Source organism: Antechinus flavipes, chromosome 6, assembly GCF_016432865.1.
Source record: "Antechinus flavipes isolate AdamAnt ecotype Samford, QLD, Australia chromosome 6, AdamAnt_v2, whole genome shotgun sequence".
Lineage (NCBI taxonomy): Eukaryota > Metazoa > Chordata > Mammalia > Dasyuromorphia > Dasyuridae > Antechinus > Antechinus flavipes.
The window spans coordinates 154,778,874-154,850,962 of NC_067403.1; positions in this window are offsets into that span (position 1 = coordinate 154,778,874).

Sequence of the window (72,089 nt, forward strand, 5' to 3'; positions counted from 1 at the left end):
TGTTTGCAGAACCGAACAGTTGTATGACTTTTCTTACATTAATTACTTTGGGAATTACTTTGGGAAACCCTCATGGGGCTTTCCCTGAGCTTTGGGTTTGCCTGTTTCCTCATGATAGCCATAGAAACCAGACCTTTATCTTCCAGAGATGAGAACCAGCTCCTCCTGCTCATGCAGAATATAGGGAGAACTTTTAACTTATCAAATTGATGGATCTGTGGTGGATCCCAACAATTGAGCTAATGGCCATGGGTACCTATCCCCTTAAGCCCAGCCTGGATCCTTAGTAACTGATCCCAAATTTATAATGGGACTGATTTCTGGAATTTAGAAGAGAAATATCAGTGACCATTGACAGAAGATAGGATTTATTAAACAGGGGAAAGTTTGAAGCTGTGAGTGGACTTAACTCTGGACAAGGTAAAAGACTTTCTTTCCTTATCTTGTAGTGGACACTGCAGTTGTCATTGGGAGCTCTGGCACAATTCCTTAGGAACTGCAGCGGATTGACAAAAGATTTTCTTTGTCTGTTCTGTCTCTAGGAGATACGAGGGAGGCTGCAAGAATTTGGAAAACTAAGTTTTTACCTGTCTAGACATCAGTGGGGTTGGTATCATGTCACCCCAGGGACACCTGGGAAACATGGGACTCTGTTTCCCACATTTTGGAATACCTCTAACCTAATAGGTCAATGGCCAGTTGTCAATTATAGGAGGAAGGAGCAGGGTTTATGAAAATGTCAGTATGTCATCTTTTTAGGGCCTAGGGACGAGAGACCAGCAATATTACCCTTTTACAAGGAATAGTTCAGACATATTTTCGAGGGAACAACCTGTTCTAATGGGTCATTATTGGATCTGTGGCTTAACTGCTTATACTCACCTACCTCTTAATTGGACAGGGATTTGCTATATTAGACTAATAAGGCCAAAATTTTTCTTCCTGAATAGGCAAATCAATACTTAGGGATTCAGTTGTACAATGATTTGGGAAGAGAGAAATGGGGTTTAGATACCTCCATTACTCAGACTGGAGATGCAAATGGTTGGGGCCTTCAGAAAGAATAGTTAAAAAGTATGAGCCAGCCACTGGGCTCAAGATGAAAGTTGAGGATATAGAACCCCAATATATATGTTGAACAGGATAATTAGGCTTCAAGCAGTTGTAGAGATTATCACCCATCAGACCGCTGAGGCACTAGATCTTTTGGCTGACCAAGCTACTCAAACCAGAGAGGCTGATTATGTGTTAGCTGAGGAGGGGGAGCTTGTGCGAAACTAAATCTATCAACATGTTGTATAAAGATTGATGACAATGGAAATCTAGTAAAAGAAATCACTAAGAATATTAGGAAACTTGCTCATGTTCCTGTACAGACCTGGACCTCACTGTTCAATACTTCCTGGTGGTCCTGGTTTGGGGAAGCTGGGGGAAGCAGTTCCTTTAGTTTGGCCTTATAGCTCTCAGTAGTGTTATATTACTCCCTATCTGCATACCTTGTTTGATCCGATTGATAACCAGAATAGTCCAAAACTCATTATTTAGAATGATTAGGTTGGAAGAGAAAGCTGATGGGGCTGTTAGATTGATGGTGTTTAAAGGACAAGGGTAGGAGCCAGTGGTCCAAGGAAACCGACAGGAACCAGAAGGGGATGAGGAATTCCATAGAGAACGTGAAGTTATGCTATAAGAATTTGAAGAGATCTCAGTGTATAAATAAGAGGGGGGACTGAACGAGATGAGGTGAGATCAAAGACAATTGTGAAAATCGAGTAAGGCTTCATCTATTTCAAAGTTTGAGTAGGCCTGAAGGACTTTAAGCATTAAGTCAAGGGCATACTTAAGCCCCCTGCGTGCTATCATCCTAAAGGCATACTTAAGTCTCTTCTTGTTATCCTCCTATGACATCAGTGTCTTTGTTTCCTCAAATATGGGCAACTATGTACTTAATGGTCAAGTTCAACTTCTTGGGTAGTTCCCACATTTAAAATGTAAGATCCCCAGACAATAAGGATGAGGGTCAGTGGTGGGAGGGGGAATTTGTGTTAGGGATTAAAAGTGTTGACCCTGCTCCCTATGGTGCTCCTCCCTTCGATTGTTTGCTCGATGGGTGGGAGGCCTGATTCTCATGAGAAAAGATAATAAACTTTGCTTTGCTTCTAGAGACCTCTCCAGCTTTTTTTTTAATTAAATGGTGTCTGAACCACACAACAACAACAACAACAATTTGACCATGGTCAGAAGAACTTTGATTCATACATATTACTATATTTTAGGAATTTTCCCTTTAAATTGAGTATTTGTTCTGACAGTGGGGAAGAATTATTGTGCTTTAAGCAATAGTTCAATGATCTTTATATGTAAAAAATCCCAAAATTAACTAGAGCTGAAATTACTTATAGATTAAGAGTGAAATTGATTTCTACTTGCCACACCCATAAACACTATCTTAAACTGCCAGATCTTGGTATTATAAAACAAAGCTAAAAATTCATATAGTCATATAGTACCAAAAAAGGTCTTTAGACCTACAACATTTACAAAACATGTTACTATGACCCTGGTCTCCTTTTCTGTTGCTTAATTCGTTGAGCTAAAGACCCATAAGTTACTAACTGTACTCAGCATAACTACCTGTTATGTAGAGGCAGATTTTGCCAATTATGAAATAGTCTGCATATCTTTCACTTTCTTCTCTTCTATTGTATTTTAGGTAGGAAAAAATTTATTGAGGAAGAGTAGGGACAGAAAAAGTGAAAAAAGCAACTCCTCTAGCATCCATCCATCTTAGCTTTAACAAAAGCTAGTTTTTACATAGAGCTTTGCAAAACACTTTGCAAATATGATTTTATTTTATCCTTATAACCCTGGGAGACAGTTGCTATTATCCCTATTGTACAGATGAGGAAACTGAGATTGAGTCACACAACTATACGAGTGGTAAGATTTGAACCCCCAGGAATTCTCAACTACAAGTCTTGTACACTACTTGCTATGCATTTAGCTTATAAAGGAAGAGATTGAAATTATTGGCTAAAATGAAGTTTGCTATTCTTTAGCGTTTTTATCCACATTTTTTCCTTTTAGGACCCCAGATAATTGAAAATTGCCAATGGGATGTTCCTTTCTTAATGTGTCTAGACAAGAAATTTCTATCTAGTCAGATGCCAGGATATAGCCAGATGAGAAAAAAAAAATCAAAGCTGGTATTCAGGACTGGACCTGACACAGACCAATTCCCCCAATAGTTTAGGTTCAACTTTAGAGCAAAATGAGTCTCTCATAGGTTATTCAACAATTAACAAAATATGACATTTTTTCACAGAAAGAGAAAAATATTTTCTGACAATATGCATTGGCACCTGGGTTGATTCAGCAATGTAAAGTTATTTTATCTGAATTTCCATCCTTTCCCAGCAGCCAGCCATCAGATATAGTACCCCACTAATGCCTAGAGAATGTCAACAGCCTGAATCTTTAGTCTTTTGAATCAAACAAATCTCAAATATGATTACCTCTTAAATAAAAAACTAGTTTACCTGCAAGGGAATAGGGATTAGGATATTGCTTCTATCACACTTAAGATTACAACCCCTGGATGTCCATGGATCCCTTCCACAAAGTAAGGTTAACAAGCACAGTGGTAAAAGTCTCAATGGACTTCACTTTTATAAATAATTAATAAGGACTAGCACCATTAATGTTCTCCCACAAATCATTATATCAAGTATCTATGAATCCATTGAATAGTTTTATTCTCTGTCAACATAAATGATGACTCTGTGAAGTGTAAATTGATAGGCTTGGTGAGTAATTCTGTGAAAAAGAAATCCGTGATGTCTACCCTTTCTAGTGATAACAAACTTTCCATTATTTAGCTCAGCTAGTTCTGTGATAACCACAAACTTTGAATAGTTTAAAATATTTTGATTGAGTTGTGGTACAATGGAAAAAGCACTGGCTTTGTAGTTAAAGAACCTGCACTCAAATCCTGCCTCTACCTTTTACCTGGGTTACCACTGGTCAAATCACTTATGCTTTTTAGTCTCAGTCTCCTCATCTCTAAAATGAGGGGTGTGGTAGCAGTAATAATATGTATAATATCTTCCTGATAGACAAAGCTATTTTTGCATTTAAAAGAAAGTAAAACTATCCTTGAGATTTAATTGACTCAGAGGACTAAGGTCAGACCTTTGACAAAGCGCCCTAGTGTCTAAAGTACAAAAATCAGGTTATATACAGTCAAGTACTCTTCCCCCAGGCTTGACACGTGGAGACCAGTGCATGACCATAGCCAATCCTCTGGTGGGGAAACTATATCCTTGCTCTATCCTTGATGTATATTCTTTTATTGGTTGTCAGATTAGCTTCAAGTATCCCTTTTCTTTCAGTCCAGAAGCTGATACAATAGATTGACTCAAATGGGACCTGGACTAGATTGTGTCCAATGTTTACTGAGGTCACTTTGGATCGAAATCTTTGATTCTTTAGGAATAGCCTTAAGTCATACAACACATGTATGAGATAGAACTTGTTTTTTAAGAAAGGAAGGAAGTCTGGGCTTATATCCCAAAGAAATACTAAAGAAGGGAAAGGGACCTGTATGTGCCAAAATGTTTGTGGCAGCTCTATTTGTAGTGGCTAGAAACTGGAAATTGAATGGATGCCCATCAATTGGAGAATGGCTGGGTAAATTGTGGTATATGAATGTTATGGAATATTATTGTTCTATAAGAAATGACCAGCAGAATGAATACAGAGAGGCTTGGAGAGACTTACATGAACTGATGCTAAGTGAAATGAGCAGAACCAGGAGATCATTATACACTTCAACAACAATATTGTATGAGGATGTATTCTGATGGAAGTGGATTTCTTTGACAAAGAGACCTAACTCAGTTTCAATGGATAAATGATGGACAGAAGCAGCTACACCCAAAGAAAGAACACTGGGAAACAAATGTGAACTATTTGCATTTTTGTTTTTCTTCCCGGGTTATTTTTACCTTCTGAATCCAATTCTCCCTGTGCAACAAGAGAACTGTTCAGTTCTGCAAACATATATTGTATCTAGGATATACTGCAACATATCTAACATATATAGGACTGCTTGCCATCTAGGGGAAGGGGTGGAGGGGGGGAGGGGAAAAATCAGAACAGAAGTGAGTGCAAGGGATAATGTAGTAAAAAAAATTACCCTGGCATAGATTCTGTCAATATAAAGTTATTATAAAATAAAATATAATATTAAAAAAAAAAGGAAGGAAGGAAGGAAGGAAGGAAATATTTATGGATCACATAGATTTAAAGTTCTAATTGATCTTAGATATCATCTAGTTTGTTCTATTCATTTTACAGATGAAGAAACTGAACCCTAGAGAAAAGAAGTGAATTGTCTAAGGTCTCATTTTAAATAGAGGGAGGAAATTTGAACATAGAACCTCCAACTACAAATTCCAACACATTGCTTAGAACATAATCAAGCATTTTAGAGTGGCTGTCTGATAGCATTTGGGTCCACAGCAGATAATAATTTGCAGACTAGAATACAGCTAGTCTTTTGTCTTCTATACCAACTACTATGACTAACACGGCTTTTCTTTCCCAAAGGTCAGTTTGGAATTTCTTTAGGCAGAAACGCTATTCGCAGCAAACCGGATAGATTCTCAGTATTTACAGTGATACAATGACCTTTTAAAATATAAATTAAACAGCCTGGTATTGCCTCCCTCAGCATAATCAATTTGAGAAAGCAAATTATTAAAATAGAGATTAATGCCTTCCCTTGCTGATAAAACATGAAGTCTTTTGCTATAAAGAAATCTCTTAATGATCTTTCTGATTTCACAGTATCTTATTACTTTCTTTTTTTTTTTAATAATAACTTTTTATTGACAGAACCCATGCCAAGGTAATTTTTTACAACATTATCCCTTGCACTCACATCTGTTCCGATTTTTCCACTCCCTCCCTCCACCCCCTCCCCCAGGGGGAGTCCTGTATATATTATATATGCCGCAGTATATCCTAGATATAATATATGTATTGCTTTCTTATTTAATAGAGACTGGGTGGTAGAGTAGAAAAAGTATTCAATTTGGAATCACAAGAACTCTGTTCAAAATTCATGTTTGTCACTTACTATTTATGTATCCTGTAGTATGTCTTTTTTTTTTTTTTTTTAATCTGGGCCTCTTGTTTTTCCATAGTAAAGTGAGGCAATTTAATAAGAAAATTCCAATTTAAACCAACTACAAGATTTCACCTCATAGCCCTCAGAATGAACTGAAACAGTGATGCAAGCAGGACCAGGAAAGTAAAAACAACATTTAAAAACAAAACTTGAAGGTCTTTAGAATTCTGATCAAATATGGCAATGACCAGTCACAACTCCATAAGACTGTGATTAAGCATCTCCTGGCAGAAATGATGGTGTAACTAAAGTGATGGACTAACCATGTAAAATGAGACAATTTCCTTTATGGCTGGTATAAGAATTTATTTTACTTAACTATGTAGGTTTGTTATAAAGATTTTAATTACAAATATTGCTCATGATCATTGTACATGTCAACATCAATATTATAGGATGATCAATTCTAATGAACATGACTTTTCCCAAAAATGAGATGATTGATGCCAGATCCAATGATGTTGTGATAAAGAGAGCCATTTACACAAAGAGAGAGGACTGTGGGAACCAAATGTGGTTCACAACATAACATTCTCACTCTTTTTGTTCTTTCTTTACTTTTTGATCTGATTTTTCTTGTTCAACAAGAGAATTGTATAAATATGTTTACACATATTGGATTTAACATATGTTTTAACATGTATAATATATATTGGATTGCTTGCCATCTAGAGGAGGGATGAGGGGAAGGAGGGGAAAATCTGAAACACAAGGTTATAGAAGAATATTGCTCACGGCAACAAGTAGATAACAAAAAACTGCCCAAAAGTCAGTTGGAACATAGATTTAGGCTGGTGAGCTATGAATTATCCAATGGGTAAGGAGTGTGAGACCCTCTGAGATCCAGCTTCCAGGAAATCGCAATTATTGGGGAGGGAGTCAATAAGTGAATAATAAGGAAAACAAGGGGAGGCAAGGAATAGACTGAAAGCACTGGAGACTTCAGGAGGAAGAAATCTGGAAGATCTTGAACATCAGATAAATCAACAGGGAAAAAAACACTAATAATAGAGGGAAATATGACTTCCAGACAGTAAATGAGTTCAGGTAATTAAGAAAGTCATTAATGGATCCCATGAGCAACAAGGTGGTAGACTAGACCTTGTCTTTAATCTTTGCAACTCTTCAAAATCTCTCCAAAATCTCTCTCAGACCTCTCTAAAATAAATAATAAGCTAAATATAAAGCAATTTAGCCTAACTATCAAAGATCTGGGATATCCAAAATTCAAAAGAAAGTTTTAAAAAATCTCATGAATTGACATTCACTGACCCTGAGCTCACTCAGAAGCCCTCTCTCACCTCCTACACCATCAGCAGTGAGGTATTAATGTTAAAGGGTGAGATACCCTAACAGTGATGGAGGTCCCCTAAGCCGGTAATGCAGGTTTTGTGAAAGAATTCACAGTCCTAGTCTCTAAGCGAGGTTTGGCAAAAATGGGTTCATTTTCACCGAGAAGCTTTCTTTCTAATTAGGAAGATGGCAAAGACTGGGGTACAGAGCTTTGATTTTATTTAGCCTTCTATGGCTTGAGTCTAGGGAGTCATTTGAGGGACTAATTGCCAGATCACTAAAAGGTTGTAATTGTTTCCCAGACCAAACTAATTTCCAGATCAATTGAAAGTGGGAGTTTCCCATGGGAACCAAGTAAGAGGGTAGTCATCATTTTAGGAATTTTTCCAGAGGCCAAGAGGGGTTGAGATTCAGAGTTTTTCTAACCCAAGTACACCCCCCCTCCCAAAGATCAGAGGAACACTGAGTCCTATTACATCGCTAGCAGATCCAAGTATATGACATAGGCTTATACTAAAACCCACCTCTGCACCCCATTCCTCCCTTCATCTTTCCAGTGCCATGGAGACCCCTATTCTAGGCTACAGAAGTTTGCTCAGGTCTCACAGCCAGTTTAGCCATAATCCTTCAGAAACAAAAGCTTGTTTGGGAGTTACAACCTAAAACCAGTGCTGCAAAGCTCTGATCTTCCAATGCTGAGTCAGAGAACTAAGGAACAGAAGAAGAGGGGCAAATCACCAAGACAGTACATTGTATGAAGAGGAGCTTGTGCTACATGCAAATGAGGCCAGTTCTGACCCAGAAGTCAGTTGGGGCATAGATCTAGGCTGATAAGCTATGAAGTTCTCAGTGTGAGAGGAGGCTGAGAGACACTTTGAGATCCAGATTCCAGGGAAATCACAATCAGAGGGAAAGGAATTGTGCCACAGTTCTCTTTTATTGTCCTGACTCAGTTTCCCTGAATTGTTCTGCCTCAGTTCCTAATTGTTCTGGTCAATACTGCAACACCTACTTCTCACTCCTAATCATGATGATCCAGATAAGGAGAAAGACCTTCTATCTTAGACAACATCAGAATGTTGGGTGCCTCTCCCCATTCTGTAATCCCAGTTTATCAGATGCCCCTCATGTCTCTCCCCACCCTGTCAGAACCAGAACCATGGTCCTATTCCCGCTCTCAGCACTCTCACTCTGCCCCTGCCTTAGTCTACCCCTGTATCTGAGCCGTATGTATGTGTGTGTATGTGTATATATATATATATATATATATATAATTGAGAACTCACATTGTGGGCTGGATTCTTGGAGACCATAATTTCATTCAGCCCTGGGACCAAACCATGGATACATTTGGTCCCAGTAAATCTTTCCCTTTCAAATAAAATATTAAAAACTTTCTAAACTCTATCTTGCCTCAGTTTCTCGGACATTGCATTTTAGAGGCTTCCCACCAAGATATTAGAAAATGAGAGCAGGAGTAGAGAGTAGAGACCTTCGGGTCTCTGCCTTGGGCCTTGGGGTGGCTGGGGATCTGAGTTCTTGGCCTGGAGAAGCTGGCCCTCTGGATTTCTCCAAGTCTCCAGGAAACAGAGCAGTTTTCAGCCGCAGCCCAATGGTGGACACTCCATTTCGGCCACTGGCGAGTAAATCTGGATATTTTAGGACATAATCCGATCTGTTTACCTGTTCTGTCTGTCTATGCTAGCATCTGGATTCTCAGAATAATAAAATGCCAACGGACATTAAATTTTGAGAAGGCTATCATTCCTGGACCCTGGATGATCCTCTCTGGTTTGGGTATCTCCTAAGACACATCTGGTCTGATCTGATTCTGAGCGCCTTTTTGGGCACTCTCTGGTTATATGTGTTAAATGTTTTGTTTAATGTTGTAATTGTGCAGTTTATGTCTGTATGATTTGTGTTCTATGTGACTTGTCTGTTCTGTTACAGAGTTCTGCTAAAGGTTTAAGAACAATGATTAAGAATTGGTTATTTCAATATTGCAACTGTGTTTGATATAGAATTTGCTTGTGATTTTAAACTTTTTTAACTTGTTGCACTATGTAAGTATTTTAAAACTGGCACTCAAGTTTTTCCTTGAAGCAGTTTTCAAAGCCAGCTAGTAAGATTTCTAAGGTTTTATAAAACCTTACCTGATCAAATTCAAGCCTGGCCTAGGCTGGGCTGGGCAGATAAAGCCTCTGGAGGACAAAGGAGTTTCTGCTAATTGCTTTGAAACTTGGGGAAAGGTTTTTGGAAAACTAGTGGGAAAAAAAACATTCTTTTGGCAGTTTTAAAATTGTGGGAAATAATTCTACTGTTGCCTATGCAAGGCTAGATTTGGTTATCTTGGAGTATAAGATCTTAAGAACAATGGCTTGTTAAAGTGAAAGTCTGTTAACTAGCCTGAAAGGGGTCATTTGCCTCTAATTAGATAAAGTACGTTACTTTCTGAAATACATTGGATAATTTGTTATATTATAACATTATAAGTTATGCTTTAAATCTAACTCTGCTGGACATGTGGATTTTATGGAGTCATTTAGCTATCCACTGTATTGTGAATCTTAATAGTTTTGAAGGCGATTTAGGAGATAAATGCATGTGGATAAAGGTTGGATGGGATAGAGAGAAATGGGATTTTTTGTCTTCAAAGGTGAAGATTAAACTCAGCCCCCACTACTTTCTACTACTTTAAAGGTTGTAGAGTTGGGAATTGGTTAAAGTATGTAGCAAGAGGCAGAGGCTGTTGAGTAGAGGGATGGGAAGCATGGTGGAGTTAGGAGAAATGCCATGTGGAATAGGGAAAAGGCGGAAGGGAGGACATATGAAATCCCCTTTCCCCAGTTAAGCCTGATATGGAAAGGCAGCCACATTGAATCCTTACTCTCCACTAAGTGTGTTCCAGCTGCTTTCCACAGCTATTTAAAGCTATTTCATCCTGTTTTACTGAAAGTTGAGTTTTAATTGCTTATGTTATGTCATAGTTATGTCCTTGCATTTTTTCCCTCCTGTGACTGATTTCTATAATCAGAGCAATGGTCAATAGAAACTGTTAATGCAATTCAAATATGTCATACCTTGATATTTCTAACCTGGGGATGTGTAATCATTATATCCTAAATACTTGGGCAATAAGTATTTGACCAGGTCATCTATCTGTTCCTAGATGTTTGCATTTTGTTTTTTAAGGTTTCTAAATGATCAGACGACAATTAACAGTGGTCTGCGAAATCAAACTGCTGTTTTATCTATTAGGACTATAGCTGACAGCCTGTTCTATGAAAAAAACCTGTTAAGCTGCTGGCCAATCTATTTTGGCTCCCCACATCTTATGGCAGTCCTTGTGGACCAGTCTTTCTATCTCAAACTGTTCTAACCTTTATTTGTTAGATTGGTATTCTGTTTTGTTTTAGATTTTGGTCAAATTACAGATGTTGACTTGCTTCTGGGACTTAAATCAGCCTTGATTGTCAGCACACCATCCTATACCCATCCCCCTGCATGAACTGAGAGTCTCCGCTAGTGCCTTATATCCCTTACCCCTGATGGACTGATATGGGAGAGTGGGAAAGTAGTTGGTGAATTACTATTAAAATTTTAACTGTACTACTGTGTTTAAGATTTGGGATGGAATTATTGCTGTATGTTTGAGGGATTTTTAGGAAACCTACTGTACTAATCTGTTATGTATAGAAATTTTGATTCACTCGAGATTTATATGTGGAATGGATATTTGATATTTCCTTTCTGTGGGGAAAATAAAAAGGGAGGAAGAGATAGGAAATTGGGGAAACTGGTAGATTTTTCTCAAAATACCTGAAAGAATGGGAACTTTGCCTTAAGCATTTCTGCCCCACCCCCAATCTCACTAATTCAGATTGAATTGGAAGTCCTTTAAACAGTCCTTTTCGTTTCTACTCCTTGCTTAAATTTACTGGACTATGATTTGCTGGTTATGCTTTAACTTTGGATTCCCTTATTCTGTTGGAATTGCCCTGGCAGACTCAGTTTTGGGGATTATTTTTAGAAACAACCAGAAATCAGACACGTATCTTGGGACTGGCAGTCTCTCTAATCTGTTTCTCCACTCTTGTAACCCCAGTTCCTTAATTAGTATTTCAACATTCTCAAAGAATCTTGCAGTTTGGTATCAGGCTTCTAAAAGTGTGGGGTTACCTGCCTTGGTCTAATTGTGCATACACTGCTCAAATATCTGAACCCTTTCTGCAGTCCTATCTGTTCCTTTGGTGGGGACAGGTGGAGCTACTCCAAGCCTCATCCTTCTCCCCTGGAGAGGGTTGGCCCCCTGAGTGGGCCTTGAGACCTTGAATCCTACTGCTCTATAAGCAGAGGCTGAGTTAAGGTAACAAATGACTGCAGAGCATCTAACTCACAGTAAACTGTCCATCTCAAACTGGATTCTCTGGCTGAGATGCTCTGGAACTTCAGAGAACCTGATATGCTAGCCCCTGTAGCCTTTGTATTGCTGATTAATTCTGGGGTTATCAGGGAGAGACTTGTCCTTGCCATAAGTCCTTGCATTTTTCTAGTTTTATTTTGGTTTCTTTGCTTCACATAGAGTTGTTCAAAATTATGGTGCTAAGATCTTCCAGGTACCTAGAGGAAGGTAATTCAATGATTTGAATATTCAGAAGAGAGCAAATGTGGAATGTTGTGCCACAGTTCTCTTTTATTGTTCTGACTCAGTTTCCCTAAATTGCCCTGCCTTGGTTTCCCTGAATTGTTCTGCCTCAGTTCCTAATTGTTCTGGTCAATACTGCAACACCACTCCTCTATTCTAATCATGATGATCCAGATAAGGAGAAAGACCTTCCAGAAACTGGAAACTGAGTGGATGCCTATCAATTGAAGAATGGCTGAATAAGTTGTTGTATATGAATATTATGGAATATTATTGTTCTGTAAGAAATTACCAGCAGGAAGATTTCAGAAAGGCCTGGAGAGATTTATATGAACTGATGCTGACTGAAATGAGCAGGACCAGGATATCATTATATATACTTCAACAACAATACTATATGATGATCAATTCTGATGGACATGGCTCTCTTCAACAATGAGAGGATCCAAATCATTTGTTCAATAATGAATAGAACCAGCTACATGCAGCAAAAACCTCTGGGAAATGAGTATGAACCACTACATAGCATTTCCAATCCTCTATTTTTGTCTGCCTGCATTTTTGATTTCCTCTCAGGTTAATTTTACTTTATTTCAAAGTCTGATTCTTCTTGTGCCTCAAAATAACTGTATGGACATGTATACATATATTGTATTTAACAGATACTTTAACATATTTAACATGTATTGATCTACCTGCCATCTGGGGGAGAAGTGGGGGAAAGAAGGGGAAAAATTGGAACAAAAGGGTTTGCAATTTTCAATGCTAAAAAATTATTCATGCATATATCTTGTAAAGAAAAAGCTAAAATCATAAAATAAAAAAATAAAAAAGGAGAAACACCTTCTGTCTTAGACATCATCAGAATGGTGGGTGCCTCTCCCCATTCTGTAATCCCTATTTATCAGATGTCCTCCATGCCTCCCCCCACCCTGTCAGAACCAGATCCATAGTCGTGATCCCACTCTCAGTGCTCTGACTCTGCCCCTGCCTCGGTCTACCCCTGTATCTGAGCCGTGTGTATATATGTCATTGAGAACTCACATTGTTTGCTGGATTCTTGGAGACGATAGTTTCATTCAGCCTGGGACCAAACCATGGATCCATTTGTTCCCAGTAAATTTCTCCCTTTCAAGTAAAATATTTAAAACTCTCTATCTTGCCTCAGTTTCTCTGTCATTACAGAGTCAAATAGTGAGTAATAATGAAAATAAGGGAGAGAGGCAAGGAATGGACTAAAAATTCTGAAGACTTCAGGAAGAAAAAATCTCAAAGAACTTAAACATAAACAGATATATCACCAGGAAAATATTAAGAAAGAAGGAACTATGACCTCCAGATTCAATAAATGAGTTCAGCTTTCTATGAATACATACTGCAAAATAAAGAAAAATGATCCAAACTGATGAGTCATAGAACCCTATGGAATTTTAGGAATACATGGAATCACAATACATTATTTCTGAATGGTTCAAAAGGTAAATGAGAATTATAAGAGCAGGATTTATGTCCTATACAGAAAAAGATGAACAATACAAAAACTTGAATCTTCAGTGATAAGCCTCATCAGAGAAACAAAATAACAGTAAATTAGGAATGCAAATACACAAAAGGGAAGGACAACCTAGGAGAAGCAAAAAAAAAAGTTAACACTAAAAGAAAATAGGCTACCTATGCAAGCAAAAACATACTAAAATTAAAGATAAAGGCTGTGCAGAGACAGCTCAAGGATCACGGGTCTCCCAGAAGAACGAGAGATGGGGAATATCCTTAAACCATAACTTAGAAAATAATAAAAGAAAACAGCCCAAAACTTCTAAACATAGAAAATTAGATTCCAATAAAAGATAATCACAGATCACATCCAAAAAAGAAAAAAAAAACTTCAAGGCTGCAAACTTCAAGACAATAGTGGCTAAATTTAACAATTCAATTCATAACTAACAAGTTCTGAAAGTCATCAGTCAAATACAAAGAAAAAAGACATTCAAATAATGCAAGGTTATTCAACACCCACTATAAAAGGGAGGAAGGAATAGAATAATGTGTTCCAAAGACCAATTGATCTTAGAACACAGATCAAGCTGACTTAATCTGCAAATCTGAGTTTAACCCTTCAGAACAAAAGACAGAGATTAAAGATTAAAGAAGAGTTTGAAACAATTTTAGGGAGAAAATCAGAACTAAAAAGATTATTTGCCTTTCAAACAACAGAAATTTGGGAGTGAATAAATGTAGTAGGCAAGGATGATAATAGCCACAGAGGGACAATAGGAGACTTCTTTCTAAATGTCCACAAAGATACTGAAATGAAGGCGAAAATCTGGTAGAAGGAACAATGAAATAGCATTTTATAGACAAAACTTGGTGACCTGTTTACAAGTTCATGCTTCTTTTGTGAGACTACTTTGTAAAGTTGGAGAGTACTTAAGCAGGATGAGGAAAAGGGAACAGGGGAATAGAAAGGTGTCCATGGCATTTCTGGGATGAACTCAAGAGTTAGAAATGATGGGAACATGACTCAGAAAAGAAGAGCCTACAGAGAAGTTGGTGAAGAAGAGGTTCTTCTGATGAATTCATCTATAGGTGAAAACATTGGGTAAATCTAAAGGATTTGGTGCTTGAAATGTCTATTTGTAGAGGATGGACTGACACCTCTGAGAAGAACCATCATCTAGAGGAAGGGGAAAGCATGTGTACAGAAAGGAGATTTTCAGACAAATATAGAAGGGAAAAAGTCAAGAAAAGAGGGTGTACATCAGTAGTGGGCTTCATAATCAGGACCATAGTGGGGAAAGAACCCTAACATAGAGTAGCATCCTCTCAGACACTTGAAAAAGTCATTTTGGAAATGAAACAGTCAATTATGCTAATAGTTTTCCTAATATTGAACCAGCCCTGCATTCCTGGTATAAATCCTACTTGGTCATAGTGTATTATCCTGGTGACAATTTTCTGTAATCTTTTTGCTAATAGTTTATTTAAGATTTTAGCATCAATATTCATTAGGGAGATTGGTCTATAATTTTCTTTCTCTGTTTTCAGCCTACCTGGTTTAGGTATCAGTACCATGTCTGTGTCATAAAAGGAGTTTGGTAGGACTCCTTCAATCCCTATTTTTTCAAATAGTTTATATAACATTGGAGTTAATTGTTCTTTAAATGTTTGGTAGAATTCACATGTAAATCCATCTGGTCCTGGGGATTTTTTCTTAGGGAGTTGATTGATAGTTTGTTCTATTTCTTTTTCTGAGATGGGACTGTTTAGGATATTTACTTCTTCCTCTGTTAGTTTGGGCAAGCTGTATTTTTGGAGGTATTTTTCTATTTCATTTAAGTTGTCGAATTTATTGGCATAAAGTTGGGCAAAGTAACTCCTAATTATTGCTCTAATTTCCTCTTCGTTAGTGGTGAGTTCTCCCTTTTCATTTTTAAGACTAACAATTTGATTTTCCTCTTTCCTTTTTTTAATGGCATCTCTTCTTCAAGGCAAAGAGTTGTAATTATAATTACAAAACAATTGATTTCACTTCGTATTATGAAAAAAACAACATTTTCATTTGTATTGATGTCATTGTTTACTTTGTTTTTTTGGTTCTGCTTATTTTATTTTGCATCAATCCATATGCAAATGAATTCCTTCCCTTTTTTTTAATATTCTTTCTGTCCATCTTCCTTACAACATAACAATATTCTATTACATCCATTTACATCTATGTACATCCAGGTTTAGGAATTACCCAATTAATAAGCACCTACTAATTTCAATTCTTTTCTACCATTAAAAAAATGTTGCTATAAATATGTTTGGTGTATATGGAATAGTGAAATCTTTTTTATCTGCTTGCATGCAAAAAAATATTTTTTGAACTATGATTTCTTTTAGTCCTATAATTGCATGCCATACAGTCAAGTTTAGTTTTCCCCACTCTTTTATAATTTTCTGTAAGTTACTGGAATCTTTCCCTACCTCTAGGAAAATGGGTGATTCTGAAAACAATTATTAGCACTTGAATAGATCTCTTTCTTGAAATGATTGTCATCTCCCAGGATCACTGAATTTATGTCATCCTTTGGCCAATAATTATAAGAATATACCCAGTAAAGGGTATAAGGCAGTAAAGGACCTTATCAACTATAATGAAACAGACAGCTGTATATAAAACTTCTGAGATTGTACAATATGTGTTATGACCCTTCTTCAATTAAAAGACTGTTTACATATATCCTAATTAGCAAGCAATTTCCACTCAACTCCCTAAAAAAACTTCAAACTGATCAAAAAGTGAGACTTCATTAATAAATACATCAAAGTGGAATCAATTTTCTATGCAAACAAAAACAAGTTTCAAATTGCATTGCTACTAAAGAGTCATCCTGTAACTCTAACACAGTTGATCATGTTCCTATAAGGAACCCAACAATGGACAACAAAAGGAGTAAGCAATGGACTAAGAGATTCACAAGCCCAAAGGAGTTTCACCTTTTCTTGAGATCATCTAGAGGAGTACTAGTCAGTACTAGAGGAGTACTAGAGTAGTCAATTAGTATTGCATTCCTAATATTTATCATCTAACTAGGTCCTTCAATAAATTCCACTAAGATACTTGTGAGTCATTATATTTGTTCTGAGGTCAGATTTTAGTGAGCCACAGCAGTGTTCCCCAAATAGCTATCCAATGAGATAATATTTGCTACTAAATGTTGGGGAATGGGTAGAGAAACTGATCATTCTTGTAACCCCCTGAATTAGCACCTAAAACCTAAGTTTTCTAGTCCTTGGGATTACAAAGACAAAGTTGAAAAATGATCCTTTCCTGGTATTATGGTCCTCTTCAAAGATAAAAGACAAAAAACAGCAACAACATAATGTCCCTCTATTTCCTTGGTAGGAACTGTAAGTCAGAAAAATGAAGAATCATTCAGAATATAGTCAGGGCCTTTGTGAATCTGACAGTTTTTACTATCCACATTGCAGCACAAGAATAATTACTTTTGTTGCTGGCTGATATGTCAAGATTGGAGTGTGAAACAAGGAGAGAACAGAAATCTTGAATGCTTCACTAAGTTTTTATTCTTGCTCCAGCTTTGTTCATTTGCCAAAAAAGAAAGAATTTTAAGAGCTAGAAGAACATGGTCATTCTAGTCTACATCTTGTTAGGACAAATTTTAAGTGAGTGATGTCCCCAAAGTGGATTTTGAGGACATAGACACACTATCAAGGTTTTTAAAAGAGTTAAAGGGAATTTTCTAATCCTAAGTAAGATAGTTGTCTAGGAATAAGGACGTTGAATCAACACCAAGGAAAAATAAATCAAAAGAACACATGATCTCAGCCTCGAGTATTTTTACCAGCTGCCTGGCTAATAGTCTTAGCTTTGCATTAAAAGTGCCGTAGGTCAGGAAGAAGTTTTTAAAATCACTATACCCTAATACAATAGCAACAGAGTGAGTCTCGATAGATGAAATTAAACAAACTGTAACAGAAAGGCAGCTTAATGAATCTAAGACCAGAGTGGGTACCCAACAAAAACAATTTTATTAAAATTAAAAATACAACATTACTTAGTATAAAGATGATGGCATATGATGACATTTCCATCAATGTAATTTCCATGTGTGCTCTTTTATCACTAGTATTTTATTTTTTCAATTACATGTAAAGATAGTTTTCAACATTCATTTTTGTATGATTTTGAGTACCTAATTTTATTCTCCTTTTCCTTACTCCCCGCCTCCCCAAGATAGCAAGCAATATAATATAGGTTTGTGTTCCCTTATCACACAAATTCTCTTTGTTGATGTCTTCTATCTGCATTCCTGTTCAGATAAAGGACATATGTGGCTAGAAACTATAAGAGAATCTGAGGGGTGAAGTGCTAGATAATCATGAAGGCAGCTGGTCACTAAGAAAGGTCCTTGAAGACAGGGATGATATATGGAGTGGATTTTTTTTCTCCTCTGAGAATTCTAGGCCATTTGAAATGTTTCAAAAACTTCTCAGTGTTCTTGAGCAGAATTTTCAGTACTCAGTTCTCAAAAGTACTTAGGGGAATTGGCTTGGCTCAATGGAAAAATTATTAGACTTCTAATCAGGAGACCTGCGTTCAAATCCTATCTCTGATATTTAAGTTAGATATGTCATCACTTGCACGTCACCACTTTCCTGAGGTTCAGTTTCGTCATATGTAAAATTAGGGTTACACTATTTAATAACCTATTCATAGGACTATTGTAAGGGAATTGCTTTGTTTATAAATCTTAACACACTATAATGAACTGTTATTCTCATTATCTTAACTTTGGGAATGTTTAGGCCCATTCTAATAATAACTCATAATTAGTATCCCTAGTAATAAATCCCTGGGCTTTGAGAGCTTCATTATCAAATAAAGTTAATGATTGGACAGAATTTCCCAAGTCCAGTTTAAAAATATATTAATAGTTTCACCCTGTTGAATTATTTTCTGAGGCTTATTATCTCAGTGAGGTCAATGCCTGTGGTAGATCATTGACCAAAACTGTGCTTGGGGGACCATGTTAGTATTAGACAGTGAGCACATTTACATTTTCTTATTGTAGCCATTTCTCTCTGATACAACTTATACTTCTGTTGCCTTAATATACATAGGACAGAAAAACAGATCAATAAATTGAGAGAGAGAGAGAGAGGAGAGAGAGAGAGAGAGAGAAAGAGAGAGAGAGAGAGAGAGAAACAGTCAACTTTTTTCCTGAGTTCAATTTAAGAAAAGTTTATTTCCTCTTAAGTGGAAGTATTTCTTCCTTATAAGGCAAACTACATAGGAAGCCCTGACTGAGCTCAGAGTGGGTTTAGGCAGAGGAGGTTATAAAGGCAAAAAAAAAAAAAAATCACCCCATAAATCAAGGAAAGGGGGCAGAAAGTAATCACATAGTAGTCTGATCAGGTTATTAAGACAAAAAAAAATCACATGTCAGGGTAGGGTGGGGGTAATTACATAGTGGTCTAATCAGGTTATCCCTGGATTGGGTTGTTTTTCAGAACTGGCAGTTGACATGACTCAGTCTGAGTTGGTTATCTGGAATGACAAGGGAAGTTCTGGGTTCAGTATATCAATACCACAAGGAATTCAAGTACTTTGAATAATGTAAGGAGCTTCTGATGTGCTAATACTGCAAGAAATCTCTGATGTGGCCAGCTTAAGTTTACTTCTTGTTCTTCTGGTTCCGATTTTGATTCCAGATCAATCTGGACTCTTCAGGATGGTAAGGGAAATCAAAATGATTAGTAAAGTAATATCATTAATTAATTGATTAATAATCATTCTATTTTCTCAATAGCTAGATCGGGCATACAAGAGGGGAGAATGACAAAGAGAAAAAGAGCATGTATTAAATAGCTATCCTTTAAAGGCACTCTGCTGAGGCTTGGAGATACAAATACAATTGAACAAGTCAGTCCCTGCCTTCAAGGAGTTTACATTCTAAAGCATGAAGACAACATACAAAGAGTAGTGGGGAAAGAATGCAGAGTAATATACACGTGGAGATGGCCAAGAAATGGAATGGAGGCTGGATTGACAAGGTAGAGCAAAAAAATCACCTATGAGAACCAGGAATCCCAGGGCTAGAATCCAAATTTCCACAGCAGGGAAGAGGGGAAGATGGTAGTAGAGAGCATGTAGTACCTTCCATAGGATCAAATAGAAATATCAGAATTTCTTACAAGAAAAACCACAATCAAGTGATTTTTAGTGGCAGCTGCTCAAAGTGAGCTTAGTTATTCCAATTTATTTGCAGTATTGCCAACTTCACTTCAAATAGTATGTTCAACATCTAGCCATTCTGGAGAGCAATTTGGAACTATGCTAAAAAAGTTATCAAACTGTGCATACCCTTTGATCCAGCAGTGTTTCTACTGGGCTTATACCCCAAAGAAATACTAAAGAAGGGAAAGGGACCTGTATGTGCCAAAATGTTTGTGGCAACCCTGTTTGTAGTGGCTAGAAGCTGGAAAATGAATGGATGCCCATTAATTGGAGAATGGTTGACTAAATTGTGGTATATGAATGTTATGGAATATTATTGTTCTGTAAGAAATGACCAGCAGGATGAATACAGAGAGGACTGGCGAGACTTACATGAACTGATGCTAAGTGAAATGAGCAGAACCAGGAGATCATTCTATACCTCAACAACAATACTGTTTGAGGATGTATTCTGATGGAAGTGGATCTCTTCAATAAAGAGATCTAACTCAGTTTCAATTGATCAAGGATGGACAGAAGCCGCCACACCCAAAGAAAGGACACTGGGAAATGAATATAAACTGCTTGCATTTATGTTTTTCCTCCCGGGTTATTTCTACCTTCTGAATTCAATTCTCCCTGTGCAACAAGAGAACTGTTCGGTTCTGCACACATATATTGTATCTAGGATATACTGTAACCTATTTAACATGTAAAGGACTGCTTGCCATCTCGGGGAGGGAGTGGAGGAAGGAAGGGGAAAAATCAGAACAGAAGTGAGTGCAAGGGATAATGCTGTAAAAAATTAACCTGGCATGGGTTCTGTCAATAAAAAGTTATTTAAAAAATAAAAAATAAAAAATAAAATAAAAAAATCAAATAGTATGCTCAAATCTGATTTTTATTACTAATTGTGGACAAGTTCTTTAACCCTGTTTGCCTCAATTTCTTTATCTCTAAAATAAGTTGGAGAAGGAAATGGCAAAACACTTCAGTATAGCTGCCAAGAAAATATCATACTGATATGATATAGCTTCTAGGGGAATTATAGCAATAATTTTAAGGTCCCCCAACCTTAGAGTGCTATCGTTCCAATAATCTGTCAGTCAATGATTGTAAAAGTCTTCTGGCTTAGAAATATATTAATATTTCTTCCCTTAGATTTTAGGGAAGTTATATTAGTGATCCTAAGACCTTCTGACTTTAGAGTGCTATTATTCTGACAACCTGTCTGTCAATGATTCTAAAGTCTTCTGGCCTAAAATCTTATTTACTGTCATATACATAATTTGCTGGTCAGTGATAACCAAATTCCTGAGACCACTCCTCAGTTCTACCTCTAGATCATAAAATTAGCATATCAGTGACATGAAGCACTTGATCTCTCTGTCTTTTTCCTATAAAATTATCTTCTTGCTCCTGATTCTTTGCTAAATTCTTTTGGAATTTAGCGGGCTTCAAATGGCATCATAATTAAAATAAACGTTGCCGCCTTGACTTGGATTTGAGTTCAAACCTGAAAATTCTCTTGAGACACCTCATAACACCAATCTGTCACCATCCCCCAACCATTTGGGGGCCCTACTGAAACTCAACAATACAAGTTCACTAAAAATCAGACATGACTGAAGAATGACTGAACAAAAATACACTTCTAGTTTATTGAGAAAATGAGGTAGTGTAGTGGATTGAATGTTACTCTAGAATCAAGGTGACCTGAGTTTCTAATCCTGCCTCAAATACTTGATAGATACTTGACCACTTGAGTCTGGGAAGTCTCTTAAATTTTTTGTATCTTAATTTTTTCAACTATAAAATGAAGGAGTTGGACTTAAAGGCTTTATTCTATGAACAACAAGCCCAAGTCAAAATGTCTACTCCCAACAACTATTCACTATTGATTCATTTTTATTCCCTTCTAGTCTGAAATGGGAGTTTAGTGTTCTCTTACAAGATGGTTATCAATCAAACAGTTCACCTAAAAATGGTTTAAAATGGCCTTAGATAAAATCAATTTTTTTGGATAGACTGACTAAAGTCCTACTTAAAATATCATTACCACTGGACATCCAGGGTACTTTTGGTCATTCCAAATTCCCTAGAAAGCTAAATATTTTCTTCAGAACTAAAACCTTGACCCATTGTGGGTTTTTTTTTAGTAAAAAAGAAGGAAGGCTTTAATATGCACATAGTAACAAGCATTGGGCTATGTGCTTTACTAATATTATGTCATTTGCTCTTTTTAACATCCCTGTGAGGTAAATGCTATTATTATATCTATTTTAAACTTGAAAAACTAAAGGAAATAGTAGTTAAATGGCTTGCCCAGGGTCAGACAGCTATTAAATATCTGAGATAACATTTGAACTCAGATCTGCACCATCTAGGTACCTCTAGGCTATGGGATGGGAATAGTAATTGGATTTGTGTTAGATTGATAGAGAGAAATCCTTCAATGAGAGAGGATTTTTCATTTTCTCAAAGAGAAAGTCTTCCAACCAAAACAGATCATCTCCTTCTCTGCAATTGAAAGCCCTTGAGAGTTATCAGGGTATCTGAGAAGTCAAGTGATTTGTCCAGGGTCAAATGGCCAGTATTTGTCAGAGTTAGAACTTGAACCCAAATAGACCTGATTTTGTGGACAATCCTTTATTTAATAGTTAACAATGAGATATTATTCAATCTTCAATATATCATTCTCAATTCAGTCAATATCACACACCCACAGGCTCAATATCTCAATCATTCTTAACCCCCCCCCACCCTCATGAAAATTTTTTCTTACAAGCTATTGATGCCCACCAATTATGGAATGGCTGAACAAGCTGTGGTTTATAATTTGTGATTGAATATCATTGTGCTATAAGAAATAACAAGCAGGATGACTTCAGAAAAACTTGGAAAGATTTACATGAACTAATGAAAAGTGAAGTAAGAATAACCAGGAGAACATTGTACACAGTAAAAGCAATATTGTATAAAGAACTTTGAGTGACAACTATTCTCAATACTACAATGATCCAAAATAATTCCAAAGGACTCAGGATGAAGTATACTATCAACCTCCAGAGAAAAAACTGATATTATTAGAATACAGGCTGAAGCATGTTGTTTTTCACTTTCTTTTTTATTTATCTTCTTAGTCAAAATGTCTACATTTTTACATGATTGCACATGTGTAATCTATATCAGATTGCTTATTGTCTCGGGAGGGGGAAGGTAAGGAGGGAATTTGGAAGTCAACACTTTTTAAATTTGGAACTCAATAGTTTTTCAAAATCTTGAAAAATTGTTTTAATATGTAATTGGGAAAAAATAAAATATGTTTTTTTAAAAGGCATTAATATCCATTCCTGTAGTCTTGGTTAATTCAGAGGACTAAAGATTCAGTCCATTGGTATTATTTCCTGGTTGTATGAGTACAAAGCAACCCTAAAGTTACTGTTTGTTTAGTGGACCATGATGGGCAGTTCAGATCAGGGAGCTTCAATCAGCTGAATTGACTCAAAACATTTTTGATCCTTATCCTTATGGGATATCTCTCTCCTACTATGGCTAAGTAAATCTCTTTTGAACTACCGAATAATTCATATGAGATTAGGGTCTCATTTTGACTCAATATCAAAACCAAATCACTAAAGGACCGGCCCAGCCCAGAACACTCACAAGTATACCTTTTTCCTATAATCTTCAGTTTATTCTTTTCTTCTTACTGGAAATATATTCTCCCATTGTTTGTAGCCCAGAAAGCCTGGCTACCAAATGACAGAGCTTGCTCCCTTGTGCCTTCTGCATGCTTGTCATGCATTTGTCATATCAATTTCTTATGCCTCCAACCAAGATGATAGAAAAATTACAACCAAGAAAAGATCTGCATCAGAGATTTTACTTATAATAAAACCAGAGTGGGAAAAAAAAAAAAAGATGACCCAAAGCTGTCAATATGGACATGGATCATTATTATGGAACTCTCACCAATGGAGCTCTTTTTTGTCTCCAAATTTCTTTTTTTTTTTTAATTTTTATTTAATAATTACTTTATATTGACAGAATCCATGCCAGGGTAATTTTTTTTACAACATTATCCCTTGCACTTGTTTCTGTTCTGATTTTTCCCCCTCCCTCCCTCCATCCCCTCCCCTAGATGGCAAGCAGTCCTTTATATGTTGGATATGTTGCAGTATATCCTAGATACAATATATGTTTGCAGAACTGAACAGTTCTCTTGTTGCATAGGGAGAATTGGATTCAGAAGGTATAAATAACCCGGGAAGAAAAACAAAAATGCAAATAGTTCACATTCGTTTCCCAGTGTTCTTTCTTTGGGTGTAGCTGCTTTTGTCCGTCATTTATCAATTAAAACTCAGTTAGGTCTCTTTGTCAAAGAAATCCACTTCCATCAAAATATGTCCTCATACAATATCGTTGTCGAAGTGTATAATGATCTCCTGGTTCTGCTCATTTCACTCAGCATCAGTTCATGTAAGTCTCGCCAGTCCTCTCTGTATTCATCCTGCTGGTCATTTCTTACAGAACAATAATATTCCATAACATTCATATACCACAATTTACCCAGCCATTCTCCAATTGATGGGCATCCATTCATTTTCCAGTTTCTAGCCACTACAAATAGGGCTGCTACAAACATTTTGGCACATAGAGGTCCCTTTCCCTTCTTTAGTATTTCTTTGGGATATAAGCCCAATAGAAACACTGCTGGATCAAAGGATATGCACAATTTGATAATTTTTTGGGCATAATTCCAGATTGCTCTCCAGAATGGTTGGATTCGTTCACAACTCCACCAACAATGCATTAGTATCCCAGTTTTCCCGCATCCCCTCCAACATTCATCATTATTTTTTCCTGTCATCTTAGCCAATCTGACAGGTGTGTAGTGGTATCTCAGAGTTGTCTTAATTTGCATTTCTCTGATCAATAATGATTTGGAACACTCTTTCATATGAGTGGTAATAGTTTCAATTTCATCCTCTGAAAATTGTCTGTTCATATCCTTTGACCATTTATCAATTGGAGAATGGCTTGATTTCTTATAAATTTGAGTCAGTTCTCTATATATTTTGGAAATGAGGCCTTTATCAGAACCTTTAACTGTGAAGATGTTTTCCCAGTTTGTTGCTTCCCTTCTAATCTTGTTTGCATTAGTTTTGTTTGTACAAAGGCTTTTTAATTTGATGTAATCAAAATTTTCTATTTTGTGATCAGTAATGGTCTCTAGTTCATCTTTGGTCACAAATTTCTTTCTCCTCCACAAGTCTGAGAGATAAACTATTCTATGTTCCTCTAATTTATTTATGATCTCGTTCTTTATGCCTAGGTCATGGACCCATTTTGATCTTATCTTGGTATATGGTGTTAAGTGTGGGTCCATGCCTAATTTCTGCCATACTAATTTCCAATTATCCCAGCAGTTTTTATCAAATAATGAATTCTTTTCCCAGAAGTTAGGGGCTTTGGGTTTGTCAAACACTAGATTGCTATAGTTGACTATTCTGTCTTGTGAACCTAACCTTTTCCACTGATCCACTAATCTATTTCTTAGCCAATACCAAATGGTTTTGGTGACTGCTGCTTTATAATATAATTTTAGATCAGGTACAGCTAGGCCACCTTCATTTGATTTTTTTTTCATTAATTCCCTTGAGATTCTCGACTTTTTATTGTTCCATATGAATTTTGTTGTTATTTTTTCTAGATCATTAAAATATTTTCTTGGAAGTCTGATTGGTATAGCACTAAATAAATAGATTAGTTTAGGGAGTATTGTCATCTTTATTATGTTCGCTCGGCCGATCCAAGAGCACTTAATATTTTTCCAATTATTTAAGTCTGACTTTATTTGTGTGGAGTCCAAATTTCTTAAGAAGGATAGACAATATATCTTGCACAGAACTGGAGCTCCATTTATTTTATAAAGTTCTAGTACTAGACTCCTATATGGAGAGCTGGGAAAGACTGCCAAATTAATTAATCTAAGACTCTTATCTTAACATTTGAGGACATTAAGTGCATAAAATTAAGTATATAAAGTAACATACAAGGAAATTAGTTATGTTGAAATTAAGCTCTAATTTTCCCCATCCAAGTTTATGAACACCCTGAAATCTATCCATGTATTCCTTCAGTTTACATAAAAACCAGGTGAAAAGCCTCTGCTTTACAATTTTATTTTCATTTAGCTGTCAATTTCCTTTGAAGGGAATTGACATTACTTGCTGTTCTTAGCTTTCCCAAGGTATTTACATTTTGTGAAGGACTAGGAAAGACTAAAAGACCTTTAAGCTAAAAAGAATTATTTTCTTCCTTAAGTTTGTGATTCTCTGTTTCATCATGATTGTTAGCTCCTTCTCCCGTGCAATCACAGACCAGAATGTATCTGATCAGCACATCTATGCTTGGAGTCCCTAGATAATGGAATGTCCTTCAATCTTCTATTCAGCCATCAGATCCATACACACACTGTCCAAGAGGTGACAGTTTCTAAGACTAAGCTGTCCTCCCAAATCAACTGCCTCTAGGGCTTGTTATTTGTAGATTCCATAGAATCAGGCTAGAGGTATTCACACTTTATTCAGGTCCAACCTCCATCTCTGGAGGTCAGGTCTTTTTCAAAGATCTTCTCAAATTGTCTTAGGAGAATAACTTCTTTATCCACTGTTTATTTCTGCTGCTCTGAGGCAATGTTCTGTTTTTTTTTTTGTGGAGGAATTTTAGAGAGCCAAAAGTTTTCTGACCTACTCCATCATCTTCCCAGAATTTTCTCCCAATTCCCAAGCTTTTCTAAGAATTATATAGTATTAAAGGATATTTTTCTCTTTCACAATACTAATTTTCTCTCATTTGCCTCTTAAAATACTGTACTATTCAGACTTAGAAAATGTTTATTGTAGAACATTGGCCCCTGTCCAAATCTTGTGCAAGTTTCAAAATATTTTGCTATTGGTATGTGGAGTTTCTGGTGTTGCCTCCTTACCACACCTTTTTACTCCTTGCAAACTTGCAAAAACTGGGAAAAAAAGAACAGTATTCATTTTTGCCTAATCTTAAGGTCAAAAAAGAATGCTTCCCTTTCCCCTAACTCCCCTGGCAATGAAAGAGAACACTAAATGTCCAGCTAAGTTAAGCCTCACATTGTCTTTCCTTCCTACTGCTTTGTTTGTGACATGAAGCCAAGGCTATATTCACAGTTCAAAGGAAAGCATCTGAAGCTGTGGCTTTTATTTTAGTCCCATTTGGGCAAACAGAAGACCAAACTAATAACTATCATTAGCTGATGGGAAGAAAGAATGTATACCCCTGAAAGCTATCAGGAAGCCCCAGTTTTAAAAAAAAGTATCATGTATCTTCCACCATCAACTCAAACACTGATGAATCTTCTACCCCTAGTTGATAGGCAACCCCAGTAATATCATGCCACTTTACCCACTGTAATTAAAGTTAGGACATCCCCCCTTCTTGAGAAGTCAGACAACTACCACTCCCATTTGAAGAAGCTAAGCAATCGCATGCATAAAATGTTAAATTGATAGTCAGAAAGACCTGAATTTGAATCTTGCCTTGAATATTTACTAATTGTGTGAGAAAGGTAAGTCATTTAACTTCTCTCAAAAAATAGAGCTAATAAGAGTACATTTCACAAGGTTTTTTGAGGAGCAAATGAGATACATAAAGTGCTTTTCAAACTTTAAGCACTCTATAAATTATTATAATCTATAATTATTGTTATAAATTATTACTGTAGTATAGGAAAAATATTATTATGAAAGATACCTCCTATTCCTTTCAAGAAAATGGATACAGACAGCCAATTTTTAGACCTGTCAATCCAGGACAACAAGGTTGATAGGAAAGGTCTGTTGGTAGGATGAGAGGGTCTTGGGAAAACAGCAAAACAGAAATGGTTGTGAGTGGTGGTGGCAGCAGCTTCAGGAAGCTTCAGCTCACAGGAAGTCTCTGCTAATTCTGAGGAAGAACTCTGTTGCTTTAGCACACTAGAACTTACAGCCATAGTGGAGCAGGGACACCCCTAAAAGTTTCATGGCAGAAAAGAGTGCTTATGGTTAGGTCCCTAGAAGGACCTCTGAAAACAGCTTGGGACAGTATATGTCCCAACACTCTGGAAATGGTGTCCTTAACAAAGAGTTAAAAGCCAAGTAATAGACTGGAGAAATGAGCAAACAACAGAATAGAAAAAGCTTTTTCTTGCCTCCTTTATGGCAGATAACTTATACCATTCCACCTCTCCCAGTACATTCCTCTCTCACTCCTTAATTTTATTTTATTTTTTAGATTTTTTATCCCTTCATATTAAAATCACATCTGCTCCTTCTGTCTATATATACTCCTTCTAACTACCATAATAATTAGAAAGTTCTAATGAGTTACAAATATCCTCCTTAGAAAGTTACTATGCTCAGAATCAGCTACACCTAGCAAAATAATATGGGAAATGAATGTGGACCACAATATAGCATTTACATTCTCTCTGTTATTGTTTGATTGCATTTTTGTTTTTCTTTCCAGGTTATTTTTACCTTCTTTCTAAATCCAATTTTTCTTGTGCAACAAGATAACTGTATAAATATGTATATATATATTGTATTTAACATATACTTTAACATGTTTAACATGTATGGGACTGTCTGCCATCTAGGGGAGAGGGTGGAGGGAAGGAGAGGAAAAGTTGGAATAGAAGTTTTTGCAAGAGTCAATGTTGAAAAATTACCCATGCATATGTTTTGTCAGTAAAAAGCTATAATAGTAATAATAAAAGAAAGTTTCTATGGTAACAAGGAAAATCAAAATACACAGTCAGAAGATAATAAAATCAAAGCACCTACATCCAAAGAGTCCAAGAAAAATAAGACTTGGTCTCAGGTCATGGAAGACTCAGAAGAGATTTTGAAAATAAAGTAAGAGAGATAGAAGAAAAAATAAGAAGAGAATTGAGAGTAGTGAAAAAGGAAGTACAAAAAGATAATGAAGAGGAAATTGCCAAATTTTGAGGGAAAAATTGTGAATTGAATATGAAGGGTTAATATCTTTAAAAAAATAAGGGATGAGAGAGAAATATACTAGGAGAATGGGAAAGGGAGAGGTAGAATGGTATAAATTATCTGCCATAAAAGAGGCAAGAAAAAGCTTTTACAGTGGAGGGGAAGAGGGAAAGGGGAGGGGGAATGAGTAAACCTTGTTCTCATCAGAATTGGTTCAAAGAGAACAAAACATACCCACTCCACATGTATATAGAAATCTATATTACCCTGCAGGAAAGTAGGACAGAAAGAGGATACAGGAAGGAGGAAGGGTGATAGAAGAAAGGACATATTGGGGGAAAGGACTGATCAGTAGCAAAACATTTTTGAGGAGGGACAGGGTGAAAGGAAAAAGAGAATAAACAGGAGAGAAATGAGGTTAGCAATAATAATTGGGGAAAGAATTTTGAAACAAATTTCTCTAAAGGAGGCCTTATTTCTCAAATATATAGAGAACTATGTCAATTTTTTTTAAAAAAGAACTATTCCTCGATTGATAAATGACCCAAAGATAGAACTATGTCCAAAGGGCTATGCAATCATGTGTATGCTTTGACCTAACAATATCACAATAGTGCCTAATAAGGCAAGAATACCAAAAGTTTTTTTAAAGGAGGAAAGACTTATATATACAAAAATATTTATAACAACTTTTTTCTCAAGGCCAAAAAAATGGAAATTGAGGAGATATCCATTAATTAGGGGATGGCTAAATAAATTGTGGTATGTGCTTAAGATGAAATATTACTGTTCTGTGGGAAATGTTAAGTAGGATGTTCTCAGAAAAAAACTGAAAAGTCCTCCATGAACTCAAGCCAAGTGACATTTGCTATTCTCAGCAATACAATGATCCAGGATTACTTTGAAGAACTTATGATTAAAAGTGTTATTCATACCCAGAGAAAGAACTTATTGTGTCTGAATACAGATTGAAACATACTCTTTTTTTATGTTATTTTTCTTGAGGGTTTTTTTTTTTGAGGAGTGGGGAAGAGATCTGTATTTTCTTTTGCAACATGACTTTTATGGAGATGTTTTGCATAATTTCTCATATGCCTTCTTAAAGGGGAATGGGGGTAGGGAGGAAAGAAGAGAGTCTGGAACTCAAAGTTTTAAAAACAAATGTAAAAATTATTTTACATATAACTGGGGAAAATAAAAAAAATATTAAATGTACATATAAATATATCATGTTCACCACCATCATTGCACTCCAAATGAGCAAGGATCATAACCTTAGTGCATCAGTTCTGAAGGGTTATTGCCATGGTTTTGCATAATGAGAATTTAGAACTATATGTGTTAGAAATAGAAAAAATTTTGAGAGCATCTGATCCAGGTGTCTATCTAAAGGGAGATTAAGTTTATTATCTATGTTTTATGGCTAACATTAATAAAAAAATAAAGCAGCATATTTCAGATGATGGATTTGAAATAAAGAAACACCTTGATTCTCTTTTCTCTGTGTAACCCGAATCATTGACGGGGATTTCCAAATGATCTATTTTTGCACTTTTTTTATCCATTGTTAGTTTTTATAATCAATAATATGATTATAAAACTAGTATAGCTTGGGATATGGTAGTAAAGATGACATCTTCCACCCTTTTACATCTTATTCTTTGGTATCCTTGACTTTTAATTTCTTCAAATGAATTTTGTCATTATTTTGCTCCCTGCTATCTGCCTTCTACCATAATTAAGTGTTACATGGGCTCTTTCTTGAGAGAGACATAATAATGTCATCAGAGGTAAGATTAAGAAGAGAAACTCCAATAAAGGATCCAATAGGATTCATACATGAAAGGCATTCCTCTTTTTCTCCTTCTTTGATATTTGTTTGAACTAGAAAGAAATATCTCTTCTACTAATCTGGAGCAATGGTATTATACTCAAATAAAATGGGGGCCACTAATCCATACATAAAGATCCCTGTGGGCTATATGATAAAAGTTTTTAAATGTAATATTATCTGTTTTGTTGTATTTTTATATATTTTGTTAAATATTTCCCAATTACATTTTAATTTATTTCTAGCTTGCTCAAAAGTGCTACAATTCACTTATGGGTCAATTATGTGACACCTTTGGTCTAGGGAATTGGGACTAGTTTGGGATCGTTTTCATTCTCTATTTATTATTTCTCCTACCTATTTCTTTTGGAAAGCTAAGGATACTATGGCATCACAAACCAAAATATTTGTGATCACTTCAGGGAAAAGTGGCCACTTTTTTACCTCACTTTGGGGGCTATCCTCCACCTTCCTCTGACCTCAGTTCTACCATTGGAGGTAACATCAAATATGAAACAGTTAGTAGCTGGTAAATTCTTTATTATAATAATTGTTAGGGGGGAAAACAATTGTGAGGGGGAGAACAGAAAGCACAGGGGGGAACTGGAAACACCTGTGGGCAAACATCTTCTTCTAACAGAATAGTTTGGGCCAAAAACTCCAGAGAAGTGGGGCAGTTACAAACAGCTACCTCCTTCTTCTGAGAGCCAAAACAGAAAGAAATTGTTCTAAGGAGCACCCAGGCCTGATCTCACTGTTCTCAGTCACTCTTAGACCCATATCAATTCTATCATTAATTATGGAAGTCAGTGCTACATTGAAGCTGTTACCTGAAGGTCCTTGAGAAGGAGAGAAGAGTGAAATGCTTCTCTGCCAAAGTATACAGGACCAAGAGAGAGGAAGGAACTTTGAAACTTCTTGACCTAACTTCTCCCTTCTTCCAGAACTAGCCACAAAAATTTTTCCCAGAAGTCCCTGTTCCCACATATAATTTTTTTTTTCAGTTTGTTTCCCCCCACAGTAGAATGTAAAACTTCCCAAGAACTTAGCACAGTATCTGGCACATAGAAATTGTTTATTAAATATTTCTTGAATTGAATCGAATTGAAGTAAATTATTACTTAGCATTAGAAAATTACAATACTAATGATGGTCAAATACCAAGGAGATCTTGGAGATGAATGTCTAAGTCCCAGTATCTCCTTCTGTTGGCCTAGATGGTTTTCTCTCACTATGTCTTTCTTCTGTACAAATTTATTTTATTTTTAATTCATAGAATAAAACAAGTATTTCCATAACAGTATTATAAAAAGGTAATTGCCCATAAATCTATTATGTACAACTTGCTATTCTTTTTAAATATATAATAATTATTATGGAAATTTCTTTTTTCTTCCTCTTTTCCATCCTTCTCTAGAGATAACTATCATTAGATACCAATAGGCATATAGGTATACATATACACAGATATATATATCTTCATATGTCCTTTATTTTTTTTATTTTTGTATTTATAATAGTCAAAATGACTAGTTACTCAAAGTCATTCTTAAACTGATATCACTATTAGTGTATGCAATGTTCTCTTGTCTCTCTTTTTTCTTTTTATTACTTTTTCCAACTCATCTGGTTATTTATTCCATAGCCAATGCTTTCATTTAGGCAGACTGAGTCTTTAGATTAGAAATATCTTCAAGGAATTCATCTAGCCTCTCTCCTGCACTAAATTAAAATCCTTTGGTACCAGGTACTGTCATTAAACTGTAAAGATTAAGCCAATATGTCTACTTGAATGTGAGAAGAAATTCCCTTGCCCTTTCTTTGTGCTGATGATTTGCCACCAACACAATAAATGGTCTCCTAGTCTTTAGAACCTGCTGAAAGAAATATGACTAGTACAAACCTTACCAAGTCACTCAGTACAAGAAGGTTATGGACTCCCTAGATACTTAGGGCAAAAAAGCATCATGACCAGAGGCAACTCAGTTACTTACAGTGGTCAAACAAAGCCTATTTCCCTCAAAAGACAAGACCATCAAAAAAAAAAAAAAATCATTGTATTGAGCTTGGGTTAAACCCAATTGCAGATCTTAGAGGACTTGGCCATTAAGAAATGTAGATATGTTAAACTGGAAAGAGACAAAAAGAAGAGGCCAAATGGTCCAGTTTTAAGCTTCATCTTTTTTTTTTAATTTGATAATAATATTTTCATTTTGTTCCCACTTTTTATAACAATTAAAATTTTGATGTTATAGTATTTAAATGCCTTAGTTTTGTATTTGTTGTGGGACAACTAGGTATCATAGAGGATAGAGTGCCACGCCTGGATTAAGGAAGACTCATTTTCCTAAATTTAAATCTGACTTCAGACCCTAATGTGACCCTGAGCAAGTCATATAATTCCTGTTTGCCTCAATTTCCTCATTTGTAAAATGAGCTGAAGAAGGAATGGCAAACCATTCCAGTGTCTTTACCAAGATAGCCCCGTACAGAATTATAGAGTCTCACCTAACTGAAATGACTAAACAATATATTTGCTGTTTGAGAAAGGAAAAGGTATGGCTAAGGATGTAATTTTTATCAGATTCTGAATCAGACATAAATGTAGTTCCAATGTGTTCTAATGAATCCTAGTTGAATGCCAACCACTCAACAAACACGCCCTTATTTATTAGACTTTTGTAACAATAAGAAAATGGTAATACTTTCTTGTTCAGTTATTTTTCAGTCATGTCTGACCCTTTGTAATCCCAACCACCTAACTGCCCTGATAATAATAGCTAACATTTACATAGCATTTTAAGGTTTGCAAAGTGCTCTATATTTATTTGATCCCCATAACCTTGGAAGGTAGATGCTATAATTATCCCCATTTTACAGATGAGAAACTATACCAGGCAACAAAGAAAGGTAAAAACAGTCTCTGCCTTCAAAGATATATTCTAATGTGTGAGACAATGAATAAATAAGTAGGTACAGAAAAGATAAATACAGAGTTAATAAAATTTACTGAATCTGAAAGAGAAAGATATCTGCAGCTGAGGAAAGTAGGAAAGGCAGGAAAATAAAAAGGTGCCAGGAAAATTGGGAAGAGTTTTAAAGGCCAAAGAGATGACTTTATATTTAATCCTGGGGGATGGAAGCTATTGGAGTTCATTGAGAAAGGTAGTAACAATGTCAGATACGAACTTTAGGAAAATCATCTTAATTGCATGCATTTAATGTATACTAGATTGCTTGCTGTCTTGGGGAGGAGGAGAGGAAGAAAGGAAGAAAAATTTGGAATACAAGGTTTGCAAAGGCGAATGCCAAAAACTATCTTTGTATGTATTTGGAAAAATAAAATAATATTACAATTTTTAAAATATCAATTAAAAAGATAAATTATACTGATTTAAAAAAAAAGAAAAAAGTAGAGGATGGATTATCATCAAGAGACTTGAAGAAAACAAATAGATACCTACTGTAATAGTCTAGGATAGAGGTGATAAGGACCTAAACAAGAGCTGTGGTTGTATGGGTGGATAAAAGACAATGTATACAACAAATGTTGTGAATATAGAAATAGCAAGAGTTGGCAATGAAGAGAATAAATAAGGTGAGTGACAGTGTGCTTGGTTGACTGGGAGAATGGCAATGCCTTCAACAGTAACAGGACATAAATAAAACACATTTAAAAGATAACTAAGTTGTGTACAACTTTCTGTGACCCCATTTGGGGTTTTCTTGTCAAAATGATTGGAATAATTTGCCATGTTCTTCTCCAGTTCATTTTACAGTGGAGGAACTGAGGCAAAAAGTCAAGTGACTTGCCCAGATTCACATAACTAGTAAGTGTCTGGGGCCAGATACGAACTCAACTCCTCCTAATTCCAGGACTGCTCTTTCCTGTGTACCAACTAGCTGCCATAGGTGATATTTTTAATAAAACTTAAGGGCAATTTTGAATCTAGTCCTAATGTATAAGGATTAGTTATAGTGACAGTCAGCAAATCTTCTGTGAATTCATTTCCATCATAGATTACCCTCTTTCAAGGTATCATCTTAATGAATTGACATTTCCCATAAATTCTAAATCTTCTGCAGAGAACTATTTAATAATGATTAAAATCACTAACAGTGAATCATTAAAGGGATGGTCCCTTTAATGAGAGAATTAATGATGATGTTACTTATATAATAAGGGATGGTAGGAATGGCAAGTGTTAGAAAAGATAGCTTGTGATAGAAAAGATTTCTATGGAGGTCACTAACTCTATAATATTTTATACAGTATCTATTTTTGTTGACACCCATACTAGACTCCATGAGAACAGGATAACATCTGACTTTATATCTCTCCTCGGTATATATAACAGTGCTCTTTACACAGATGATGTTTAATAAATGTTTGAATTAAACTCATAGAAAATGAATGTGGTCTACAAATGTAACTATCTAAATATCTAATATCTAGATATCATCTACCTAATATCTCAATATTTAAATAGGACTATCCAAAGTGCACACACACCCAATATTTAGAGAAAAGTGGTACTTTTTTGATGCCAGGGTAAATATCCGCATCTGATAAGATAAGGGAAAACTGTTATGACTTCCTTGTGTGTGAGGGGGGAACATTAAAATCATAAAATGGTTAACATTTGGCTGCATGTGATGACTAGAGCATAAAGATCCCTTTAAAAACATTTCAAGAGTAATAGATCCTATCAAAGTAACAAAGGCAACCAAAAAAGTGACTGATCATCCAGTCAAACTTAAAGTAGAACCTGAAAAACTGGCACTAGTACTAAAGTTTGTGTGAAAAGGAAAAACTGCCAAACTTGTCTCTCATGAACTTTCTACAGTTCTAGTTTAGAATCAGTAGTCTTTAAAAGCCCATGGAACACCAAGGTTCTCCCTATCACTTTCTTTTTTAAAAATTTTTATTTTGTTTTTAATTTGTGGAATAAAACAAGCATTCCCATAACACAGAATAATAAAAAGATGATTGCATATGAAAAACAACTTGTTATACCTTTCAAATATACAACAAAAGTATCATGTAAATTTCTTTTTTTCTTTTTATTTCATTCTCCACCTACCACCCCAGAGATGACCACCCTTAAATACAAATAGATATAGATAAAAATTATTTTATACATACTTCTGTTTATCAGTTCTTTCTCTTGATAAAAATACCATCTTTCTTCATATATTCTTTATAGTTACTTTGGGTATTTATAATAATCAAATTTATTTATTCAGTCAAATTTGTTCTTAAAACAATAGGACTATCACTGTATACAATGTTTTCTTGGTTCTCATTTCACTCTTCATGATTTCTTGCAAATCTATGCATATTGTTCTAAGGTCATTGAATTCATCATTTTTTATAACACAGTAGTATTCCATTGCAATCATATACCACTATTTGCTCAGCCATTCCCCAAGTGATGGACATATCTGCAACTTCCAATTTTTTTGGCCACCACAGAGATTTTCCCTAGAACTAGAGAAGTTGGAGAGTTTTGCTGAACCCACATTGATTTCTGTCTTGGAAGAAAGGGGAAGAATATGATGTCTTGATTGATAACCAATAGTGGATCTCCTAAGCTGATGGGAAAGGGTTAATACTGCTTCAAATGAGTGATAAAAAGAAGTCTGCTTTCATGCCTCAGATAGATACTCTAACTTGTCATAGACTCTCAAGGAACACAAGCTACTCATGAAAAAACACTCCTCAAGGCATGGCCTTTATTACCTCAAAGAAAACAACACAATAATGTCACATGGAAACATCTTTTTAATATAATCAGGGTCTAGTAAATGCCCAGACTCCATCAACTCACCAATAAAGCTCCCCATTTAGAAAAGCTGAGAAACTGCTTCTAGGAGAATCTTTGGAGAAAGTATGAAGCATACAAAGACATTTTGCTACTGGCTCTGGTCTACTAATCATGTAGTAAAGGACAGAGATGTGCATGGTTATAATATAATTTAAAGTAATTTCTCTTTTCTGCCTCAGTTTCTTTTCATGGCTTGATTCCTTTGCTCACCATGTCTAAGGAGAAACTGTATTATAAGAAGAAAGGTCTTGAGACTCAGTGTTTGGCCTCTAAATTTGTTCTTTTTCATCTTAGATGAAGAGAATAGAACTCTGTGATTCTATAAATTTGACTGGGGGCCTAAGTATCTCAGTATTCCAGAATTTGGAGGGCACTTTGCTGTTCTTGGGCAGGTTTTACATCCAGTCCAGCATTGATGTTCCAAGGAACAAAAATATATAGATACTGAGCTAAATTATGTCTTCTTCACTGAAGAGACTGAAATGGATTAAGGGAGAGTCCCTGAGGTTTTAAAGGAAATATTTGTAGATTTGTTCTTGCTATGTTTTTAAAGTAAACATCCCTCTTTATTTTTTTAATAATAACTTTTTATTGACAGAATCCATGCCAGGGTAATTTTTTTACAACATTATCCTTTGCACTCACTTCTGTTCTGATTTTTCCGCTTCCTCCCTCCACTCCCTCCCCTAGATGGCAAGCAGTCCTATATATGTTAAATATGTTGCAGTATATCCTAGATACAATATATGTTTGCAGAACCAAACAGTTCTCTTGTTGCACAGGGAGAATTGGATTCAGAAGGTAAAAATAACCCGGGAAGAAAAACAAAAATGCAGATAGTTCACATTCGTTTCCCAGTGTTCTTTCTTTGGGTGTAGCTGCTTCTGTCCATCCTTGATCAATTGAAACTGAGTTAGATCTCTTTATCGAAGAGATCCACTTCCATCGGAATACATCCTCAAACAGTATCATTGTTGAGGTATATAATGATCTCCTGGTTCTGCTCATTTCACTTAGTATCAGTTCATGTAAGTCTCACCAGTCCTCTCTGTATTCATCCTGCTGGTCATTTCTTACAAAACAATAATATTCCATAACATTCATATACCACAATTTACCCAGCCATTCTCCAATTGATGGGCATCCATTCAATTTCCAGTTTCTAGCCACTACAAACAGGGCTGCCACAAATATTTTGGCACATAGAGGTCCCTTTCCCTTCTTTAGTATTTCTTTGGGATATAAGCCCAGTAGTAACACTGCTGGATCAAAGGGTATGCACAGTTTGATAACTTTTTGGGCATAATTCCAGATTGCTCTCCAGAATGGTTGGATTCGTTCACAACTCCACCAACAATGCATCAGTGTCCCAGTTTTCCCGCATCCCCTCCAACATTCATCATTATTTTTTCCTGTCATCTTAGTCAATCTGACAGGTGTATAGTGGTATCTCAGAGTTGTCTTAATTTGCATTTCTCTGATTAATAATGATCTGGAGCATATTTTCATATGTCTATAAATAGTTTCAATTTCTTCGTCTGAGAATTGTCTGTTCATATCCTTTGACCATTTATCAATTGGAGAATGACTTGATTTCTTATAAATTTGAGTCAGTTCTCTATGTATTTTGGAAATGAGGCCTTTATCAGAACTTTTAACTGTGAAGAAAACATTCCTCTTTAAAAATTATTTGTTATTAAATAGAGGAAGTGAAATTGGGCAAATAGTCACAGGGGCCTGACAGTGGGAAGAGTGCAAACACTAGGTAATTAAGCTGATAGTCACAACAAAGAGAGATACTCACAAATCTCTCAGGGGTACCCTAGCATCCTCAGGCGGAGATGTAGCCAGTCTCTGAAAGAATGAGCAAGAGCACAAATTCTATATACATAAAGATGACATCAATATTGAGAGCTACCCATTATTGCTACCAGTCAATCAATAAACATTTGTACTAAAACTGCACAACTCTAGGGAGAAAGAATCATGAGAGCATGAATTTGAAGTTAGACAGTACCTACCAGACTGTCTAATCCAACTCCTTCATTTTAAAACATATGGAAATTGAGATTCAGAAAAGTTAAATGATTTGCCCAAAATTACACAGATATAAAGTATAATAGGCAAGACATGAACCCAGGAGCTCTGGTCCTAATAAGAGCTCTTTTTTTTTAAATAACTTTTTATTGATAGAACTCATGCCAGGGTAATTTTTTTACAGCATTATCCCTTGCATTCACTTTTGTTTCGATTTTTCCCCTCCCTCCCTCCACCCCCTCCCCCAGATGGCAAGCAGTCCTTTACATGTTGAATAGGTTACAGTATATCCTGGATACAATATACGTGTGCAGAACCGAATAGTTTTTTGGTTGCACAGGGAGAATTGAATTCAGAAGGTATAAATAATCTGGGAAGAAAAACAAAAATGCAAGCAGTTTATATTCATCTCCCAGTGTTTTTTCTTTGGGTGTAGCTGCTTCTGCCCATCTAATAAGAGCTCTTTTCACGATACCATACAAAATTATCTGGACAGTATTCCTTGTGTTTCACCATGTGTCTTATGTCTTCTTTCCATGGAATGAATGTACTGAGTTGTGGTTGAGATATTGAATAAAAAATAAGCCAAAAGGCAAAACAGTGGCATCTCTGTGTCACAAAAGTCAGCAAAAAATGTGTCCTTGCCTTCTGGATGCTTTTCTGTTATCTCAAGTGTACCAATATCTTCAGATTCTCAAAGCTAGGAGTTAAGGAATAGACACATCTATTCTCTAAGTTTTTGATTTTCTGTTCTAAATAAATAATAAATAACCATAATACCTTCTATTAGTGATATTGTTCATTGAGATATATTTAAATTTTTAGCATATCATATATGGTGCTTTCAGGAAAAAGCAGCATGTTTCTTAGGGTTTTTCATTCAGCTTTAGTGATTACCCCTCACCCAACTCTCATCTGTGGCTCCAAGATGCAATATTCACAGCAACCTCATCCCAGTAAACCTTCTCAGCAGATAGGCTAAACCAAGTAGCAGGTAACTGCCAGTCCTCAAACCCATCAGTGAATTAGAAGGATGTTTATCCTTAAGTATGTCTACCCCAAAATTCCCACCAATATGAGAGGATGAGAATAATTGGTTCCAACAACACTTAGAGCTTGACCAGATATTGAAGAAACCAAGATCATCCACTGCATCCTTGGTCATCAGTAGTCATTTTGAATTTTGTCTCACCTCTAGATTTCAATGAATCTGGAAAAGACACTGAGGTTAAATAAAGACTTTGTGAAATTCTATCTCACTTGAATATTATTCAAAACTAGATATCATTCTGTGATGTTATTGGTCTTTTTTGGAAATGAAAGATCAACATGTTGTTTAAGAACTTACTAAGGGAAGCATATATCCTACTAATAATAGTCAACTCTGAAACTTGTTCATAGCATGGTGAAGAATCTGTGTAACTGAAGACTATGATAGGAGAATATAAATTATGGCAGTTTGTCTAAGCTGAAAAGGCTTCAAGGAGAGGTTTGGAAATAGACTGTCACTAAGTTGGAAGAGGATCAACAAAAAGTTGACCCTGGGAAATCAGTTCCAATAAAGCAGTAATAAATTGAACCAGCTACACCCAGTGAAAGAACTCTGGGAGATGCCTATGAACCACTAAATAGAATTCCCAATCCCTCTATTTTTGTCCTCCTGCATTTTTGATTTCCTTCATAGATTAATTATACACTGTTTCAAAGTCCGATTCTTTTTGTACAGCAAAATAACTGTATGGACATGTATACATATATTGTATTTAACTTATACTTTAACATATTTAATATGTATTGGTCAACCTGCCATCTGGGGGAAGGGGTGGGGGGAAGGAGGGGAAAAGTTGGAACAAAAGGTTTTGCAATTGTCAATGCTAAAAAACTATCCAATGCTGTCAATAAAAAGCTATAATAAAAATAAAATAAAATAAAATAAAAATAAAAATAAAAAGCTATAATAAAAAATAAAAAAAAGAAAGACATAATTGAAACATTAAAAAAAAAAGTTGACCCTGGGTAAAGATTTTTTCTTGTATCACTACTACCCGTAAAGACTGCCTGTGAAAGCATAAAAGGTTGTGTTGTGCTTGGAAGAAGAAATACCTATGGGGAAAGTTTAAAAGAGGAAACTGACTGATCTTTAAATGTTGAAGTACTTTTCCTTATCTGATTCTGTGAAACATTCTTGTTCAGTAACTGTGGACTACTTCATCCACTAACTTATTCTTCCTATAGGCTAACCAAGTTGATATAATCCTAGAAACAATTGTTCTTTTGTTAAGCTCATGCAGGAGCTATAAATCACCTTTAGCATATTAAGTTTTATGCTTTTTTGGCCTAGAAAACAACTGTGAACATTTAACTGAGTGACACATATTAAACCTAACAATATATAAACCTATTCTGAGATAATAGGTTTTTTAAACTACACACACACATTTAATAAGGAGACTTACACAGGGCAAGTGCTCACAAGGTAGTCAAAAAAAAGCTATACATGGAACTGTCAAAGTAGTTCTTATGAACTTTATAATCAAAAAAAAAAAAAAAAAACAACTTTAGAATCAATTGTGTGACATAGGAGACAGAGGCACAAGATCTCCCAACATGGCGTGCCCTCACCAGAGAAGATCCATGCTTTATGAGCAAAGCAACATTGAATTATTCCAGAAGAAATGCAAGAAGTGCAAAATTAAGAAGTCACCCCAAACGTCCATATTTGTGTCTGATCCCTGGTAGAGCATTTCAAGCTTGTATTAGTCTGCTCAACCACAGTTGGACACACTGTAACTCGACTCTAACAATGATGTCATTTTGGTCCTCTTAAGAAAGGAGAACAACAATCAACCAATAAGGACTTTATATTTATCTCCAAATAAATAACAATTTTTCAGTGGACTGAAGTGGAAAGAGTATTGAATTTAGAATCATAGGACTTAAATTCAAGTCATAATTCTACTGCTTACTGCATGAGTTACTTAATCTATCTTTGTCTCAGTTTTTTTATCTCTAAAATAAAATTAAATGATTCCTAACATCTTTTTAAATTTTAAATCTATAAACCAATATTAATTGAACACCTATTAAGTATAAGATACATTTTGAAATATATCAAATACTAAAACATATGTAGTGGATAGATCACCGAATTTGGGATCAAGAAGATTTGAGTTCAAATCTTGTTTCAGATATTTAATAGCTATAGAACAGTTTCCTCATCTGTAAAATAGGGTGAATTATAGTGTTTATTTTACAGGGTTGTTGTGAAGTTCAATTGAGATTTTATACATATGTGTGTATTCATATCAATGTTTGTACAAGTATAGGAAATTATGTCCATTCATATCACACACACATATGTATTATAATGTATTGCTTCATAAACCTTAAAACAATATATGAATGCTAGTTATTATTATAAAAATTAAAGAATGGTAAATTAAGAGTAGTTTATAATAGAATCAGCCATTATTATTAGTTAAATTAAATTTATTTTTAAAATATTTTATTGGGTGAGCAAAAGAACAAAAACCATCTTAATCTAAAACTTAGCCATGGATTTTTTTTTTTTAACACTTTTGTAACAACGTCTCTTCTGAATGAAGTGATATTGTACTGAAATCAAGGGATTACCTGAAGAAATATCCATTGCACCAGGATCAGGGATGTGGATGGGAAGAGTAGAAGTATAGAAGCTATTGGCTTAAGTTTGTAAACTGCTCTTCTCACTATTTTGCCATCTTTTAACCCTATATTAATATTTCCACACTGGGAAATTAAAATCATTTTTAATTAGGGAAAAAAAAAAACCTTTTCTCCTACATTTATTGTATGGTTCTTCAAATAGTAATATGGTGAAAGTCCTTATCACTTAATATATGAACTATTTTAATAATCTGGTTAGATTCCCCATTTTCTCAATCCTCCATTCAACTGTCAAAGTAATCTTCCTAAAGCACATTGTAACTGCCCATGCCTCTCTCACCCCCTCCTCAATTAATTCTCCAGAATTAAATATGGACCTTCCATTTGACTTTCAGAGCCTTTTACAACCTGATCCTTCCTAATTTTTTCTTTCTATGCTACAATTGTATGATCCTGGGCAAGTAATTTAACCTTGTTTTTCTCAGCTTCCTCACCTGTGAAATGAGTCAGAGAAAGAAATGAAAATCACCCCACTATCTTTGCCATGAAGAATCAGACCTGACTGAAAATGATTGACCAACAGCATCAATGCCTCCCAAGCAGCTTCCTTGCTGTTCCTCATTGATGATTGTAAAGATAACACATTTATGGGATGTTTTAAGAGAGGTGGACAGAAATAGTAGATGTAGTACAGTAGATAGAGCTTTACCTATGAAATCACAGACCAGACTTCCCCCAGCAAAAAAGAAAAAAGAATGGTGAAGGGGAGAAGTACTTACATTTGTTTCAGAGTTTTATGCTTTTTCAAATAATTTTTCATCCTTTATTTCATTTGATTAGGTAGAGTAGGGCTGAGATTACTACTTTCACTTTATAGATGAAAAAATGACCTCCAAAGTACTGAATCTTTTGATTCCTTGTCAAAAAAAAATAGCTGAAGATTGATAAATCTTCTGATTTGTATGAATTACAATAAAAAAGGTGGTAACCACATTTTTGGAGCTCAGTTGAACAAGAGGGGGTTTAAATCTCAACAAAGAAGATGCATTTTAGATTTATTGGCTACTGGTAAAGTTAAAGAAATATTAGACAGATAACAGACAGTGTTGGGTAACTGAAAGCATCCTGCATTTGTTAATATAATATCTGAATTTGAAACCCTACACCACTAAAGACTTCCCTGCATATCATTTTGTGGGCCTCATTTTCCTATCTTTAAAATGGAAAATTGGATTAGATGGCCTCTAGATGGTTCTGAATCTATGAGCCCATGATTCCTGTGAATCTCTTTTTCCAGAAATCCTTAAAAAAAAATAACTTGTACATATCAACTCGCAGTGATGGTAAATTATTCAAAGGAGGTATCCTAGCAACTAGTCTTCCTTCACTATACCCAAGGCTGATTGGCAACAATCTTAGGATGAAAAGGACAAAATTACTTTGGCAATGAGTATCAGATGCCACTAGCTGTGGGATTCTCTACTAAGTACTGGATGTCTCAGTACAAATTAAGCATACAGCCCTTGCAGAATTTTCAACCCAACAAGGTCCTCACCCTTCCAATATAGCTATGTGATTTTCATATTAAAGTTATAAACTAGGGTTTTTTTATTTTTTAAGTATTTTATTTTTCTAAATACATGCAAAGATAGTTTTCAATATTCATCTTTGCAAAACCTTGTGCTCCAAATTTTTCTCCCTCTCCTCCCTCCTTCCCTCTCTTCAAGAAAACAATAAAAATTATAACGTGCCATTCTTCTAAACATATTTCTATATTTGATAGACTAGGTTTTTGAGAACTAACATGGCAGAGTGGATGGAATCAGGAAGATCTAGGTTGAACTCCTGCAAACTAGTGATGTGACCATGGGCACCTGATGTCCTAGGAAATTCTTACTTAAAAAGTTTTAATGTCACCCTTCCAATAATTCAGGTATTAATTCACTGATTAATTGAGGAGCAACTAGATGTCACAGCAGATAGAGCATCAGACTTATAGTCAGGAAGATTTGAGTTCAAATGTGCCTCCAAACCTTATTAATTGTGTGCCCCAAACAAGTTATTTAACTCTGTTTGCTTCAGTTTTCATCATCCCTAAAAAGAGCTAAAGAAAGAAATGGCAAGACATTCTAATATCTTTGCCAAGAAAATCCCAAATGAGGTGGCAAGGAGCTCAACAATAACAAACAAACAAACAACAACAACAACAACAACAACAACAACAAAAAAAAACAGACTTCTAATAAACATCCCTATAAAGTAAATAATCTAAAAACAAATATAATGACATAGTTAATGTCACTTTCCACTTTTGTATTTCGCTGATTCTTATTAACAAAAAGGAAGGATATAAGTTGTCACTTTGATAGTATGAGACTAACATTGACTATTGTATTTGTCCTGACTTTGGGAGGGTCAACAACACATGATACTTCAGTTGTTGTAGTCTTTAAGAAATAGCACGTTTCTTAGTATGACAGACTTGATTCCCTCCACTCTTTTCATCATGAAATAACAGTATTTAATTAAGACTAATTTTTCAGGGCCATACCTGGCAGAGTAAATGCAATAAATTTGGCACTTATGGATTAACTCATGATCATGAAATAGCAAGATAGAGCTTTAAATATGCTCACAAAGCTATAAAGTATAAGGTATACAAAGGTATAAAGAGCAACACACTTTCCTTGGCCTGATGCTTTCCAATCATCACTTCAGGGAAGGAATAAATGTTTGCATAGTTCCTACTCTGTGCTTTAATAAGTATTATATGAGCAATTTACTAATGTCATCTCATTTGACCCTCACAAGAGTATGCAAGACAGGAGCTACAATAGCTTTATTTTACAATTGAAGAAACTGAGGCAAACAGGACAAATAGAGTTTAAAGAACTTGCCCAGGATCACCTAGTTAGGAAGTATCTGACTCTTCCTAGCTTCAGATCTATTATTCTACCAACTATATCACCTAGCTGCCTACATTTACTTCCTTGTAAATATGAGAATTTTCATTTTAACCTAATACCTGGTTTATCAGGCATGAATTCTTCTAATAGAGTGAGAAATCAGTGTTCCCATAAAAAACATGTCCTCATTCTCTAAGTATAAACAGCCCTTCCCCCAAAAAATCATCTGTTTTGTTTTTCTTTTCTTAAGAAAAAATAACTCGATTATTATTTTTCCCTAGTGGTACTGAGTTTCCTGCCACGCTTGGAAAGATGCTTCATCTCATCCATGAGTGTAGTGCTCCCTCCAGTGGTGCTAATCACACCCCACCCAGGCCTTCTCATCCTGTGCAAATTAATTCCATATCTCAAATAAAATGTTCCTCAGGGGCTCCACCCAGCCTGCTAGGTTCAAAATCCCTGAACATTACACAGAACATAGACATTGTTATTGTATTTCTGCAAATATTTTTAACTCCTCACTCCTTCTGTATGTGTATGTGTATGTACGTGTGTGTCTGTCTGTCAGTCTGTATCTTTGTCTCTCTGTGTTTTGTCTCTGATTCCTGTCTGTCCCTGTGTGTGTGTGTTTCTCTGTCTCTGTCTGTCTGTCTGTCTGTATGTGTGTGTATTGCTCTGTCTTTTTTTCTCTCTGAATGTCTCTGTCTCTCTGTCTGTCTCTTTGTCACTCTCTCTTTGTCTCTGTCTCTCTCCCCCTCCCTTTTTCTGTCCCTTTCTTTCCTCTACTCTCCTCACTCTATTTCCTCTTTTTTTTTTACTAAACATTGAGTGAGTAATGACTGTAGAAAAGAGTAAAAGAGAAACCCCAAAAACATCTGTTTCCTATAGAAAGATGTGATATGTATAAATGTATGTGTATATATACTCATGTGTTATATACATCTTTATATATGTGCATGCACATACACATATGTGTGATGTTACATACACATATAATATGTATACCTATATATGCATATACATGTAATATGCATACATATATAATGTGCATTTATTGTTGTAATATAGATGTATGTGTATGTGATATGCATATATTATATACAGGCATATATTTTTAATTAATATATTTATTTGTAAGCTTAGTTTCCAAAAGCCAGGAATTAAGTCAAAGGATATTCCAGTTATTTAGGTCATAGCAGTTGATAACAAAACAAGTTCCCAGAAGATGTGTAATTCATTTATAAAAATGTCACAGTTATCATGAAAAAAAAAAGAAAAGAAAAGAAAACAATTCATTTGCTGACACATTAAGAAATCCTTAGAATTGCTGACAGCATGGTAAGTGTGGGAAAATGACTGGATTTGGACCAAATCCAGTCTATTTCTCACTCTATTTTCCTATTTCTCACTCCCTAAGAAATCTTGGACAATTGCTTAACCTTTTTGGAATTCAGATTCTTCATCTGTAAATAAGGAGGTTACATTAGGTGATTGCAAGAGTTCTTTTCATCTCTAAATCCTAGCATTCTATACTGTAGTCAACACAGAGATGAACCTTTCTTTTGCATACCCATGGTGCCACCTACTGGCATCGCAATCTCTGTAAGAATCTTCACAAATAAGAAATGGCTATATTGTCTGCACACCTAAAGAATTGAACTCTAGGTGGCAGTTGCTTTACACAGAAGAGATCTTTTCAAAATGGAAACTTGCAAGATGGCTTTTAAAAAACACTGTGATGTGCTTTCTTTTTTTTCCAAATTCACAAAAAAAGTTTGAAATATTTGTTCTAAAAATCATTTCTGAAAATAATCTGAAATATTTTCTGAATATTTCTGAAATTCTGAAATAACAAAATTTCTGAAATTCTGTTTCAATTTCCTGAAATAACAAGATAACCATTTAAGACATTCTATAGATACTGAGATCAGGACCATCTTGGTTTTATAGAACTTGGAATCAGAAAGCTGGATTTCATTGTGACTTTGAGCAAATCATCTAACGTCTTAATTTTCTCACCTGTGAAATAATTTGGATCACTGTGGTTTCTTTCAGTTCTAAATCTTGTCGTTCTAAAATTTCTAAATTTTAAGTACAATTATATAATCCAATACACAGTGATTTAATGCTCTGTTTGCCTGGAAGGCAGCTAGGTGCTTCAGTGGATAAAATATTGAACCTTTGGTGAGGAAGACCTGAGTTCAAATCTAATCTCAAACACTAGCTGTGTGCCCCTGGAAAAGTCATTTAATTTCTGATGTTTTATTCACTTGGAGAAGGAAATGATAAATCCTTGCCAAGAAAATCCCATGGACAATATTTACATGTTATGGTCCATGAGGTCACAAAGAACAAGTATAACATAGTAGAAAAAGGGTCAAAGTCTGTAGGATCTGGGTTCTTCTCACTTAGCTATCTTCATGATCCTGATAAGTCAATTAATTTCTCACTGTCTCCGGTCAGCTTTATAACACTTAATTTGTAGAATAGATATTGCTCTACATTGGTAGAGGGAACTATTGGGAACCAATAAGACACTAAAATAAAAATCTTACTAGTGCAATATAGTGTCACACCAAAAAAAGCAAGTTATGACCCACTAAGAATATAAACAGCATAATATTTATATTATTTCTTTGATTTATTATTTGCCCCTCTCAGATGACAAAAACTTATTAATGTTCACTTTGCCAGTTAATGTAAACCCTATAATTAGTACACACATATCTAATAGTAGAGATTCTCTATGTGAGTGTAATGAGGCTTAAGGAAGGATATATGTCCTATAAAGGCCATTTCTTGAACAATAAACAGAAATTTCCTGCTATATTTCAGTTTAAGACACCACACAGATGACTCATATGATGATGAAAAATGTAATTGGCTATGAAGAGCTGATAAGTCAGGATTGCTGAGTCAAAACAAAAATGGATATACCAAGGATAGTCTTCCCTTGGTGGGTTTGAGTGTAGAGGACTACTTTGAATTAGACCTAAAAGTGAGGGAGAGGAATAGAGAGGGATTGCAACACTGTCTCCTTGATAGTGGAGGTCATAAGCACATGATTGCTTCTGTCTCTTTATGTTTATTCTTTCCTGATCTTGGGCAAATGAGCATTCCAAGAGGGAAATATCTAGGTAGAATCTCCATTCTGGAAGATACAAAGATCCCATTGGATACCCCTCGTTGACTAGAGCTTTATGACAGCAAAAGTAGCAAACCAGCAGAACAGTGGTGAGTGACCAACACTAGTGAACAATAGTGGAAATAACCATGAGCATAAACAGCTTCAGGAAATATGGCCTCTCAAGCAAGAGAGAAGTGCTGACTCTGGATTCTAGAATGGCACTGAGCCTCACATTAGTAACCCAATAGAGAGTGACACTACAGGGGAACTTCATTAGGACTCCACAAAGGGAGAAAAAGATTCCTAAGGCAAAAAATCTTGAGACACCCATCTGTTCTTTATATAAAAGTCTCCCTACTTTTGTACTTTAAACTTAAACCTACTTTTTACAAGGACATTTTGTATGGAAATTTCTTCTTCTATTTGAGAAGAACGTTTTATACCAACTGTTCTGACCATCCCTTCCTCATAAAAACCTTTTAAAAAGCTAATTGTTAGATGGCTAACTGTTTTCATAGGGAGCACACTACTGGATACTGAGGAACGACTGAGCTAGAATTACAGTCCTTTAGGGTTATTCCAAGAACCCTAAAAATGTGTTACAATCATATTCTTCAGAGTGGACCCACCAATTCAATTGGAAGTTAAGCAAGTAGCCCCAGAGGGAGTATGGCATAAGCAATTTCTAAGAAGAAATATTTTTAACAGAAAACTTGCTATGATATTTTTTCATTGCTTTGTGTCTTTTGGCTGACTTCATATATTTCCAAAAAATAAAAATGAAAGTAACTTTTGGAAAATATGAAGATAAAACACAGCACAATTTATAATACAGGCATTATTTTATTTCTTTGATTCAGAACCACTCCCTGAACCAATCAGACAGTTCTGCTTCTGTCTCCTTCATCTTTTATTATTGGATTAAAAAGGAACAATCACAAATCCCAGGACCATGTTTCATACAATTTCCAATGGCAAAAACACTACAATTATGCCTATAATTGAGCTAAGTATCAGAAACAGAACTCTGAAGTTGGAGTTCTCAGGAATTTTGAGAATAAATCAAGATAATTACAGTATGTTAAACAATTTTGTTGTTCAGTCATGTCCAAGTCTTCATGACCTTAATTGAGTTTTCTTGGCAAAAATACTCAAGGGGTTTGCCATTTTCTTCTCTAGCTTGTGACAAACAGGGTTAAGTGACTTGTTCCAAGTCACAATGCTAGTATCTGAGACCAGATTTCAACTCATAAAAATGAGTCTTCCTGACAGTACTTTATTCATTATACCACCATGTCTCCCTTTTCATAAGAAATCACTTCAAGTAAGTCTCAAATGTTTTTGAAGTTATGTAACCTTCATGTTTAGGTCATTTACACACTATTTGATAAAGCATTATTCTATTTCTTGAGAGGAATGAGATCTCTTTGTACCCTTTCGATCACTAGGAGTGGCTTACTACTTCAGCAAGATCCAAGTGGTACTATAGTTACAATTATTATAAATATTTACACAGAGCTTTTCCTACTCTCATTTTCCTCCCACTCCTTCTGCTTCCTCCCCTTCTCAAAACATGAGGAAATAAAAAAACTGAATGACATAGTATCTCAGAATGGTAGAATCCCTGAGTTGGAGGAAGTCTGAATGGTAGATATATTCACAGGGCTCAAGAACTGACCAGCATATAGAGCTCTAAATAACTGACGTGTCTTCTAGTCTTGGCAAAATGCTCATCAGTTTTGCAAGAATGTTTTTTCCAAAGACATTTTCCAAGCTGACATCATTTTAAAAAGATCCTTAACAAAAGGGATTCTGGTTTAGATCTTTCAATTTCTGACCAGACAAAAAATACCATAATGAAATTCCTGGAAAATTGGACCGCATACTAATGCTGAGTAAGTTTGCCAAACAATTACAAAATCTGAGAAATATTTGATGGAATTAATAATATGTCACTTATCTCATATATTGCTTTACAATTTTAATTTTTTACACATGAAACTACAAATCTATGCTAATTTGCTATGTTAATTTAAAGGAAAACAATCTAATTAAAAGATATTTAGATTCATTTTTAAACAAGACACTGAAGATTTGGATAGGGTTTGGGAGCAGAGGCAAGACAGAAAGGAGAAATGAAAGGAAACCAAGAGAATGATTACATAAGAACTTAAAAACTCTGAAAATGAAAACGCTTAGTTTTCACCAAAGGCTCTTTATAATGCTATAATCCCCAAATCATATAAAAGAATAGAATTGGAAAACAGGCATGATATTTTGAATTATTAGTCCAATTAATGTAAATGACTTCAAACTAATCCAAAATGTATTTTATGACAAAGATCATGGAAAAGAAAATGAGAAATATTTGTAAATAGGGAAGAACGGTGTCAAAATACAAAGGAAAGTCATCTAAAAATTGGTCTGAACCACTTCTTGCTATTTAAGCAGCCTCTGAATGAGCATTAGCTTTTTATTTATTTATTTTAACCAAGAAATAGCTAATGCTAGTATGATTTTTCTGCTAAGGAGATTATAAAGTTCTCTGTTTTTATTTAGGAATATTGATTCTGTCCTCTGAATTTTCCTAAGAGTCTTTAAGATTCTTAAAAGGGAATTTTTTTTAAGGAAAGAAAGGGAAAGAATGATCTTATGGCCCTTTATGTGAATCTGCTACAATTTCCATGGGAAGGTTCAGATATTTGATGTCATTCTAAAAAAAGTTCAGCATAACAGTACTCTGGGAGATGACTAAGCTTTGAGTCAAAGGATGTCCATTCAATTTCCACCTTTGGTGCTTCCAACTTGTGTGACCTTGGACAAGTGACTTGAACTTACCCTTGGTTTCCCCTAATATAAAATAAGTGTGTTCAGCTACAAATGATTTTGTTATTCTCAGCAGTACACAACTACTTTGAAGGACTTATGAAAAATCCTATCTATACACAGAGAAGAAACTGATGGTGTCTGAATACAGATTGAAGTATACTCTCTCTCTAGGATGGGAGATCTACATTTTCTTTCACAACATGACTTTTATGGAAATGTTTTGCATAACTTCACATGTGGTTTCTTAATGGAGGTTGGGGGTGGGGATAAAGGAGAGAATCTGGAACTCAAAAGTGTTTTTTTTTTAATGTAAAAATTTATTTTAAATGTAATTGGGGAAAATAGTAAATAAATATTTTTTTAAAAAATAAAAATGACCTTTTGGGTCACTTACTTCTATGGTTATAGTCTTCCATTTATAAAATGATTACTTTTGTTTTTTATCTAGCTCTGTAATTTAATTAGACACTGCTTGCTAGACTTTCTGCCCTAAAAAGAAAAATGATATCCTGAAAACTATTCACAAGGCAGTTAATGAATACAATACTATTAGCACTGAAAAACCTTCTTTATTTCTTTATATTCTGTGACAATAAAAATAAAGAGGCTATTGAGAAAAAGGCAAGGGAGGAAGTTACATTTTAAAAGTTAAAGTCTTTCATTCCAGATGATTCTTGAAAGCACAGGTTATAAAGTACCTATATCTATATTAATATAGATATATATCTATATTAATATAGATACAGGTATATGTTTCAAGAGCATCCTTTTCAGACATTTTATTGACTCTACTTTAGGTCTTCAGTGTATTAATCCTTTTTTACTTTCTCTCTTAATAATCAGAGCTCTGAAGAATAATCCTAGGAGCTAGAAAGTCTAGTTATCCCTGACATATTATAAGGCTTAGGAGTACAATTTGGAAAATCCGCATAAAATTTTTTGGCTGTTTGTACCAGAGATGAAATCTAAATATATTTTTTCTTTTACTTTTGTAAGATGTTTGCAGTACCTTATTGTAAAATTTGTTAAATATTAGGCCATAGGTTCTGTGTTGCTTCTGGCCTTCAAGTTTAATTTAATTTAATTCAATTTCTTATGCTGACTTGTGATATATTGAAACCATCATAGGGAAAGTAATGATGTGAAAGGAATAATTGTATAGTTCTTGCCCCATTTTAAAGGAGAAGAAACTGAGGGATGGTGAAGTGAAATAATTTTCACAGGGGAATGGTAAAGGGAAATAATTTTCCCAACATCACACAGCTGCTAAGTGTCCATACTAAAGCTATAGCTCTAAGTGCTTTCACTCCCAGAACCTATCTAGAACAATAACAGAGGGACAATCAATACATGTATGAAGCTTTGAGACCTTTATTCAACAGAATTTCTTCATGGATAGGACAGAAAAGTGCATGAGACACATTGTCTGTTATACATGATGGAATGAGGTGGGAATTTTTCCTGGAAATGACTTTGATAAATGACAAACATCAGTAAAACATATCCCTTTTAAATTTTTTTCCAAATAATAAGGAAAGAAAGATAGTATATGGCTAGATTAAATTACAGAAAACTTGAAATATTGTATTTTTTTCTTTCTAACATGGGACATCTAGATAGCAAAGTGAATAGTGTTGGACCTAGAGTCAGGAAGATCTAAATTCAAATCTAATTTCAGGCATGTATAAGCTATGTGAACTTGAGCAAGTTATTTAATCTGTTTGCTTCAATTTCCTTACGTGTAATTAGGGATAATAGTACCTACTACCAGGAGTAATGTGAGAATCAAATGAGCTAATATTCATAAAATGTTTAGAGCAGTGCCTGGCAGAGTAGGTGTTCAATAAATGCTTGTTCACTACTTTGTTTCAAATGGTAGAAATTTCTGGACTACTCATTTATGTGGTTTCTTCTATCCTCTTGTTGAGGTTGGGAAGGCACCTCAAAAGGTTGAGGTCACAGACCAGTGTCATGAGGTATCTCAAAGGAATTTGCAGGTTTGAACCCATATCCAAGTCAAGGGGCAAAGTTTATTGTAATTGTAATGCCTATTGAAGCAGGCTAAAGTCCAAGAATTTAGCAAGACACATTTATCTAGTTCTTCTAATTTTATGGCCTAGAGGTAGAACTGAGGAGTGGTCTCAGGAATTTTGCTGTCACTGACCAGCAGACTTAGGACTATCCTAAAAATCAGACAACCTTAGAATCATTGACAGACAAGATTGTCAGAATAATAGTTAGTCTCAGGAGTGTTATGCCTCAGTTTTCATGAATCATTATGCCTTAGTTTCCCTTATTATTCCCCAAATAAAATTATTATGGTCGCCTCCCCCCTTCCTGAACATTAGATTGAGAGAATTAAAGGTCTTGAAGCTCTGACCACTTTACATTCCAAAGAGTCATAAACAGGTGGCTTATTTCAAATGCCTGCTTGGATTTGCCCCTCCAGTTCCTATCTCCTGCCCTCAACCTCCTTATCTTGACTTTCATCCTGTCAAGACTAAAGTTATGATCCTTTCCTGGGATTATGGTTTATTCAGTGTTCTCCCCTTCACCCCTTGCCCTTTTTCCCCTAATAGCTATAGCCCTATAAAAGTCTCTGTAATTAATTGCCTGGTGCTGGATGCTTTGAGCAAAGAGTACCATTCAGCCTGCTGGCTTCAGCTAGTCTCAGCTAGCCCAAATTCTCCACCAATAAAATATTAAAAACTAATCTGTCTTACCTCCTTTTTTCCAGCATTACAAGGATCACTAACATATTTTCCCTAAAGTTTAAGTGAAAAAAAATATTATTATATTCCTAGGCCAGAAGACTTTTATAATCATTGACAGAACAATAGCATACTTAGATCAGAGGGCCTCAGGATCACAGATTCCCAAGCCAGAAGATTTAGAATCCCTGACAGATTGTTAGAACAGAAGTCCCTAAGGTCAGGGGACCTTAAAATTATTGCTATATCTCCTAGAAGTTATATTCCATCTCTCTGGTTTAGCTATTCCAAAGAATTCCTTGAAAAGATTTTCAGCTTATGAGAAAGAAATAGGACTATGCTACACACCTAAAATTGCCAAGAATTATGGAATAAAGGGCTATTTGTTTACTTGGTTTTTGACAAGTTTTCTGGCACATTAGCTTAAGTGTTCACAACCCTTTTACAAACCCAGGCAAGAAAATTATACCTACCTTTGCATTTTCTTTTTATTATATTTTCCCCATCATTCAAGTCACAAGTACAATAGATATTTGGTAATAAAAAAATTAATTCTGCTTATACTATACTGAGCCTAATGTTTATATCACCACATTCTCTAGCCCTTAAAACAGGATACACCTTATTCTTTGTTTTCCCTCACAAAGAAAATTGGAGAATCATAAGATCATATACTAAGAGCTGGAAAGTTCTTTAGGGATCATCTGGTCCAGTAGTGTCAAACTAGAAATCAGGGTACTAAATGCTACATGTGGATAAATCCTTGCAGTTTGCAAACTGACTTAGAAATGCACATATAACATGATCTATGTTCTGTTGTATTTTTATTTTGTTAAATATTTCCCAATTACATTTTAATTTGGCTGCAGCTTACTGGCCTTATATGTGATACAGCTGATTTAATCCAACTTCCTCGTTTTACCATGTGGTGGTATGGTAGTGGTGGTGGTGGTGGTGATGGGGTGTGTGTGCTGATATGAACACTGGACTCAGGATGACATAGCATAAAGAGTTATAAAGAAGGAACAGTTGCCTGAGTTTCTGTCTGCCCTTCTTTTCCACTGATTTAAGGTTAAAATCCATCCAGTCCAATCTGGATAAAAGCCTATTCTATCACATCCAAAATATTTTCTAGGTCCCAGGAAGGACAGTACCTAAAATTCCACCATTTAACAAATCATTCATTTGAGCTGAACATTGACATCTTCAGGCAGCTTCTCTTAAAATGCAAATATCTCCCCATTCAGTCACGGGTACCTTAGCTAAATATGTTACCAAACCATGCTCTACTTATAAATACCAAAGGTAACACAGGACATGGGGAGAGATAGAAACAGTGATGGAGAAAGGATACAGAAAAGGGGAGAGAATCCTCAAAGAAAAACTGCTTCACCATTTTGCTGCTCCTGCTTTGAGCAATCCCCTTCCTTCCCTTTCCTGGGAACAAACTCTGCTTCATTCCATACCTTTTACTCTCAAGATTTCTCTTCTCACCTCTCTCTCCCTCAGTGAGAAGTCCGGGTTCTTTGACTACTGAGTCCATGCCCTATCTATTGTACCAAGTTGATTCTCCTAATTAATGTTTTAGGAATGTAAAATTAAGTCATAGAACGATATGCTTAGAATAGTATGGAACTTTAGAATCAAAAATTTCAACCTTCTCACTCTAATTTTAAGGATGAAAAAACTGCAGCACATTTTAAGTGATGTTAATATCTTTTAGTCCTTAATGATTTCTGGATTCACCTTCTTGGTTTATGATCAGCTTCTCTTCCTCTTTAACTTTCACTAGATGGTGCTATACATTCTTAATATTCAGTATGTAGTGTAGCATACCAGATTTCACATATCCTGATCCAAAGTAATTGGGTTTTTTTGTCTTTTCCTTCCATGGGATTCAAGTTCCATGATGAAAATGTGGGATATTCTCTGGTTGTTTTTACTTATCTAGGACAGTGTCCTCCAAGCTGGTGGTCATAATACTAAGAGGACCACTGCATGACTTTCTAGGTGTGTGATATCAACCAATCAGAGTGGTCGAATAGTTGTATTCCTTCCACAATAATACACAGTAATGGGACGCATCTCTAACTGGACTACACAAACTGTTTTTCTCTAAAACTCCCCCAGTCCCACCCTATGCTTTCAAAGTTTCCAACCTCCCCCTTTCTGAGTCAGTCATCCCCTTAGGGCAATTATAACTAAGCCATTGAACACCTACAGCTTCTGTGTAAAAACCATTGGGAAAATTTCCACCACCACCACACAATTACAAATCTCTTTTCCCCTCCCAAACACCTGGTGATTATAACACATGAGAACTTAGAATGAACATCATTCTTCAAGGCAGTGAACAAAAAGTAAGAACCATCATCCCTTCTTTTCATTTTGAGTAAGACAAAATAAGTCAAATAAAATGAGCAGATGTGGATGACTGAAATCTACAACATGAACCTCCTTGCATTATCTTTATTATATATTTATTTTATTTTAGTTAATGGAATAACACAAGCATTTCCATAACAGTATAACTTTTAAAAAATGATTGCACATGAAATTGCAAAACTATTGTGTACAATTTGGTATTTCTTTTAAAAATATAATAGCTAACGTGAATTTCTTTTTTTCCCATTTTTTCTATCTTCTATCCCACCCTAGAGATGTATTCTCTTTCCCTCCAAACCCACCCCTCCTCCAAAGTCAGTGTTCTCTCCAACTCCTCAGTCTCCATCAAGTTACTTTCTAAATCTTATCATCTCTCCTTCCGTAAAATCTCTTATAGCTATCCCCTTCTCTATTCACACAGATGCTACCCTGTGGAGAAGGTACTCATTGTCTCCCACTTAGATTATAGTTTTCAAATCCTCAAGTTTCAAGCTTCAGGTCTCTCTCCTGTCCAATCCATCTTCCACCCAGCTGCTAATGTGATTTTTCTAAAGCTCAGGTCTGATCACATCAGTCTAGAACTGAATAAACTCTCTGGATCCAGTGGATCTAAGGTTAAATGCTATTTTGTCTTTATCTTAGCTTTTTAAAAAAAATTATGTGAATTTATTAAAAGGGGCTATGCCAGTAATTTCATTAGTTTTGAAAACTCTCAAATTCAAAAAAAAGTTTTGGGGGAGGGAAATACCTCCCCTGAAACTTAACACACTTAGAAAACTATCTAGAGTTCTGAGTAATTAAGTGACTTGTATATGGTCATATCAGCAGAATGTGTCAGAGGTAGAATTTGAATATAGGTCCTCCTGGCTTCAAAGTTGATTTTCTATTCACTATGCCATATTAGTACATGTATGATTGACAAATGAACAGATGTATGCATATTAGCAATTCTTGATCAAAAATGTTTGACTTATGGAAATATGTAACCAAAAAATTAGGAAATATTGTTTGAAGGTAAAGAGGAAGCTTTATTATCTTTTATCTTCATTAAAATTTCTACCTTATGACCTATCAGTAGTCTTCTAACTTTCTATATCACTTTTCTTCTGGCCCTGGCCCTGACTTCTTGAACTTCAAATCATTTCTTCTCTACTATTGGCTGGCTCATCCTAGATTTTCCTTATCCTTGAATAGTCTATTATTGCTGCAATCCTTTTCCCATTGGTGAATTCCACTTGGATCCACCAGACCAGTTTACATTCATTCTCCTCTCAACTCTGACTCTGATTTTCTGTATTTAAGAAACCTGCCATTATGCCATCTCCCATCCTCTAATTTTCAGCTTTTTTTTTTTCTGTGCTGTTGTCACCCTTTAGAATAGAAATTCCTTGATAACATGGACTATCTTTATTTTTCCTTGTATTTGTATCTCCAGAGCTTAGCATAGCATCTAAGTATTAATAAAAACTTACTTTTTTTCTTTCCTCCTTCCTTCTTTTTTATAAAACATATGGAAAATATTCAAATTGTGAATTGTAATTGTCATTTTGCATATATTCACATTTTTTTTAGCACTTAGCTTTACAACTCCTGGCATATGAAAGGCACTTAATAAATGTTTATCTGATTGACTGATTTATTTTAGCTTTGGACAACTAGATGGTTCAAATTCCATTTAATCCCTCAGCATAAATACAACTATTCTATTCTGGTACTAGATGGTAAATATGCAATTTCTCTGGTTATTGTCAACTAAATAAATTGAAAAGCCTTTATTGACAACATGTTTTTCCTAAGTAGTAATTTTTAAATTACCTTCAGTACCTACTCAATCTTTTATTCATTGAGCTTAATATTTATTATACTGAAATGATAAATTTACAGTTGTATAAAGAAGTATTTTTTTATTTTAAATGAACTTCTTTCAAACTTCAAAAAATATTCCTGGCTTATAAGTATTCTTAAATAAAAAATGAAGCTGTAATCTCATTCATGAGTATTCTCTTTTTATGGAAAGGCTTGCTATTGTACATATTCACATACTAAAAACAAGAATTTTAAATAAATATTTGGTAGAAGGGGATAAGACCGCAAGATGGCACAGTGGTTATATCAAGCAGTGGACTTGAAATCAGGAAGATTCATTTTCCTGAATTCAAATCTGGCCTCAGACATTTATTAGCTCTATGATTCTGGAGAAGTCATTTAACTCTATTTGCCTCAGTTTCCTCATTTGTAAAAATGAGCTAAGAAAGGAAATGGCAAAACACTTTTGTATCTTTGCCAAGCAAAACCCAAATTTGGGTCACAAAAGCATTGGATACAACTTACCAACAACAAAAAGATGGAAGAGTCATGGAAGGTTCTCTATTTTGGATTCTTTGTTTCTTTGCCTTTTCCCTTACCATTTACTTTCCTAGGAGACAGAAAAGAATCTCATGGTTAAGGAAACAGAAACATTTTAGATCAGTGGATGTTAAAAGGAAAACCCCCAAAATGCCTCATAAGCAATCTAATTTGTCAATTCAACACTGAAAAGGAATTATACAGATAGTCTAAGCCTAGATCAGATAGAGAATTAAAGCAGAGGTATTGCTCCTTGATAAATAAGAAGTATGGATTTTTAAAAATAGATAATGTTTGGGGCATTACTTGATTGGCTGATTATTTTGTTTTTAAAAAATTGATCCCTGGGGTAAGGATGTAAGAGTCCTTCCTCTTCTTCTGGAGAGGATATCTAGCATAGACAAAGTCCTAAGGATTGACACTCTTCTTAATGGAAATAAAAAGTAGCTAAGGGTGGTTTTTCTACTTCAGTGACTGGATAAGTGAGGAAATATTTCTCAAAAAGAAGTGAAGCTTGTCACTAAAAACCAGGAGAAAGATGGTTGAGCCCACTCTTCTTTTCATGATGAAAATGGAGAATCTCAGCTAAAGACTACAGATTGTCAGTTCTGTCAATAAAAAGTTATTTTAAAAAAAGACTACAGATTGTCAAAAGTTGCAAAAAGCTTTAGAACTTTGTGCCCGTTGAAGACAATAACTAAGAGTGACTGAAAGACCTGAAGAACACCATCAAGCAGAGGTCACAAGAAAACATCATGGAAAGTACCTGACAGAAAGTAGATTTTATATCCATCATGAGAAAATGATAATGTAACTTTGCATATACATCAAAAAAAAAACAAAATAAAACAGAATAGAATTATCACAGTAGCAGTATTCGATTAACATCATTAAAAGACATAAATAGCCCTAAGATGACTTGAAAGCAATAGCTGATTATATGACTGAATGGATGGATGGGTGGATGAATGAATTTTATATGTTTTCTATAGCAGGGCTTCTCAAATTGTTACCATTCACTACCCTTTTTGTTTGAGAAATTTTTATATGACTCAGGCAAGTAGTTATATAAATCAAGCATTTACTGATAATAAATCATAATTTTTACATCTCCCATAGTCAATTACATGACCCCATATGGGTCATAACCATAGTTTAAGAAGCTTTGGTCTAGAAAATTGTCTATCATATTCTAGCAGTAGAATATTTAATCCTCTTGCTCTTTTCTGTGTGGATAATTAGGCCAAAATTTTTTGAGTGATTACAGATACCTTCTTGGGGGGCTTTGCAGTATTCCAAGGCTTGCCACAATCAGCAAAAAATCCCCACAAGCAGTAACATCTGGAGGATCTCACAATCAATAGAAAATTCCTCTTTGATTGGGACTCAGAACTAAATCTATCCAATCACAATAGCAAATAGTTCCAGTGAATATGTTATGGCTTACCAGATATTAATGATCATATGCTCATCAAAAAAAAGTTTATTAAATTTTCAAGGAATCTTGCCTAATTCTTACATATGGATAAGAAATATCTTTCTTGAGAGGAGGTTTTAAGATAGAGTTTTGCTCTATTAAATCCAATGCTTTTTCATAGTCAACATAGAAAAGACACAATGATATTTTATACCATCATCATGTTTCACTAAATTGTGTAATATTAAAAAATATGTTCTACTGATATATATGTGTATGCATATATACACATATATATCATACATGTGTTTGCAAAGTGCACATGTATGTACAAACACGCAATTTGCAAAAGACTATCTCATTCCATTCCTCATCAATTATACCCTCAGTGGAAATATATAGTTATACCTTCCCCCCAAAATAAATGCATATGATGGGAAGTAGGCATATGGGTCTATAGTTATTGATTGACCTTCTTTTGATTCCCCTTTTTTATAATAATTTTGTAATAATAATTTTTTCCTTGCTTTCTTCAGATGCATTGAAAAGTCAGTCTCAAAAAAGCATTCAAACTTGTGTTGCTTTTGGCAGTAACACCATGTATGAACACATGGTCCAAACCAGATGGTTTTCTCATCTTTGTTTTTGTCAATGTGATTTCATAAGCATATTCAAAACTAGTGTTACTGTCCAAATGTGGGGTTTCCACTGTCCTTCATGGTAAAAAAGAGTTTAGCCAAGAGTTGGCTAAATTTTGCAGGTCTTTTCCATATTTCATCTTTTTGTTTGTTCCCCTTCCAGTTTCACCATAAATATCCTTTGGATAATTTTACTTAGTTGGTTCTCTGGTGAAGCTTTCTCTTTAAACTTTTTGCTCTTCACTGAGTCTTCATTTTATGAGGTGACACTGCTCAAAATTTTCTATAATATTTTCCCATAAAGTTATAAAAGTGAGTTTATAATTTAAAGTAGTTTTAAACGTATCTGCCATGACTCTTTATGTGGCAAGAATGGAGCATTGTTAATGACTTTTTAGGTTTTTATGTTGTCGTTTCTTTGCTAAGAAATTGGATTTACATCAAATCATTTTATGAAGTTATTCTGGTCAATTTGTTGGGAGTTTTCTGTCAGCTGATGCTTTTTCTTTCATCCATTTCCTATTTGGGATTTCAATAACTTGTTTAAATAAGTCAAGTTAAAATTATCTTAATTGTATGTCATAGGTTTTTTCTCACATTTATTCTTTCTCCTATCTTTGTGTTAATTTTGATCTTTTAACAAGTTGGTAGTCCAATTATATAAAGAAAATTGTTTCAGGAATAACTCCCACATCATTAAGGTGAAATTATTCAGTGCTCATTATGTCAAACACATTCCAATTCTTCTTTTGTAAACAACATATTGTAGATTCTGGCTTTTTATCAAGTCTGCTATACACTTCTGTTTTATGGGAGAGTTTATTCCATTCACATTTACAGTTAAAATTGCTAACTCTGTATTTCCTGCCATCTTATTTTTCCCAAGTTATACTTTTTTTCTTTTCTTTCTCCCTTTCCCTCCTCCCCAGTGTTTTGTTTCTGATTACCACCTCCCCTTTTACAACCCTTTTTTTCTTATCTTTTTCCTGTTCTACTTCTGTTCCCCCTTCTATTAGCTTTCACCTTTCCTCTCTTCTTTCCCCTCTTACTTCCCTATAGCATGAGACAAGTTTCTATATCAAACTAAATATATCTAATATTCTCTCTTTGAGCCAAATCCATTGAGATTAAGGTTCACACAGTGCTCATCCCCCTCCTCTCTTTCCTTCAATTGTAACAAGTCTTTTGTTACCTTTTCATGTGACATAATTTACCCCATTTTACCTCCCCTTTCCTCTTCTTTCAGTACCATCCCTTTTCCATTCCTAGTTTCTTTTTTTGTGTCATCACAATAAAGTCAAATTATATCTATACCCTCTAACAAAGATAGATTTCTCAAGAATTACACATATCTTCCTGTAGAGGGCTGAAACTCCAAAAAGGTATGCTTGAATCAGACAACCAATTACTTAAGACTAATTACCTATTCGATGTGAGATAATGACTATTAGCATATATTTAGATAATGGTTCTCCTCACCATTGGTGCTTGCTGAATGTTTGGTATTAAGATACTCGTAGGCAAGGATTGGAGGGTGGGGGGAGAGAGTCCAGAAGCATTTGGCAGCAGGAGAAGGAGGGGAGCGTCTGAAGACTTAGGACTTGAGAATCCAGGATTCTGCTTGCCTACCTCCTTCACTTCTCCCTCTAAAGACAAAGGACTTTAATTTATCCTGACTCTGGCTGACCCCGAGGACCTCCAGGGAGCTACCCTGTACTCCACATCTTACCACAGAGGGATATTGATAACTTATATAATATCATATTCCAAACCCTTTGATCTTTTAAAGTGGAAGCTGCTAGGTTCTGGGTAATACTGATATTTGAAGTGTTTCTTTTTTTTTCTGACTGCTTGCATTATTTAGGCTTGATCTGATAATTCTGGAATTTAGCTACAATATTCCTTGGAGTTTTCATTTTGGGAATGGTGGGTTCTTTCAATGGTTATTTTACCCTCCAGTTCTAGGACATCAGGGCAGTTTTCCTTGGATGATTTCTTGAAAGATATTGTCTAGGCTCTTTTTCTTTCCTTGTGGTTTTCAGGTAATCTACTGATTCTTAGATTGTCTCTCCTGGATCTATTTTCCAGGTCAGTTGCTTTGCTGGGGAAGTATTTTACATTTTCATTTTTTTGGCTTTGTTTGACTGATTCTTGATGTCTCATTGAGCCATTAACTTTCACTTGTTCAATTTTAATTTTTAGTGAATTATTTTCTTCAGTTAGCTTTTTTACCTCCTTTTGCATTTGGCCAAATGAACTTTTAAATGAATTGTTTTGTTCATTGAATTTTTTTTTCCATTTCACCAATTCTGTTTTTCAAGGAATTATTTTCTTTTTCCATTTCGCTAAAACTATTTTTTAAGGAGTGATTTTCTTCAAACAATTTCTGTTTCCTTTTCCAAAGCTCTCAATCCCTTTCCCCATTTTTCTTCTAATTCCCTTTTAATAGCCTTTATGAATTCTTCTAAAAGAGCCTTTTGAGTTGGAGAACAATTTATATCATTCTTTTAGGCTTCATCTGGAGATGTTTTGCCTTTAGTATCCTTAGGGTTTGAGGTCTGTTCTTCCTTGTCTCCATAATATCTATGGTCAAAGCTCTTTTTGCTTTTTTTGCTCACTTTTAAAAGGTGAGGTCTGCTCTTAAGGTAAAGGGGAGATTGTCCCAAGCTTCCTCAATAGACAATAGTGTTTCACACTGCACTGCATCTGGTGCTGTCAGCTTTCTTCCTGTGATAGGGAGACATGGCCAAGTCCTGCTTATTGTGCTGGGGTTCAGGAGCTCACTATTTGCTTTCCATAGTTGTATTACAGATCTCACAGCTAGTCTGATGATCCACTGCTTCTGAACCAAGACAAAGTAACCAATGCTGTTGTAATTTTCTAAGAGCCTCCTACTAGATTTTCCCAGCACTGAAGCCTCTCTGCCCTGGGCTTCCTGGGTTTCCCTTCATGCACTAAGCCATTTCCTACCCTGACTGATTGAGACAGACCTTTCCTGAAGTTCTTCCAAAATATCTTCTGGAAATTTGTTACACTCCAAATATTTGTGGGTTCTGTCACTCCAAACCTGTTCAGAAGCTTGATCTGGTGTTGATTCCGACCAAAATCAGGAAGAGCTCAAAGACCTGTCTACTCTCTGCCATCTTGGCTCTGCCCTTTCCAATTCTTTTCTTAAGGAACGTATTAATGCCTTTCTCATTTTTTACTCCTGAACTATATTTTCTAATTTATTTTCAACATCTTCCCTTATTCTTGCTCCTATATTGAAGTCATTAAATAATGTGTTAATTCATTTCGGTAGTTATGTCAAGTTTATTCATTTCTCTATCTCTTCACATTCTGCAGCAAAGATAGGTATCTAGGCTAGTCTCTCAATAACTAAAGATCCAGAGTGAGGGCCAACGGGACCTTTTAAACCTAGTTGTGTCTTCCTTCTGGTTAGTCTGTAGTGTATCATTTGGAAATCCCTATCAATGGAAAAATAACCTGAATTGATAGTTTAATGAGGAGGTGGGCTAAGAGTCATCAATTACTCCCTATTAATTTCTTGTGGGGCAGAGAAGGATAGGAAGAAGAAGTACTCCTCAGATAACAGGATTAGTCTGCAGCTGGAGAAAGTTTGTGAGTCTTGAAATGTAACTAATTTACTTACCTCTCTGACATTTAAGAAATACTAGTTGCTTTATAAGACTCAGCTGCCTCTAGCAATCATGGCTAGAAAAAGAAAAACCCTCTCATCCCATTGGTTCCCCCTGGAAAACAAGCCACTTTTAACTTTAATGAGAAAAGGCAAGGACAAAAATCTTTTTTCCTACAGAGGTTCTAGCCAAACCTAGTTTTCTGTTTACAAGGTGTATGGGGAGTTAAGAGAGTGTTAGCTCCTCTTGTGTGAAAGCTTATCAAGTCCTTTCCAGGGCTGCTCACCTACCTTTGGTGTCCAGCTGATCACCCAACTCTTACCTATGGCTCCAAGAAATTATATCATGGGCAGAGGCTACACCTCAAAAACTGTCTAGGCAGTTGGGCTAAACCCCATTGAGGGTAATAGCCCTCAAAATCTTTCATGAGTTAAGGGAATGTCTACCCCAAGTATGTGAAGATTTTCCCTAATGGAATGGGTAGAAAACTATTTGTTCCAGTGACCATAAAGGTGGCTGAAGAAGGCAATATGGGGTGCTTAGAGTTTGGTTAAACATAAAAGAAAGACTCCAAGGGCATCTACTTGCCAATCCATCACCATTTTTGTCTTCCCTTTGAACTTTGATGACCCAAGAAGAAAGAGTGAAGCTGACAACTTTGTGCAATTCTGCCTTACTTAAATCCAATTCACACACAAGTCAAGACATCACACCATGCGTCCTTTTCCAAAACACAGGGCAAACAACAAAAACAAGGTTCCCACTTAGGAGAGATTCAAGGTACTTAAGGAGGAGATGACTTAGAGCTAGGAGTGATCATATTACTTGATCATACCCTTCAGAAACTTCCTGATGAACTAAACTGAAAACAAAAGTGAATCTGACCAAATAGGGAAGAGGATACTTTTCAGACTTAAATTAATAAAAAAAATAAAAATTATTAAAATTTTAAATATATTAAAATTAAAATTATGTAATCTAATATTTTAATCCTGTCAACTAGTGCTTATATTTAGTTTCATGGATCTGAAATCAGATGTAAAAAATAGTACCTGGCTTTCCCTCAAATCACTATGTCCAAAAGAAATTGGAGGGGAAGTCTCTAATAATTGTCAGAGTTAAAATTTTTCCTACATATAAAGGAAAAGCAGGACAATTATTTGTGGAAGTATCATATTATCATCTTAATCTGTATGCAGATTTAAAAGACTTCAGCCTTCAGCCTTCTTGTTGGTTGTAACAATAACAACAATAATTGATATAGTTAACAGAGAGTCTATTATGTGCCAGGCACTCTGCTAAATACTCTACAAATATTCTTATTTGATTCGAACAACAGGCTTGGGAAGTAGGTACAATTATTATCCCATTTTATAGTTGAGAAGACTGAGGCAAACAGAACTTAAGACCTTGATTCCAAGCCCAAAATTCTATCCACTCAAAATATTTCTGTTTCCAGGCTCAACATTCTATCTACTCATCATTTAGCTTCTTCTCAGTACAAAATGTCCCTTAATTTTATTTTTCTTTTAAAAAGGTAAGGCTTGTGTATAGTGTTTTCCTTTTTTCTTCTCCCTATTGTAGTTTTTAAGTTACTACATAATCACTCTTTTGGAGAGACTCTGTCTCCAAATAAAATTCACACAGCGGGCCCTCATCTGCAGTTTAAGTTGCTATTGCCAAATCTTTCATCATGAAGTGGTCAAGATATTTATATTTAGTCATTACCTTGTAACTATAGTATTACTTGGAAAGCAAGCATAGCCTATTGTAAAACCATATTAAAGACCTAATAAATTTTTTGAACAATACTATGTTCATCCTATCTAGACCCTTCTTAATTTTATAGATTTCAGACATATCCCCTTTCTTTGCTAAAATTTTATTTAAAATGTTTGCATCAGGACCAGGAGATCATTATATACTTCAACAACAATACTATATGATGATCAATTCTTATGGACATGGCCATCTCCAGCAATGAGATGAACCAAATTAGTTCCAAGAGAGCAGTAATGAATTGAACCAGCTACACCCAGAGAAAGAACTCTGGAAGATGACTATGAACCATTACATAGAATTCTCAATCCCTATATTTTTGTCTGCCTGCATTTTTTATTTCCTTCCCAGGCTAATTGTACACTATTTCAAAGTCCGATTCTTTTTGTACAGCAAAATAACTGTTAGGACATGTATACTTATATTGCATTTAATTTACACTTTAACATATTTAACATGTGTTGGTCAACCTGCCATCTAGGGGAAGAGATGGGGGAAGGAGGAGGAAAATCAGAACAAAAGGTTTAGCAATTGTCAATGTTGTAAAATTACCCATGCATATAACTTGTAAATAAAAAGCTATAATAAAAAGGAAAAAAAAAGAATAAAAGACATGAATCAAAAAAAAAGTTTGCATCGTTTCATTAAGGATTTTTGTTGTTCAGTTGCTTCTAGCTTCTTTATATTGTTCCTGGAGTATGGTCAGTTCATTTACTTGCACACAGGATTCCAGGTTATATATTTTGCTCTGTTTTTCATATTCTTCATGATTCTACATTTTGTCGATTTTTATAGCCTTTCTTTAGCCTATTAGATCAATGTGTTCAGGAAACATATATATATATATACATATATATATATATGTTTTTATAATCAATGATCTATGAAATTATTTTTAATTTTAGTTTTTAAATTTTTTAATAGTTTTTAATTTTAATTTGTTTTTGAATAGTTTTTAATTTTAATTTCAGTTATTAAGTGTCAAAATGTTTTGATAACTATATTTCAATATAACTAGTTTTCCTACTAATCTTATATACATCTAGAACTTGATTAGTGTGACCAATGAATCTCCAGAAGTGATTGAATGGATTCAGATTTGTACTTTTTGAAGTTATAATTACATTAAATATGCTAATTTCCAAGTTAATGGAAATAAGTATTGTAAATTCAAATAAAGTGATCACTTCAGAAGGATTCCTTATTTACACTAATCTAGACCTGTATTTCTTGACTTTATGTATTTAAAAACATTATTCTGAAAAATGGTCTATAGGCTTCATAAGATTAGGATGTAAACATAAAAAGCTCTGATCAACAAGCACTCTTAGCAACTTTTCCTGGATTGCAACTGATAGAATAAAGTCCATAATTTTTAACATCTACCGGACCCAGGATATAGACTCAACCCAAAAGTATAAAAAAGCTTGGCCAAAACTTAAACTCTGAAATCGGGAAGTAGACTGAAAGAATAAGAAAACCACAACAAAAGATTACCACAATAAAGAGCTATTAAAGTGAAAAGGCTGCTCAAGACCCAAACTAAAAAGAAGAAAATGACTCCAAAATGCCTATAAGCAAAGCCTCTAAGTAAAGTATGAGTCCCCTGCAAGCTTGGGTATGAGTCCAACTCATATCCTGATTTGCTGGAAGAGAAGAATCCACATTAAAAGGGAGGAAGGATTAATGTGTTTCTTATAAATGAAATTATATTTACATTCTCCAAGGAGATTCTTTTGTGAAGGCAGACTAGATCATCTTTTGCCTGAATTCTTATCGAGACTTTATTGAGAGAGCATTGCCTCAGACAAACTGAAACCTGGAATTAACCTTAAACCTTAGCTTTAAAAGATCAAGATCAAGCTTAAAAGATCCTACTGCATCTTGGGCCATCATCAGTCATTTTGATCTTTGTTTGACTAATGGATTCCTTTGACTCTGGAGGAGAGAGTGAGGCTAATAACTTTGCACAGCTCTGCCTAATTTATATCCATTTCAGATGCAAGTCAAAACATTAACATCTTGATGTTATAGATCCCAGTCAAGAATGATGGACAAATAACAATTCCTGGACATAAAATTTCCCAAATTGCACTGGATCCTTAGAAATCAAAAGAGAAGATTCCCAAACCCTTATAATTTTGCTGCCAGATATACAGATTGGAGAACTCACAGAATCTAAGTCCTAGAGAGGATTTTCCTTTTTTATAGATAACGAAATCCCAGCTCTGAAAAGGTGTAATGATTTCTGATTCCCACAATTAACCAGTTTCAGAGCTGGGCCTAGAATCCAGATTCTGGCCTAGAATCCAGATTTTTCTGACTCCCCAGCCCAGCTATCTGAGCTCCTCTCAGTGTTTGCATTGGCAGAGGTTGCTGATATTGGAGGGAGGGGAAAAAGATCATTGCAAACACAAGGAAATAAACATTTCCTTAATCTTAAGAAAAAGAATAATTAACTTCCCCTTTCAAATCCTTTTTTTACTCAAGTGACTTTCTTGTACCTTGAGCCAAGTTAGAAATGGGATAAATTACTATCTCTAATCACAATTAGGCCAAGGTGTTAATTTACTTAATAATTAAGTGAAAGGCAAATAATTAAAATAGTGATTAAAGGGCTCAAACCCCACCATAAATTTGCCTACTTAAAGATTTTTAGGAAGAATAGTAACAAAACCCTGATTTTCTTGTAAGACTAGGTGTTTTCTTATTTGTTAAAAACAAATAGAAATATAACAGATCAAGCTAATTTTTTATGTGTAGTGTATTTTAAAGGGGAAGGAGGGAACATTGAGCAATGAAAATAGCCTGAGATTTATTCCAGCTGTGGGACTATGGTTACTTATATTCTCCAAGGGTCAGTTTCTTTAAGTGTCAAATGAGGGTAGAGGAATACTTGCATGATATCTCTCATGTGATGGCTTTGAAGAAAGCCTTGTGTAAATAATAAATCTCTCCATTAGCATGAGCTGTCCATGTGGTCTGTGGGAGCTCTGCCAACAGAGAATTTTAGTGGCTTGGGAAGAGAAGGCCTTACTGTGCCCTCTCCAAAAGATCAAACAGAGAAAAGAAGAGCAGAGTCCTGAAGACAGAACAAGAGAGCAAAATAGGAGTAGAAACCCAGTACAAAACTAGAATGAAAAGCCAGAAATCAAAAATCATAAGGGGAAAATAAACAGAAGTTTGAGTTAAACCAATGTAAAGACACATTATAAAAGGTACAAATACCCTCTGTCTGATATCTTTTTGCTTCATAGTAGTCACATCTGCCCTATGTTCTTAAAAAAAAATTTTTTTATTCTAAATTCTAAATGTTCTCCCCTTTTGTCCTTCTCAGAGGTATCTTTTATAACAAAGAATAAAATGAAAGGGGAAATGAGGTAATTCAACTAAACTTAACCAAGTCAGACAAATATTCTATTTCTATAGAAGAAAGTAGGGGAATTTTCTCTCACCTTCTTTGGTGCCAAGCTTGGTTCATTGCCTCTTTGTAAAACCAGATGATATAATTGATTTAGTCAATAAAAATTCTGTAAACACCTACTATTTAAAATTTAATTCTAAATTCCAAATTTTTCAGTAAATATTTCTTAAACATCTACTATTTAGAATTCAATTCTAAAATAGGTAACTAATAAACATTCCCAAAAAATGAACATTTCCAAATACAAACTACAACCAAAGAAGAGAATTATAATGAAACTGCACATCTCCATGAGAGACAGCTTGCTTTTTTCTTTAAGTATAATAAATTCAATATATAACTTCCAAAGTTATTCTGCTTCTCTGTTTCTCTCCCTAGTCCTCCCTTTGTTCTTTATTATAGATCCTTTCAAAATACTTTAGTAATTACACTAAATCAAAATGATTCCCTTTCCTTTTGACTCCTAGATGGGAATTGGGAGATTAAAGTCAGTTCAACAAACATTTATTAAGCCTGTATTAAATATAAAATGAGAAAGCAATCTTTGGATCAGAGATGTAGAGTTAGAAGAAATCTCTGAAACCATCTTGTTCAGGGCTTCTTAATCTAAAGTTTACAGATATCCTAGAAAGGTTGTAAAAACTTGGGGAAAAACTTCCATTCTAGGCACTAAATAAAATTTTGTACTTTTCTTAATTATGCATGTAAGTAAATAACTTTTTTCTGAGAAGGGGATTGTTGGTTTCACTAGACAGCTGAAGGCATCCATATCTCACACACAAGACACACAACAACAACAACAACAAAACCACACACACATTTAAGAATTGCTGATCTAATCTGACTTAATTTTTTATTTTTTACAAATGAAGAAACTAACTCTTAGAAACCTTAAGTAACACCAAAGTTCCCATGGGACAGCAAGAAGCACAGTCAGATTTTGTTATATGTGGTGTTAAATATGGATCCATGCCTGATTTCCGTCATTTTCCCAGCAGTTTTTTTTCAAATAGTGAGTTCTTACCCCAAAAGTAGGGATCTTTGGGTTTGTTAAACACTAGCTTACTATACTGATTGATTATTTTGTCCTGTGAACCTAACCTATTCCACTGATCAACTACTCTATTTGTTAGTCAGTACCAAATGGTTTTGATGACCGCTGCTTTATAATATAGTTTTAGATGTAGTTCAGCTAGATCACCTTCATTGGCATTTTTTTTAATATTTTATTTTATTTAATAATAACTTTATATTGACAGAATCCATGCCAGGGTAATTTTTTTTTTTAACAACATTATCCCTTGCACTTGTTTCTGTTCTGATTTTTCCCCTCTCTCCCTCCACCCCCTCCCCTAGATGGCAAGCAGTCCTATATATGTTAGATATGTTGCAGTATATCCTAAATACAATATATGTTTGCAGAACCGAACAGTTCTCTTGTTGCACAGGGAGAATTGGATTCAGAAGGTAAAAAATAACCTGGGAAGAAAGACAAAAATGCAAATAGTTCACATTCATTTCCCAGTGTTCTTTCTTTGGGTGTAGCTCCTTCTGCATTGGCATTTTTTTTTTATTAATTCCCTTGAAAATCTTCATCTTTTGTTTTTCCATAGAAACTTTGTTATTATTTTTTTCTAGATCTGTAAAATAATTTCTTGGGAATTTTGTATGGCAAAAAATAAGTAGATTAATTTAGATAGTATTATCATTTTTTTATTATATTCACTCAACCTACCCATGAGTATTTGATATTTTTCCAATTGATAAGATCTGACTTTATTTGTGTGCAAAGTATTTTATAGTTGTAGTCATATAGTTCCTGCCTTTGCCTTGGCAGATAGACTCCCAAATATTTTATATTATCTACAGCTGTTTTAAATGGAATTTCTCTTTGTATCTCTTGCTGCTGAACTTTGTTGGTAATATATAAAAATTATATACTAATTGTTGGTAATATATAAAAATGCTAACGATTTATGTGGATTTATATCGTATCCTGCAACTTTACTAAAGTTGTGAATTGTTTCTAGTAGTTTTTTAGTTGATTCCCTAGGGTTTTCTAGGTATACCATCACATCATCTACAAAGAGTGATAATTTTATTTTCTCATTGACTACTTTTAATTCCTTTAATCTCTTATTCTTCTCTTATTGCCAAAACTAACATTTCTAAAACAAATTGAATAGTAATGGTGATAGTAGACTGTTGTGTCTGGACTAGCTCTCTGGAGGATCTCAGTACCAGCCCAAGTTCTTGGTCTTAGAAGAGGAGTAATAAGGTGAGACTCACATGGATGGTCTTCATACTTCCCTTAGGAGAGAAGCTCTTTTATTAGCAGTTGCCCCATTTCAGCTGAAAAACAAAAATGATTAGATTAGCCCTTATCAAATCTTCCTTCTTGCCTGTCTTTATACTTACCCCATGTGGATCACGAGGACTCCTCAACCAAACTCGCTGATTGCATCAAGCTGCTTTGTGCCCTGCTTTGCAAGGCCCCACATGGAATGCTAAATTTGTGTCCAGACTAGCTCTCTGGAGGACCTCAGTACCAGCCCAAGTACTTGGTCTTAGAAGAGGAGTGATGAGGCAGGACTCATGTGGATGATCAAAATATGGAGTCCCTTTATTCCAAATTCTCTCACCCTTATATACCTTAATAACCTTCTATAACCAA